The 72,089-nt window shown below is 36.1% G+C and overlaps 1 long non-coding RNA gene, 1 other non-coding gene and 3 pseudogenes across 2 annotated transcripts; 3 read left to right on the forward strand and 2 right to left on the reverse strand.

Moving 5' to 3' along the window:
* Positions 1–9,820: 9,820 nt before the first annotated feature.
* Positions 9,821–9,939, forward strand: LOC149635057 (5S ribosomal RNA; annotated as a pseudogene).
* A 138-nt stretch (positions 9,940–10,077) lies between these two features.
* On the forward strand, positions 10,078–10,196 carry LOC149635058 (5S ribosomal RNA; annotated as a pseudogene).
* A 349-nt stretch (positions 10,197–10,545) lies between these two features.
* On the forward strand, positions 10,546–10,664 carry LOC149635059 (5S ribosomal RNA). Its single transcript, XR_016372525.1, has one exon. It is a non-coding gene; the product is annotated as a 5S ribosomal RNA (ribosomal RNA).
* A 4,942-nt stretch (positions 10,665–15,606) lies between these two features.
* On the reverse strand, positions 15,607–16,355 carry LOC149635060 (uncharacterized; annotated as a pseudogene).
* Positions 16,356–22,394: 6,039 nt separating this feature from the next.
* On the reverse strand, positions 22,395–22,789 carry LOC149635061 (uncharacterized). Its single transcript, XR_016372398.1, has 3 exons — positions 22,715–22,789; positions 22,535–22,624; positions 22,395–22,472 (listed from the first exon to the last, which is right to left on the reverse strand). It is a non-coding gene; the product is annotated as an uncharacterized LOC149635061 (long non-coding RNA).
* Between the last annotated feature and the right edge of the window lie 49,300 nt (positions 22,790–72,089).

Raw genomic sequence — 72,089 nt, forward strand, 5'->3', positions numbered from 1 at the left:
GACTGGCGTCCATGTGGAATGGACGAAAGACCTGAAGATGGTGGTGCATAGAAGCTGGTGTCAATGTGGAATTGACGAAGAGCAGAAGATGGTGGTGCATAGAAGCTGGTGTCAATGTGGAATTGACGAAGAGCAGAAGATGGTGGTGCATAGAAGCTGGTGTCAATGTGGAATTGACGAAGAACAGAAGATGGTGGTGCTTGGAAGCTAGCAAGTACAGACTAGTGTCCATGTGGAGTGGACGAAAACCAAAGCTGGTGGTGCTTGGAAGCTAGCAAGTACAGACTAGTGTCCATGTGGAGTGGACGGAAACCAAAGCTGGTGGTGTTGGAACTCAAGTGGAATAGCCAGAGGAGACAAACACAATTTTCCAAATTTCCGTGAACTGTCAATGCAGTCCGGAAATTGGGAACACCTTTGCTCCGATTTGTAAACTGCGAACTCGGTCACGTGGGGTCTGACAGACACACACACAGACAGACAGACACGGCCGGTGTAATACCTCTCCGTGACATACGTCACTCGGAGAGGTAATAAGTTAAAAAATATGTAACATTCAGGCTATGAAAAAGCAACCTTTAACTTACGTTCTTTAGGAGCATTTAACGCCAAAGTACAAAAGTATATAGAAATAAAAACAAAGTATACGTCGTCGAACCTTGCTCGCGCCGTGTAGTATGAGAAGCCCAGCTTTATCCTAGAATAGTGTCGACCCTCTCTCTGTGTGATTACAGAGACCGTGGTACAGGGAACGAGCCGTGAATAGGCTCATAGTTTAGCAGATGCTAGCTATAGTACCAAAAGCTAGCGTTCGGATCGTCAGCATCACGTACTACTTTCTAAAAACCTATGTCATCGCGAAGCTCTTCCCTGATTGATAAGTGTTATGTCGGGGGTTAAGTGGAGGGTAAATTTCATCTCATTTTACATGCAGTCTACAGCAAAAGCAGGGAATTGTTAATGAAGTGTGCTTTTTACCTCTCCGAGTGACGTATGTCACGGAGAGGTTCTAATTTCGACGTATCTGTCTGTGTGTCTATGTGTCTGTCTGTTGTTATTGACTTACACCCCAGGGGACCGCGTTCGCAGTTTTCAAATCGGAGTAAACGTTTTCCCAAATTCCGGACCGCATTTACAGTTCCCGGAAATTTGGAAAATTGTATTCCACTTACCATAGCTATTATCCATTACCTGGATAACACCAGCATCCTCTGGCCACTTGTCCATCTCATATGGACACCAGTCTGTACACACTGGCTTCTACACACCACCATCTTCTGGTCATTGTCCATCCCACATGGACACCAGTCTGTAAACACTGGCTTCTAATCCCCACCATCTTCTGGTCTTTGTCCATCCCACATGGACACCAGTCTGTACGCACTGGTTTCTACTCCATCATCATCCTTAAGGTTAAGACATACGCGGCGATCGGCCAGGGTTACCAGAAACGTCCGGCCTCAATAAGGCGGGGCTTCCACCAAAGGTTCACGCAATTGCGCTGTTCTTATCCATAGCTGCGATTAGAAACCCTTATATACTACCTATTTGAGTAAGGCGAAGCAACCGGCGTATTCTTCATTTCAAACGCCAATATTAGTCAAGTCTCTCAAGAATGTATAATTGTTCTTTTTTAAAACGATGTAACGTTCAATAAGGCGAATAACTAACGAAGAAAATATTAAATATATTTATTTTAATATTTAAGATAATATTGTTTCTCAATTCAAAATTAATACTTAAAGAGTTAAAAAGCAGTCTATGTTTTGTCTGTGTGTGTCCGTCCGTTGTTACACTAGTGCGCTGCGTTAGAAGTTCGTTTTGATTTGATGTGTAAAGAAATCTTACAGAACCATAATATTCCCTTTATCCTTAATATAAAGTGAATAAGTGGAAACATTTTTCGTAATTATGATGAATTTAGTACTTTTTTAGCTTTAAAGCTCTGTTTCATTTTGATATTCCAAAGATTTTTTTAATATTATTATTTGAAATGGCTGTTTATATATTACTTAAGCTATACTACTTATAGAATAATCCTTGGTTTAGTGATTTCATGAAGAAAGCTAAGATCTAGACTCCGGCGGGTATATTTAATATTACCCGCAATAGGCTTAGTGAAATATAGAGCAAATAATTGAGGCCTAAGGTGAAGTAAACTTTGGGTTTTGGTTTTCGTGTCTGAAATGAAGAGACATCAACGGTTACGAGTGAGCCGAAAGTTAAATACACTCTTAAATAATCAGGTTAAGATTTTATAATAGAAGAAAAGATCATGGTGGCAATTAGATTAGTGAAGCTAAGCTACAGAGTTTTATTCTCTTTATGGTGCGCATTGACTATCAGTGTGTCTAGCTACAAATCAGCTTTGGTGTTATTTAACGTTAACACTCATGTTGGCAAACTAAGAATATTTTTGAGGTGAGACAAGACGATAGAGTTTACACTGCAGAGGTTGTTTACATTCGAGGTCCAACCGGCACTTGACGAAAAAGCGTCTTTGGGATTTCCTTTGGACGGTTGAAATATGATAGGCATAAAAGCTTCGACCCAACTGTTACGTAAATAAAGTTTGCTGACAGTGATACCGACTTTGAAAAGTAACTGAGCAAACGCTTTTTAATCTTCATCTTGAGTCGGCTTTTTAAATTTTTAAAGGTGGTATCATTGACTTACATAGGTCGGTTTCATCGACTTTTGAAGATACGTCAAATTAAAGTTTAAAGCAAAGTCGGTTCTTGTTGCACCCTTAACATTCTGGCTGATCTTTACACACAAATTTTACTTTGCCAAAGGAAGGAGGCAATCAGAACTCGACCATGAAGGCTGAGCTGAAACTAGTCTTTGCTAGGCTTAGAGCGCCAGTCAACTCCACCCCTCGATTATGTGCGCATCTAGTGGCAAAACGTTAAGCTAATAAAAAGCCGAGACTTCTTAAAATATCGACGAAACCGATCTTTGAAAGTCGATAAAACCGACGATTAAAGGTTGATTTTTGCGAATTTAAAAGTCGGTTTAGTCAACTATTGAAACTCGGTTTCCTCGTTTGTTTGGATGTGTTATTAATTTTCTTACATCATGATGATGGGCTGACTTACACGCTGTATAATGAGTCGCTTACTGATGAATCTGTCTTGTGGCCGGCTAGCTTTTTTGAGCGGTTTTACTGATCACTTAATGGTGGTCTTAGCTATCTTTTGATAGTAGGCTTACCAAAGAGACTTTTTATCGTGACTCAGAGTTGCTAGTTAGTTTTGAACCTACCAGCCAATAACATTCTTAAAACGGCTTAAAACTCGCAAATTTTTTAATTTGTAAGTCTAACCATAGAAAAGTAATTTTATTAGATGGATTAAACTCCATGTACTATTATACAATTACAATGCATCTTAAACATTGAAAAATCTCTCCGGGTAATTTATTAACTCAATCGGTCGATGACATTCCAATATTTAAGTCCTCATAGCCAACTTTAAATCGATGTTATAAAAGACTCTATAGAGTAGGAACGAAGTCATGAGGGCCGATCTTAGCTATTCCAAAATATTGTGGTTTATCTTCATTTACTTCCCAAATAATGTTACGCCTTTTCCAAAATACTGTGGTTTATCTTCATTTACTTCCCAAATAATGTTACGCCTTTTCCAAAATATTGTGGTTTATCTTCATTTATTTCCCAAATAATGTTACGCCTTTTCCAAAATATTGTGGTTTATCTTCATTTACTTCCCAAATAATGTTACACCTTTTCCAAAATATTATTGTTTATCTTTATTTACTTCCGAAATAATCTACGCAATTTAGCAAAATATCGTTTTTTTATTTTAAAATTGGAGCTCTCTTCAAATACAGGGTGATTCTAAAATGGTGGTATAACCGAACTACTGCGGGTTCTATGAGCGATTTTAAGTCGAAAATGTTCTATGGCATTTTGGCATCCAGGCCACCGTTTAAAAGTTATGATAAGAATCATTTACGGATGACCCCTTAAAATTAATTAAAATAATCAAAAGCCCAGCGGGTTGAATACATTTTTTAAGGGGACTCACGTGTTTAGTAATCGCGCGCGCGATTTACTTCCCCGTGAACTCCATAAAGTCCTCCACCAATGTAAGCTTGAAAATGGGTTCAAATGGGAAGATTCATGCCGAATTGAAAAATACCTAACCCAATGGGGAAATGAATTGAAAATTTAATAAAAAAAGGACCAAATGGGAAGAATCATGCCGAATTGAAAAAAACCTAACCCAATGGGGAAATGCCTTGAAAATTTAATAAAAAAGGACCAAATGAGAAGATTCATGCCGAATTGAGAAAAACCTAACTAACAATCAACAAAGGTTTAATGTTTTATTTCCACTCTCTTCTGAGAATCGCAAAAAGAAGTGAATCTTTTCAAGCAAAATTTGAAGCGGATCAAAACTTAATTTTAACAATTTGATCGTCAATGGAGTAAGAAGTTACGGAACACATTGGCTCGACTGCAATGTAACGTAAAAATTGTAAAGTCAGAAGCCAAATTAAGAAATTAACTAAATGTCTGCGCTGTTCAAAATCTAATTTGAAATTAGGCTTAAGAATTGTTGGGAAGATCGTAGTCACGAGACTTTAGCACAGTAAAAGGCTGCACGTGCCATTACAAAATGTTTAAATGTTGGCGCGCGACGGCGAATATCAGTTTGAAATTTCAAGAAAACCAAGGCTTAGCTCAAAAACATAATAAAAATAAAAGCAGCTTTAATACCCTTCCAAATTCCAACTGACTTTACAGTTAGTTGCAATCCGGCCACGAAAGCAAACAAAAGCCAGCGATTCATCAAGTTTTGAGAATCGAATGTGAGAACATTCAGTCAGGATCATTCCATGAGGCAAAACACGCTACACCGCCAAAAACTGACATTTAGTTGATTTCTTAATTTCTTAACTTTACAATTTTTACGTTACATTTTAGTCGAGCCCATGTGTTCCGTAACTTCTTACTCCATTGACCATCAAATTGTTAAAATTAGGTTTTGATCCGCTTTAAACAAAAATACGTGTAATTTTGCTTGAAAAGCTTCACTTCTTTTTGCGATTCTCAGAAGAGAGTGGAAATAAAACATTAAACCTTTGTTGATTGTTTGTTAGGTTTTTCTCAATTGGGCAAGAATCTTCCGATTTGGTCCTTTTTTATTAAATTTTCGATGCATTTCCCCATTGGGTTAGGTTTTTCTCAATTCGGCATGAGTCTTCCCATTTGAACCCATTTTCAAGCTTACATTGGTGGAGGACTTCCTTATGGAGTTCACGGGACAGTAAATCGCGAGCACGATTACTAAACACGTGAGTCCCCTTAAAAAATGTATTCAACCCGCTGGGCTTTTGATTAATTTAATAAATTTTAAGGGGTCATCCGTAAATGATTCTTATCATAACTTTTAAACGGTGGCCTGGATGACAAAATGCCATAGAACATTTTCGACTTAAAATTGCTCATAGAACCCGCAGTAGTTCGGTTATACCACCATTTTAGAATCACCCTGTATAACACCCGAGAAGATAGAATTGGGCTGTATCCGTGATCTTGCCATATTTGCAAGCAAAAGTGTGTACTCATGGAAACCTTATCAGGTCTTGTCAAGGCTTTTTGCCTAAAGATATAGACGAAAATATGTCGATATTTTTATAAGTATAAAATAAAGGTTCTGTATAAGTTAGACACAAGTAACTGAGAGCTTCTTGTCCATGGAGTGACGTAGGAAAGCGTCATGTATATTTTAGTACCAACGTCACATAGAATAGAATCGTTAACTATGACTCTTTTTTTTTAATACAAATTCCTGGAATACATTGTACTTGTGGAACATAACTTATATTATAAACTTATCATATTATGGATTGAGTGAAAACTTGAAACGTTGAACGAAAGCTTTATTCAAAGAAAAAAGAGCATAGAATCTTTTCTTTTTTGCAGTTTCCTGCTTGATACGGTTTGACTCCTTAAAAGTGGAAGCCCAAAGGATGCCTCTCAGTTTCAGGTTTCAAATACCGAAACTTTGAGTTGACCCTCAAAAGCCACCGAACTTTTGAGTTAAGAGTCTCGAACATGTATCTCCAGAACGTTATGGATTCCTATCTATTTTCTCTTTCATCTTTGAGAGATATTTTTTAAAGCATCACTTCTTATCGTCAGTGCACCTACTGATTCGTGAAAAAAGAATGGAACATTTTAGAAATTACCAACTACGCAAAAAGTCTTTTAATTTTAGATCCACTTGAACTTTTTATTTACTTAGCTACGGGTTTGTTCTTAATACAGTTTGGTGAACCGAAACAGAACCTTTTCCAAAAGTATACGATAAAATGGAGTCTTTTGTTTGACGTCCGGTATGTGAACAACAAAGACGTTAGATATGTCTTCAAAAAGAATGGACTGGTAGCCTTAAAGTCCCATCTAAAGTCATTGTATCCACATACCCATCAATGTCCCGTCTTAACCCTAAATAAAGTAGACTATGCTAGTTTTGAAAATGATCTTCAAACTATTTGTCAATATAAGGGCTCCTGCTTTCCGAATATGATAATCTATCAGCTATGTTTAAGACAGGTTTTGTTTTACATTAGTGTCTGCCAATTTCCAAGATGGCTGTAGATTGGAGAAATATTTCTTACGGTGTACCTACTACTTGAGTGTAATGTCCCAGCAAAACTTTATTAGCTAGAGTCTATGCGTTGGGCCTATGTGTAACAAGTCATCCTAAAAATACCCCAACGCCATCTTCTCATGAACTAACGCTAAAAAGCTAAAGTTAACTTAAAATATCAAAAAATAATAATTTTTTTTGGTCTAAATATTCTCTTTGATCTAAAGTTATGATAGGGACATAATAGAAAAAATTTAAGTCCCTTTTTGCACCGTCCTTGATCTTATTATATTCTCCACGTGACTGTTTTGTAAATCATTTCACCCAAGGCGCCAAGATGTGAAAGTTCCAAAAAAAAGGTATATGCAAATTAGATATTCTTATAAAGAGTTTTAGCGTGCAGCTGGTTTCTCTTTGAAATAAAAGGTTCGTGGAACAAGGGTATTTAAAACAGAATGCGTGAAACATTACAGAACCAAAACATTTTCAAAAGTTGTAGGTAAAATAATTAGTCTGGTGGTTGCCCAGCTTGTTTTCTTTGAATGTGTACAACAAAGACCTTAGATATGACTTCAACCAAATAGACTTTGTTGGGTAGATAGCCAGACACCCCTTTTTAAGAAAGGTCTATTAGCTTAACCTATGTAAAATAACCTTGTGTCCAATAGGGGTTACAAAGTACGTAACCAACGCGCAAAAAGTGAATACGTAGTAGGTATTTTCAGAATTTTACATCACCCAAATTTGCTTTTTGCTGTGAAAGCTTGAAAAATCGTCTCCTTGTGATGTCATGCGAACACGCGACAAAAAATTTGGATTTTTTTAAGAAAAAGTATGCCTGAAAGGGCGTTGTTTTTACTAGAGATGGGCCGATACCGATACCATATCGGTATCGGTACCGATATTTGGCTTTAACCGATATATCGGTATCGGTTAAAAATGAACCGATATTTCTACCCGATATTTTTTGAAGAAAATAAATACTTTTGTTGAGAGTAGATGGCGCCATAAGACCTAAACTCTGAGACAGCACAGATTTTCATCTATTTTTCGATAACGTAACTAGTGTCTAAAATGGGTTTTTCGTATGAAAAGCCAGTTTTATAGTTTCAAGTACCGAAATTGGATCGAGAATCATCTATAGAGATGGGCCGATACCGATACCATATCGGTATCGGTTTGATATCGGTTTAATCGAAGGATCGGGTAAAATATCGGTATCGGTACGTATCGGTTTCCCAAGTATCGGATCATATCGCTATCGGTTTAAACTGGTATCGGCCCATCTCTAGTTTTTACCTCTCCGTGTGACGTAGTCCAGGAGAGGTTCTGTAACGGCCGTGTCTGTGTGTGTGTGTCTGTGTGTGTGTGTCTGTCTGTCTGTCTGTTGTTACACCCACGTGACCGCGTTCGCAGTTTGCGTATCGGAGCAAACGTGGTCGCCATTTCCGAACTACTTTCACAGTCACGGAAATGGCTCCTCTACTTGAGTTCTCACATCACTATCTTCTGGTCTTTGTCCATCCCACACGGACACCAGTCTGTTCTTACTGGCTTCTAATCACCACCATATTTTGGTCTTCGTCCATCCCACACGGACACCAGTCTGTTCTTACTGGCTTCTAATCACCACCATCTTCTGTTCTTTGTCAATCCCACATTGACACCAGTCTGCACTTACACTGGCTTCTAACACCACCATCCACTGGTCTTCCACCAATCTGTATCATTGGCTTCTACTCCATTATCATCGTTTGGTTTTAGGATATACGCGGCGATCAGCTATGGTTACGAGAAACGTCTAGCCTCCCTAAGGTGGGATCGCCACCAAAGGTTTTCGCAATTGCGCTTTTTCCTTACTATTATAATGGAAACGAATCGTATATATACCCCAAAATTTGAAGAAAGCGGGCAAGAGGGGTACCCTTCACGTTAAACGTCAATATTAGCAAAGTTTGAGATGATAATAGGTATAACTTTATTTTAAACGATTTAACTATTATTATTGTTAATTATTGAAGATTAAACTAATTAAAAATAATTATATTTATTTAAATATTAAAGATAAACCTCTCGTGCAAAGAGAGAGATTATCATCGCCTCCTATATCTACCAAGGCCCGTGCATGCGATATATTTCCTTCATTGCCTCCTATATCTATCAAGGCCCGTGCATTGTGATATACTTTTCAAAACAACAACCAAAATGGGAAGCTCCTCTCAGAAACATAATAATTTCTTTTCTCTGTATATGAAATGAAAATATGGATAATATTGAGCTCCTTCTTTAATGGTATGAATCCTTGCCTGTCTATAAATATATTACGTAGGAGTAATACGTTTTTAGCGATGTCTAGAGAGAATAAACATAAGCGAGATTGTTTCGAAAAAAATACTGCTTCCACTAATGGGTTTATACTCCTTGTTACTGTTGTATAGAATAATCATGGTAAAAGCTTAAAAAAATTACGAGAGGACAGACCTTTTTTATCCTCTTGTTTTATTCTTAATAAGAATATAAAACATTTATTTTGTTTCAAAAAATATTTTTTGGTGCTGAGATTGCTTTAGAAAAATCCAAACGGTTAGGCATTGGTGAAAAAGACATGTGTAAGTTATTTGCAGAGATGATAACTGTTTTACATGTTTTAAATAAGACTGAAGCTTCCACTATTGTGTTTATGCTCCTTGTTTGTTTCGCTGAAAACCATCTAGGTGTAGATAACAGCCAGACCAAAAATTTCAAAAATATATATTTTAAATCTAATCAGATACGCCCACCTAGTTGAAAATAGACCTATTATATTTGCGGGAGCCATTCTTGAGAATTTTTCTTTGCTTGTAGGTTGTTAATTTACCAACCAGAAAATATTTGTGTTTGGAAGTTGGATATTAAGTCAAATTAAGTGGTTGTAAAGAGCCAGCAGGTTTTTGCCGCTTCTTTTAGTGAGTATTCGATTTTTGTATGTAAAATGGAGGAAGAAAATGTTGAGAGTAAGGATGAAATGCGGAAGCGCAAAGCGCGGGAAAGGATGAGGGCAAAAAGGTCGACGTTTTCATTGGATACTTAAGTTTATATAATCATCTCGACACGGAGAGGTAATATTTTGGTTTTCCCAACTTGTTTATTTTTTAAAAACATGCAGATGGGTAATTTCTATAATTAGATTAAAATTTGAATAATTAACTAGTGTTCTCGGCAACGGCCATATCATGCTGAAAACTCCGGTTCTCGTCCGATCACCGAACTTTAGCAGCGTCGAGCGCAGTCAGTACTTGGGAGGGAGACCACTTAGGAACACTACGTGCCTTTTTCTTTTACACTTTAGTTTTCTTTTTTAAAATCCACCAGATATGAGAAAAGCAAACAGAGTTTCTTTTTTTATTTGTTAAAAACATGGAGAAGGGTAATTTGTCTAATTAGTTTTAAATTCGATTAATTAACTAGTGTTGTCGGTAACGGCCATTTCACGCTGAAAACACCGGTTCTCGTCCGATCACCGAAGTTAAGCAGCGTCGAGCGCAGTCAGTATTTGGGAGTGAGATCACTTAGGAACACTGCATGCCGTTGGCTTTCACACTCCAGTTTCCTTTTTTAAAATCTACCAGATATGAGAAAAGCAAACAGAGTTTCTTTTTTTATTTTTTAAAAAACATGCAGAAGGGTAATTTCTATAATTGGTTTTAGGTTCGAACAATTAACTATTCCAATCTGCAACGGCCATATCACGCTGAAAACTCCGGTTCACGACCGAACACCGAAGTTAAGCAGCGTCGAGCGCAGTCAGTGCCTTAGTTTCCTTTTGTAAAATCCACCAGATATGAGAAAAGCAAACAGGGTTTCTTTTTTCTATTTTTTAAAAACATGCAGAAGGGTAATTTCTATAATTAGATTAAAATTCGAATAATTAACTAGTGCTGTCGGCAACGGCCATATCACGCTGAAAACCCCGGTTCTCGTCCGATCACCGAAGTTAAGCAGCGTCGAGCGCAGTCAGTACTTGGGAGGGAGACCACTTAGGAACACTGCGTGCCGTTGTCTTTTACACTTTAGTTTCCTTTTTTAAAATCCACCAGATATGAGAAAAGCAAACAGAGTTTCTTTTTACCTCTCCGAGTGACGTATGTCACGGAGAGGTATTACACTGGACGTGTGTGTGTGTCTGTCTGTCACGCCCCACGTGACCGCGTTCGCAGTTTGCGTATCGGAGCAAACGTGTTCCCAGTTTCCGGACTGCATTGACTGTTCACAGAAATTTGGGTTTGTCTCCTCTGGCTATTCTACTTGAGTTCCAACACCACCAGCTTTGGTTTTCGTCCACTCCACATGGACACTAGTCTGTACTTGCTAGCTTCCTAGCACAAACATCTTCTGATCTTCGTCAATTTCACCTTGCACCAGCTTCTATGCACCACCATCTTCTGTTCTTCGTCAATTCCACATTGACACCAGCTTCTATGCACCACCATCTTCAGGTCTTTGTCCATTCCACATGGACGAGAGTCGGTCCATTCCGGCTTCTTTTCCTTCGTCACCGTTTGGTTTCAAGATATACGCGGCGATCGGCTAGGGTTACGAGAAACGTCTAGCCTCCCAATGGCAGGGCTTCCACCATCGGTTCACGCGAATGCGTTTTTATCTATTATTATAATGGAAACGAATCGTATATATACCCCAAAATTTGAAAAAAGCGGGCAAGAGGGGTACCCTTCACTTTAAACGTCAATATTAGCAATGTTTCGAAAGATAATAGTAACAACTTTATTTTAAACGAGTTAACTATTTTTAAAGTTATTTACTGGCGATTAAAATAATTAAAAATAATTATATTTATTTAAATATTAAAGATAAACCCAAGTTCCGAAGTCGTTAAATCATTGCCTCCTATATCTATCAAGGCCCGTGCATTGCGTTATATTTCCTACATTGCCTCATATATCAATTTAGGCCCGTGCATTGCGTTATATTTCCTACATTGCCTCCTGTATCTATCAAGGCCCAGGCATTGTGATATATTTCCTTCATTGCCTCCTATATCTATCGAGGCCCGTGCATTGCGATATATTTTTGAGAACAACAACCAAAATGGGAAGCTCCTCTCAGAACCATAATAATTTGTTTTCTCTGTTATATGAAATGAAAATATGGATTATATTTTCGGCAATTCGATTTGAATGGCTCTTTCTGATGTATCATTCTCTCAGCACTGTTCATAATGGACAGGAACGTAGAGATTCGAGACACTAGGAATTACGATAGTGTTTCAAATCCTCTGTAATGAGGGCTTAAAGGCTTGGAGTGAGTCGAAAGATAAATACACATCCTATTTTTAGTTGTACCATGCGTACCACAATGTTGCCAGGCGTTTATTGAAGGATGCTTCAACTAGTCTGAAACTAGTACAGACTGTTACGTCTACCAAGTTTCCTAGCATCCAACAATAAATAGGATTCATAAAAGCCAGTGTTACGCGCATGTCATGGGTCAAGTCGTTAAATATATCGACGCAGTTAAATAGCTGATGGCATTATTTTATCCACTTTCTCATTGCGTTCAACTTTGGCACGGACGACAGATGGCGCTCTTAACCTTCTACCCCCAAAAATCGCTGTTGTCTGCTCGTTTTCCCGTTCCGCGTTTTTTCGTTATAAACTTATGATTTAACGAACTGTTAAGATAAAATTTCATATTTCCCAAGACAGATAAGCTTCTACTCCTTTCATCTCACTCCCAGTTAGATTTAACCTGGTTAAAACATAATCAGATGAATTTGAGTTACAATGTCGTAAAATCCTGTGCATACAGTTACCTAGGAGTGATAGAGACACTTTTAACGATGCCTAGAGATGATTAACTTAAGCGAAATTGTTTTACGTTTGAATAAAAATACCGCTTCCAGTAGTGGGTTTATAGTACTCCTTGTTTGTGTAAGATTAGTGTAGCTGGAGAGCGTAATCATGGTAAACATTTAAAAATATATATTTTCAATAAAAACACCGCTTCCACTAGTGGACTTATACTCCTTGTTTGTGTAAGGTTAGTGTAGGTGTAGAGAGTAATCATTATAAACGCTTAAAAATATATTTTCAAAAATTGAGAATATAGAACATTTATTTTGTATCAAAAATATTTTGGTGCTAAGATTGCTTTAGAAAAATCCAAACGGCTAGGTTATGGTAAAAAAAGACAAGTGTAAGCTATTTGTAGATGAGATAATGTTTTACATGTTTTAAATGAGGCTAAAACTTCCACTATTGTGTCTAAAAAAGTGTTGGCAATGTATATTTTTTAAATATGACGGAATTGCGGTTGATATGATAGCGCCCTATTTGCGAAAAAAAACCGTTTTTAAACAGTTGAATCACTCTTTGATAGAATTTCAAGAGAAGAAGTTAAGCGTTAAATTTGCTCGATTAATTTTGTTCGGAAAATAATATATTTAAGCGCTACGTATTACTGAAGGAGATTGATTTTGCCAATCTTTGCGAGTATTTAACTGCTTAATAATTATTTTGGTTAAGTGGGAGCCTAGCTTATGTGTGATTGGGTTGTGGCTTCCATGTTTTGGGGACATTTGCTTTTTGTGTGGCGAGGTATGATTCAGCTTTGATATGGACAAATGTTACAAATCATACTGGTAGATTAAGAATACGGTTGAGGTATAGCGAGAGACTAGAGTTTCCAACGCAATTGAGAGATATTGAAAAGGCTTGAACAATTGACTATTTTAAAATTGAATTCCTGCACTTGCAAAGAATTAAAAAAAGCGATAGATGCATATATTTAGGTTGTTTAAGTGGTAGTGATAGCCATCTCCACTCGGAGAGGTAATATTTTGGCTTTCCCAACTTCTTATATTTTATATCAATCGAAAACAAACAATCTTAAACTGATAATCTGATGAAAAACTACAAACAAGAGTAAGATTTTTTAATTATTTCATTTATTTTGTTTCTCTTGTTAGAATGACAGATCGCTATTATTGAGCTTAACTTATTTCCCCCATTACAATAGCCATTAAGGGATTTGATATGACAAATTTAGTGCCTGAGAATAAGGGTGTTATATTTCCAATTACCGGCTACTGTAATTCATTGGAAAACATTCCTAAATTAACTCTAAATGACATCAATAATCACTATAAATTAAGAAGCTCGAGTGTAAGACCTTAAGAGCGCAGTGAAAACTTTTTTAAAGAACCATATGTTGTTCCGTCAAGTATTTTAGTTTGCTATAAAAGGTAAATCACACCTCGAAAACTGTTATAAATATAATAATGTTGATATTTAAAGTACTTCACAATAAATTCCAGGACCGCCGCCACTTGTTTTGTTAAGGCAAAATGTTACAAAAGCAAGAAAAAGACACACGCTCCGTACAATGTTGCCATTGCTTTTTCAACAAAAAATACCTCTATTTTGGATTCAAATTGCGAGTGCCCGATAGGTGCTGGTCAGTTTTGTAATCATTATATAGCGGTACTGAAGCTAATTTTTTTGCTGCAAGAGAAAAATTACAAAGAACCTCCACCCGAGGTAGCTTGCACTGACCTGCCTCAGATGCGGAATAGACCTCGGGGGGATGTTATTGGGAATTTCCAAGTAGTTGATATAAATTTTAAATCTACCAAAGTAATTTATCAAAACGAAACATGACCTCTAAACTTTACGATCCCCGAAAATTCCCAAGAGATGAAGTAATGTACGCTGAAGCTGTTAGTGAACTCGCTACTACTCTAAAACGGAATGGCAACAAGGTATTTGGCAGTATCTTGGACAGAACCAAACATTCAGCAGAGCCATGGGTTGAAACGAAACTTGGGAGATTCTCTATTGAATCTACAATTCATCATCAAATGGCATTCATTGAGAGTGGATGTGCGGTAATTCACAACTTGCAAGTTTATCAGAGAGAGTTTACGGTTAGAAAAACCGCCAGCGGTATGGTCTACCCAAATTTGAGTGCTCTACGTAGTTTTGAGACTAGTGCGTGTTATTTTCCATTACCAATGGACCAGGATATTATTTTTCGGGTAAATATTATTTCTTGTTAGTCAGTATTTTAGTTGGGTTCAAACAGTTGGAGCTCAAATATAGGAAAATCTAGTTTCGGTCAGTGAAGCGCGAGAAATAGAACAAAATAGCGGGGCGCAAGTACTAAGCTCAACGTGGACAGAAAAGAAAAAAAACGCGACTGACTGCGTCAAGATTCGGACGCGTTCTACTTCGAAAGGCATCTTGGTCTGAATCTGCGTTAGAAAGCCTTATACGACCCCAACAAATTGACAATATACCAGCTGTTCGTTATGGAATTAAAAGTGAACCTATAGCTGTAAAAAATATGAAGGTGTGTTAAATGCACTAGGTCATAAGGTAGTCATCTTTACGAGTGGTTTGGTTATAAGCCAAATAAACCCATGGCTGGGAGCATCACCAGACAGGGGTTGTTATGATCTGAAGGAAGAACAAAATTTCGGGCTTGTAGAAATCAAATCAAGTTACAAATTTAGGCTGGAAACCCCTGATGTTGCCTTGATAGATGGTTCATTTTACATGGAGTTAATTGATGATAAACCTGAACATAAAAGGAACCATCTGTACTATCACCAGGTAATGGGACAACTTGGAGTAACTGGTCTTAGTTGGTGCGATTTCGTCGTTTATTTTGGTAAGGGGCTTATAATTCAAAGAATTAGGTTTTCGGAAGAGTTGTGGAAAAAAACTGTGATCGATCTTGACGGGTTCTATTTTAAAGAAATGCTTCCATGGTTGGCTCACACCTAAACTAACACAACAAAGTTTTTGGACCTTTGTGTCTGATTGATTTATTTTCCTGTGTAATTATTTTGCTGTAAGAAAATGTGATACTTTGTTTTGAGTGATAAGATTATTTTAATTCAAAATATTTCAATAATATATTTAAAATATTATTTATTTTACATATTGATATCTTTCATAAAATATTAAAATATTTAACTTATGAATATTTACTGTTTCGTGTTCAATTAGTTCATTAATCTTCTGGACTTAGAACCATCTGAGCCTCGACATCATCCCTTAAATTAATAGGATCCACGCGCAATGGTATTTCTAATTCATCAATTTCAGTAGTGTCGTTATCGCTTTTTAAAATTGGAGATTGGAAATTGGTGAGCAGAGCGGTAACAGTCCATATTTGGTTGACAACTGGGCCAAGAGAAAGAGGAAGGACTATCAAAAATATGGAAATTTCTTATTCGACAAATTTTTCTTTCCACGTGGATTCTTAAGGAAGCTATTTTCTGAGTTTCTAGTATATCACTTGTAGAGAAGCATTTATGAGTCAGAAATGGAGGAATATTTAAATGCACACTCTCTGGAAGAAGGTCAACGATTGTGAATCCCTTGTCCGCCATTATCTGGTCATTATTATCGAAAGGTTTCTTGAGTAAGCCACATCTATCAGTAAGTTCTTTGTCTGATATACTGCCAGAGTACAACGACAAAACAAAAGTCAATGTTCCATCTGGAGCGATACCCAATAACCCTTTATACGTATTAGTAGACTTGTAGTGCGAGTATGTTCCAGACTGCAATACAAATGAGCTTGGTCTTTCACATTTGATTTCTGTCGCGTCTATAATTATCCTAGTGGATGGATATTTCTCTTTGAAAGCTTGGGGCATATTAGCGTCTATTTCGTCTCGAGGTGCCCAGATTGCGAGTTGCCCCAATTGAACATACATAAAGTTTATCCAAGTTATAATGATACGACAAACGGTACTTTCACTGATTTGGAAACGCTGCGCAAGATCATATTAAAATTATAAAAAACCGTCTTGGTTTGGACCAAGGCCGAAAAAACAAACGATATGTTTGAGGTTTATCAATTGACTGAAGTATCAGATATTGAAATTTTTTTCTAGTTATTGTTATCCACTCAATCCTTAATCAATATTTAATTCAATCAACTGATTTTACTGTTAATCGATCTAGTCCCTCTAAATTAATTGAAAAAATTACATATCTACGCTTTTTCAAGAACAATTACATTTTCCGAAAACATTTTATCATGAAATTAATTATTTTGAATTTGAAGGGAGTACGTGTTGAGGCATCAGTATTGAATATTTGAAATGTTCTACTGGATGTCTAAAAAGAGCAAGCGAACTTTGGCATAACTCGAATGGAAAATGTAAATATTTAATTGATGCCAAACCAGGGTGTTGCGCGAATTTATACATTAAATTTCGTATATCGAAATGCTACATTTCTATTGTCGCCTCTATGAAGGTAAAGTTGCACTGGAACTTCCATTTCCATACTTAAGAATTTCTTGGTCATAACTCAGTCTTCATTTGAAACGTCACCCCTACTTTACACCGGTTACGTATTACGCGTAATCATTTTAGCAAGCGTAAAGATCATTTCGGAAAACACCGGGGCGAGGCCACCATTGGGGTGTATTCTCCCTCGCACCCAGGGTCATCGCCAGACGGTGCCAGAGTTCACTACGGGCAGGAGGCTAGTCAACTAGCACTGCCTATAGCGGTGCTTCTAAGCGAGCGAGAAAATGAAAGAGAGAAAACACCCCAATGGCGGGATCACACCTGTGTTTTAGTTTCTCTGTATGTAATTTCCAAACTCACTTACAAATGTACTGTACACCGATTACACTGAGTGATCGGTCGTTCGGGCGCTAGTGAGTGTCAAGCCATAACCATAACCATTCATGCACACGAATGTTTTATAGTGTTAGGTTAATAAGGTTGGCGGGCAAGTCCGGAGTGTCATGTACAGTACCGTTTACTAATGTGAAAAGGTTTCGATCTATATGGTAATATAATATAGTGTGTTGCGACGGCTCAGATGACCCATACAGTGGAACCACTGGTGATTATAAAATGCAATATATTGGGAAAATAGAGGAAGGGAGGGGGTGTCGGAGTTAAATGTGACCTTCCTGGCATAACTAGTAATGAATGATGTGTTTAACCATATTATCTCCGCGGGAAATGAATATAACAAGTCATTGATACTGAGAAGTATTTCTGTTTATGTGATCTTTACCCTTAACCACGCAGGATAAACTTTGTTGCTTTGTCTTAAGTAGACGACATTCACTGTAAACGACAGTCTTATCAACAACTTAAAACAGATTTAAACTTCTTTTGGTGCAAACTTGAAAATTTGTCAAGCCAGCAACAATTAAAACTATGTTGGTCAAGGTGCTTACAAGTTAGAGAGTATCGACACGAAATCCCTTCAAAATAATTAATTTCATGATAAAATGTTTTCGGAAAATGTAATTGTTCTTGAAAAAGCGTAGATATGTAATTTTTTCAATTAATTTAGAGGGACTAGATCGATTAACAGTAAAATCAGTTGATTGAATTAAATATTGATTAAGGATTGAGTGGATAAAAATAACTAGAAAAAAATTTCAATATCTGACACTTCAGTCAATTGATAAACCTCAAACATATCGTTTGTTTTTTCGGCCTTGGTCCAAACCAAGACGGTTTTTTATAATATCTGTCACTTCAGTCTTAATGTAATTAATTTTTAAATAATCATGTTTGCTTCACCGTCATACATTTGCACTCTAAAATATAACGGTGCATTCAAACACCATATATGCTGTTTTTTCCGGTGCCAAAAAAGACATCATTTAGGGTGTACTTTAACCCCATTTTTATGATCAATTCACGCCATTTGCTAATATTATTTGCAAGTATTAAGAAAATATTAGGCATTAATGCACCATTTACAGTGGTTTTTAACATCTTTGTTAGACAATCTGTTGAACTTCTAATATTACTTAGTTTAATGGTGTTAAAAGTATGAAAAAAGTACGCTACCTCTGTCACATTATTAAACCAAGTGAAGTGAAATAGTTGTAAAATATTTATTTTTTCCATATTTAGCACCACGTTTATGGTGTAAAACAAATCGGTCAATACACCATTTCAAGTCCCTGTTTACCCATTTAAAGACCTGTTTACCCATTTAAAGACCCTATTTCCCCCGTTTTAACTTTTAAGGCCCTATTGACCCATTTCAAGTTAATTGTACTATGGTAATTAACCGCTTGCCTGCCTTACGACCGAATTCCAATTCGGCTGAAAACTATCGCAATTTGGCGGTTTTGGATTTGGTCTAATGGGACAAACATCTTGGCTTAAATTAAAATTCTATCTACGCCCGTTAACATCTGATTAACTTGAGTGGTTATGTAAAATGAGCAATAATCTCATCTATTTTGTAAAACATTAAGCAAAATTTACAGTTTTGAAGAATGAAATATTTTTAAATAGCAGAAATGCACCGTTATAAAGCGATTCGCTTATTTTAATTTTTAAGTCAAATTACGTAACACTGTAACGAACTTAAACGAAGTTTGAACATAGAATGAGTTCCCAAAAATAATTTTCTAACGTAATATAGTGCCTATGAAAGACCACATATTATTAAAAGAAAATATTTTTATTTTTAAACGCTGTCAACGATAAAACGTTTGTTATTATTGAACTTTTTTTTTAAATTTATAACATTTATAGGATAAATACGTCTACTATTAAGAGGTACAATGCTTGAAATTTGTGTCTCAATGACACGTAACCTAACTAACATATGCCTTACCTAACCCGACCTATAAAACCAGCAATATTTTCAACGTTTTTTGTTGAGGGACCTTGAAAAATAAACGATTTTTTGGAAAAGGCCCGAGTTGATTAGTAATGACCTAATATTAATCTCGGTTTCTAAAATAAAAATAAAATTCTTATGCCATGAAATATTTTCCAATAAGCATGTATTTTTAAAAAATTGTGCATACAGACCTCAGAAAGGTTTTTAAGTGATGTTTTAAAAAGTAAAACATGCTCATTATTAAAACTAGAGGTGTGCGGTTAACCGTTTCAATCGAATAATTCGATCAAATACCGAACCGAATTATTCGATTCGGTATTCGGTAAGCCCATTTTCACTATTCGATACGAATATCGAATACCGAACTGACTATTCGGTTAAAGTTCGACTACCATAAATTTAGGTCCTTGGCAGTAGAGAGACCCACCTTATTTTAAAAATTATCATCCCGATTTTATTTGTCCTCCATCAAAAACTACCATCAAGTGCCTAGGAAAAGTTTAAACAATACTTGGCCACCAATGAGGAGAGGCATTTTGAAATTTAGGAGCTTCTAAATGTTTTTCTCATTGCTTTGTATTATTTATTTGCGAATAAAGGGTTACCACCCGATTAATCGCGAATAGTTAAGCCTAGTATTCGCGAGTATTAGGGTTAACTATTCGCGAATACTAGGCTTAACTATTCGCGATTAATCGGTTAGTAAAATATTTACCAAGGCCTAACTATTCGGTATTCGATTTGGAATAAAAACTATTCGATTCGGTATTTGATAAGGAAAATTTTTTAGTATTCGATAACCGGTTCGATACCCAAAAAGTGGTATTCGTACACCCCTAATTAAAACCAATCTGACTCTATTACATTAGTTGTTGCCCAAAATAGTTCATTTGGATAATTTTAACGGCATTAACATTTTTACTTAAAATCGTGTTCAGTCAGGATTGATATAATAAGAGAGCCTTCAACGTGTACAAACACAATAGGAAAGGTAGTGAAGTCCCACTGAACAAGACTATAAATATTCCTGTAAATCAGGCGCATGGTCCTGATATGGGGTGAACAGGGGTTTGATATGAGATTAATAGGGGTTTTAAATTGGGACATGAAATGGGGGTAAATTGGGACATGAAATGGGGGTAAATTGGGACATGAAATGGGGGTAAATATGGACTTGAAATGGGGGTAAATATCGACTTGAAATGGGGGTAAATATCGACTTGAAATGGGTCTAAATATCGACTTGAAATGGGTCTAAATATGGACTTGAAATGGGTCTAAATATCGACTTGAAATGGGTCTAAATATCGACTTGAAATGGGTCTAAATATCGACTTGAAATGGGTCGAAATATCGACTTGAAATGGGTCGAAATATCGACTTGAAATGGGTCGAAATATCGACTTGAAATGGGTCTAAATATCGACTTGAAATGGGTCTAAATATCGACTTGAAATGGGTCTAAATATCGACTTGAAATGGGTCTAAATATGGACTTGAAATGCGTCTAAATATGGACTTGAAATGGGTCCAAATATCGACTTGAAATGGGTCCAAATATCGACTTGAAATGGGTCCAAATATCGACTTGAAATGGGTCCAAATATCGACTTGAAATGGGTCCAAATATCGACTTGAAATGGGTCCAAATATCGACTTGAAATGGGTCTAAATATAGACTTGAAATGGGTCTAAATATGGACTTGAAATGGGTCTAAATATGGACTTAAGTGCTCATTTAATTGTAAAGATTAAATAGGAAAATTGAGACTGGGTGAAAGATAAGTGTAGTTTTAATTTCAATTAAATAAGGTATCCATGAATTTAACCAAAAAAATCGTGTTTTGCGTTAATTTCACCTTAATTTTACTTACGTTTAAAGGTTTATCTCGATTAAGTTTAGTTTAAAGGCTTATCTCGATTAAGTTTAGTTTAAAGGCTTATCTCGATTAAGTTTAGTTTAAAGGCTTATATCGATTAAGTTTAGTTTAAAGGCTTGCTCGATTAAGTTTAGTTTAAAGGCTTATCTCGATTAAGTTTAATTTAAAGGCTTATCTCGATTAATTTTAGTTCAAAGGTTTATCTCGATTAAGTTTGGTTTAGAGGCTTATCTCGATTAAGTTTGGTTTAGAGGCTTATCTCGATTAAGTTTGGTTTAGAGGCTTATCTCGATTAAGTTTGGTTTAGAGGCTTATCTCGATTAAGTTTGGTTTAGAGGCTTATCTCGATTAAGTTTGGTTTAGAGGCTTATCTCGATTAAGTTTGGTTTAGAGGCTTATCTCGATTAAGTTTGGTTTAGAGGCTTATCTCGATTAAGTTTAATTTAAAGGTTTATCTCGATTAAGTTTAATTTAAAGGTTTATCTCGATTAAGTTTGGTTTTGAGGCTTATCTCGATTAAGTTTAATTTAAAGGTTTATCTCGGTTAAGTTTAATTTAAAGGTTTATCCGGATTAAGTTTAATTAAAGGTTTATCCGGATTAAGTTAAATTTAAAGGTTTATCCGGAATAAGTTTAATTAAAGGTTTATCTGGATTAAGTTTAATTAAAGGTTTATCCTAATTAAGTATAATTTAAAGGTTTATCCTGATTAAGTTTAATTAAAGGTTTATCTTGATTAAGTGTGAAATAGAAATACGAGGCTTTATCAACAGCTATACAGTTTAAATATTAATTAAGTTGTCCATTTAAAATTTATTCGAGTTTTTATCCAAAATATGTATATTTTATGTTTAAATTCACCCTAATTATACTTAATTTTGTTGAAAATAATGAAGGATTGTGGTTTGGCAGTATTGATTTAGCTTATAAATTGAGCTTCAAAAAATTATTAACCTTAATTTTAATGTTTAGATGAGTTTTTGATTAGTTCCAACACATTGCGTTCAGTTTTTATCATGCCCCGTACTAAATTTGCGGTAACGTGAAGATTAACAATTAAATATGTTGTACCGGGGAGCCCGTTACAACGGATCAGTACAAAGGTTACAATGTTAATGAATGATGCGATTCCATAGTTTCGCTTAAATACCAGTAATTAAATCCAATACCTAAACAATTCATAGCAATTCTGACAAATAAACAAACGGCAATGAGGACTGTGGAAATAGCAAACGTAACCCTCTGTTTATGTTGAAAAAATCTGCACATGGAATTTATTTGACTAATTACGTAAAGACAATGTTCTCCTGGATTAACCAGCACCACTGTTACTTATATTTCTAAATTAAACAATCCACTCTTTGTAACAAATAATTTATAAAACGTAATATCATATACGGACTGTTTCTCCAGGAAAAAAATTGTTTTAACGAATCGTTTCCAACGTGGTCACGTTGAGAGAATCTGTGCTGATGTAAACATGGAAATTCCTCTACATTGGTTCAGTTTAAGGAAATATATTACACACCTTCACAATTAGTACCATTTTAGTGAGATTAACAAATAATGAAACCCTGTATACCTCATACGTAACCCTCCGTTTCCAACGTGGTTACGTTGAGAGAATCTGTGCAGAAGTAAACATGGAAATTCCTCTACATTGGTTTCGTTTAAGGAAATATATCACACATCTTCACAATTAGTAGCATTTTAGTGAGATTAACAAATAATGAAACCCTGTATACCTGCTATATTTGTTGGTAGCAGAAAACGAAGCAGACTGCGTATTTTTATAATACAGAGCTGGAAATTAGCTTTTTTATCTTAAAAGGGGGAAGACACTATAAAGACTATATTACATAGACAAACTAAAATACAACTTAAGCCTTGGCCGTAAAGAACGTTCAAAAACTTACTTTAAATGATATAAAAACCTCTGTTAACTGTAATTATTTACCTGAATTACTTTTCTAGACGAAAATTCGACCTGATAACGACGTATTTCTTATTAAGGGTGCTACAGTTAATTAGAAAATACATATAAAGGTGCTCAAGCTCGGATGAAATACCAAAGTAATTTGTCAGCGTCTACTGCTAGATAGTCTGACCCAAAAGTAATTTTTGACGTACTTTCAGAATTAACTAAAATTAACATAATTAGAGTTAATTGATTTAAATTAAACTAGCCGATAGCACACCTTGAATACTTAATTGTTAATTCAAGAGTATTCCGAAAAGTAACTTCGCTGTAGTTTTTCTGTTCGCGGTGGGGGTAAATCACGAAAAACGCCATGTTAATCTCCATAGGAAATTAAGTAAATGCATGTGAATTTTGCTTTAACGTTACAAAAGGGTGTCAAGTCATATCTACAAGGGCCTACCGGCCCTGTAGAATTTATGTAAACAGGTCTATGACTTCTGTTTGTAAACAAGTCTAAGACTTCTGTTTGTAAACAAGTCTAAGACTTCTGTTTGTAAACAAGTCTAAGACTTCTGTTTGTAAACAAGTCTAAGACTTCTGTTTGTAAACAAGTCTACTTGCACTAGTCCATGAAATCTGATGTGCACATATCCATGACATCTCTTTTTACGCAAGTCTATGATGTATTTTTTGCGCAAGTCTATGACATCTGTTTGTGCACAACCCTGTGACTTCCGTTTGTGTACAAGTCTCCGGAATCTGTTTGTGCACAGGTCTACGGAATGTTTTTGTGCATAGGCCTACGGAATCGGTTTGTGCAAAGGCCTAAGGAATCAGTTTTTGCAAAAGCCACTGCATCTGTTTGTGCACAGGTCTAAAGAACATTTTTCTGCAAATGGATACGGGATATTTTTACGCAAATGGATATGCAGTATTTTTGTGCAATGATGTACGAGATATTCTTGAGCACATTTTTGAGCATAGGGGTATGGAATGTTTTTGTGCAGAGGTCCATGGAATCTTTTTGTGTACAGGTATATAACATCTCTTTTTATGTTTATGACATCTGTTTGTGCGCAAGTCTATGACATCAGTGTGTGCGTAAGTATATGACATCAGTGTGTGCGTAAGTATATGACATCAGTGTGTGCGTAAGTATATGACATCAGTTTGTGCGCAAGTCTATGACATCAGTTTGTGCGCAAGTCTATGACATCAGTTTGTGCGCAAGTCTATGACATCAGTTTGTGCTCAATTCTAAGGGATCTGTTTGTGCACAAGTCTACGGGCTCTGTTTGTACATAATTATATGACATGTGTTTTCACAAGTCTATGGTATCTGTATGTGTACAGCTCTACGAAATATGTTTGTGCACAGGCAGGGTGACCACAACAAAGCCTTGTAATAGTTATAGGAAAATAGGAAATTTACAATTGATTTACAGGAAATTATAGGAGACTAGCTGTTACCCGCGGCATCACTTGAGTGTAGTAAGAACTTCCATCAAGTATGGGTACATTTTACTGATTCGACTAAAATTTTTGTAGCATCCTAGGAGCGAAGGCACTCGGCGTCGCCCATCAGCTCGTCGGGACATTTTTTATTATTTACACGCAGACATTCTATAAAGAAGGGTTTTTTAATATCTGGCCGCCATTTAAAATGATGGCAACAAATCGATCCCGAAAGACGATTCAGCCCGTCTATAGGTTAAAGGAATCCAGTGTACTAAATTTTTGTGAAATCGGTTGAAACGCGCGGACTTTCTTACAAAGAGAAGATTTGCTACATTTCTGGGCGCCATTTATTAAGATGGTGGCGGATTGGAAAAATCTTTCTTAGTACGCGCCTATTACTTACGAGTAACGTTCCTCCAAATTTTCAGCCTTCTGGGGCCAGCGGTTTGGGCTGGGCGATGATTATCAGTCAGTCTGTCAGTCAGTCAGGACTTTGATTTATATCATGAAAGAATCATATACTAGCTCCCTATAAGTTACTCAGCCACACTGGCCTAATGCATCCAGCGTTTTCTTCCCGCCAAAAAAGTGTTACCTATATGCGACCTAAAGTGAGAGAAAATAACACTTCTCCCGGCGCTTACGTATTTCCGGTAAAAACCCGCAAAAGGAGATCAACCAATGAAACTTTGAACTGAAAGGTAGTTAGTATAAGCATACGACGTTTTAGAAATGTTGTGATTGTTTGCGGACGGTTCAGAGTCGTATTTTATCTTTGAAATTATTTTAATGGGTTAGGGTTGGCGCAATAGGAAGTTATTTTTTTCGCATTAAAATGGCAGAATTTTGGATATTTTTTGACGAAGCCCAAATGATAGAAACTCATTCAAATTCAGACTTCAGAGCGTTGCCTACGGAATAAAAAATTTTATTCCGTAGGCAACATTCAGAGGCAGGAACTATTTATGGTGAGAGAACCAAACTTTATCAAAAAATAAGAGCTAAACAACAACTTAATAGTCATACTAAACTTTTTAATAATGCGTCTAAAGAACTAATAGAAAAACTTAAAGAAAGGCCCAACCCATTTTTAACGAAGCCTGTTGTGAAACCAAAATTATTTTTCAATAAGCAAAAGAATGAATGTGACGCAAAGAAGTCAAACCTCCAAAACCGTTAATACCATTTGGAACTATCGTCACTTTCAAGTTCTCGATATATTAATTTCAAAGCCCTAAGAGAGGGCACCGTCTACTATCACTTTCACCCGCCTCCCCTCCTCTCGACTACTATTCGGAAGAAAATGCTGGATACATTCAAGGCCGACTATATTAGAAGAGGCCGATGCACGCTATAGCGGTAGAGGGGGACACACCTCTCCTTGCCTGCCACTTTGAATTGGTAGATGGCGCTGTTCATTTTTGCAAAATTTAAATGTCTTTGAATTTCGCGCCAAAATGGCAACTTTTTCCAGATCAAAATTTTAGTTTTTCCCAAAGAAAACCTGTTATAAATGAGTGACATTTTTAAATGTTATAACTCTGGGGTTAATATCAAATCTAAAAACTATCTTCACTTTAATTATATCTAATTAACAATTGATTTATTTTTTATGTCCAATAGTTAATTCAGGAATCACTTAAATTCACATTGCACAAATGTTGACTAGGCTTTTTATTATCACTTAAAAACAACTAGGAACAATTTACAGCGAGGATTAAAAACATTTATTTAAACTAGGAACTTGTTATAATAACGTTTGATCATGATATATTCAAATAACATTGTCAGGTGCAATTAAGTCTAAAACTACAGCGAAATTAAGTAATGTATAACATAAAAGTTATAATTGACTTAATTGAAGAAAATATCAATATTGTCAGGTTCAATTAAGTCAAAAACTAATAGCAAAATTAAGTAATGTATCACATAAAAATTTAGTAAATTTGACTTAATTGAAGTAAATATCACTTATTATTTGACTTATTACAGGATGTTTTAACACTTTGAGAAGCTGCCTATAAACGTTTATTCATTTTTCAACCTTACTTAAATTTTAACGTGTTATGTTTCGCTAACAAATGACTATAAATGTTAAATCCCTTTTCACCCTTATTTAATTTTAATTCCTCTCATACTTTTAAAACTTTCCTTGACAAAGGCTTCATGTATAAAATTTTACGTTTTTCATTTACGTCTGTTATGTCGTTAGCGTGATTGGTTAAAAGTGGCCTAATTAATTTTTCAAGCAAGACTTTAGGTAATGACGAATTGCATGTGCAAGTTAATGGTTTACTAAAATGCGGAAGTAAAACTTCCATGTATGATTTAAGGGCTTTTTTTCGTGGGAAAAAAACTAAGATAAGAAATTTTTTCAAATAATTGATGTTTTATAATCACGTCTTCAAAAATGAAAATTTGAATATCTGTTACTTCAAACAATTAATTTTCTACACTTATGCTTACTTTTTCGCGTCTTTGTGTACAAAGACATTTTTTATTAATTCTTATTATGGTGCGCACTGACTTTCAGTGCGTCTAATTATAAGTCAGCTTTGTTGATATTTAACGTTAACACTCATGTTGGCAAACTAAGAAAATCGTTGAGGTGAAACGAGACAGTAGTGTTTATACTGTTAACCAGTTGTGAATGTAGCTATAAGAATATAGGGTTAACAGTTGAGGCCTAGACAATTGGGCCTTTTCAAACACATAAAGGTTATATCGCTCCAAAATTTATACACTTCATTTCCTGTTTTTTCCCATTTACTGATTTAAATGTGTCCAAGACATATCTTTAATGGATGTAAATGTCGTCTGCTTTACTGTATATTCGCTAAGCTTGGAATACCGCTTTAATAATTCGTAAATTTTTACTTCAAAAAAGAGAAATAATTCTATATCTACGTTAATAAGTTTGTAGTAATAGTCCTCCACTTGACTCGGAGAGGAAATATTTTGGTTTTTCCAACTTGTTCATATTTTGTGTGATTATTAGCAAGACATTTTAACTTTTTATGTACAGAGAGCGGTCTTCCGCTTTGATTCGCTTCGAGGTGGGTTAGTCGGTTTTGGTTCAAGTCGTGCTGGACGTTCGTCTAAATTCCGACTCTGATAAAAGTACAGTTACTTACACTGTTTTAATATCGGCGGTGATGACCTAACAATAGGAATGGGGATGATAGTACATTTAGAACTCGGCTTACCATATCAGGGATCCTGTCGGCTTTTGGACTCCTTACCATCTGGGACACAGTTTGCTCCAAAGCCAATTCCAACTACCTACCGACCATTTGTAATAGCTAAGATCTCGATTAACGATCATCTCGGCATTTATGACTTCATTCCTACTCTATAGTTTTTACAATTCCTTTTTAAGGTTAGCTACGTGAACTAAATGTTGTAATGGCATTGATCGATTGACTTATTAAAATAACAGGAGAGATTTTTCAATGTTTAAGATGCATTGTATTTTTTATAATAGTACACGAAGTTTAATCCTTCTAATAAATTTACTTTTCTATGGATAGATTTATAAAATAAATTGGCGATGGTTTTAAGAATGTTATAAGCTAGTAGTTCAAAACTATCAACTCTGGTTCACGACAAAAAATGTCATTGGTAAGCCTACTATCAAAATATTGCTAAGATCACTATTCAGTGATTGGTAAAACCGTATTAAAAAAGCTAGCCGGCCACAAGACAGGTAAGCGACTTATTAAACTGCGTGTAAGTCAGCCCTTTACCAAAATGTAAGAAAATTAATAACATATCTAAACAAACGAGGAAACCCAGTTTCGAAAGTTGACGAATCCTTCCTGTAACTGCCGACGAAACCGTCATTTTGTAACTCGACGAGACCGTCATTTTGTAACTCGACGAGACCGTCATTTTGTAACTCGACGAAACAGTCATTTGTAACTCAACGAAGCCGACTTTCAAATGCCGTTGAAAAAACCTTTAAATATCGACGAAACCGATCTCTAAATGTCGACGAAACCGATCTTTGAAAGTCGATAAAACCAACGTTTAAAGAAAGGCTTCGCTTGGGATTCATTTATACAAATGCCACTAGATTCACGCTTAATTTAGGGGTGGAGTTGACTGGCCCTCTAAGCTTAGCAAAGGCTAGTTTTAGCTCAGCCCTTATGGTTGAGTTTTGATTGCCTTCTGCCTTTGGCAAAGAGAAATTTGTGTGTAAAGATAACCCAGAATGTTAAGGGTGCAACAGGAATCGCAATTTGTGTGTTAAGATCACCCAGAATGTTAAGGGTGAAACAGGAATCGAAATTTGTGTGTTAAGATCACCTAGAATGTTAAAAGTGCAACAGGAATCGACAATTGCTTTAAATGTTGATGTAACCGATCTTTAAAAGACGATGAATCCAACCTATGTAAGCCGATGAAACCACCTTTAAAAATTTAAAAATCCGACTTAAGATGAAGATTAAAAAAGTGTTTGCTCAGTTATTTTTAAGGGTCGGTATCACAGTCAGCAAAATTTATTTTCGGAACAGTTGGGTTGAAGTTTTTATAGCTAGGACATTACAACGGAATAAACGAAAGCCCAAAGACGCTTTTTCGTCATTGTCGGTTGGACCTCGAAACAACAACGTCGTTGGGAAGTCGACTGTGCTACTAGGTTCAACTCACAAAAACTTTGATTTTTATAGAAGAGATTTACAGTACCTGATGTTATGGTTGTTGGACAGTTTATCCATAATGTAGTCCTGAATGTAAAAGTTTTGTCTATCATTCCAAAATGTTTTGGTTTTCCTATTATTATCGTGATGCTAAAGTTGTAAAAAAAGGAAAAAAAAACTTGTTTGGGTACAACAACGCTTTTACTTCATATAAAATGCTAGGACTAGGGTTGTGCAGGTATTGCTACAGATAAAAAACCGAAAACCCAATAAAACCCGGCGGACTGGTTTTTTTTAAATAAAACCCGGTTTTTTAGCCCTGGACCACGGGTACCATTTGCGCACCCATTTAATTACTGTACGAAAATCCTATGTTGAGATTTTAAGCCAATATGATTCGACGATAGTATCTGCCATAAAGCTATTTTATTTTTGATGACCAACTGATTTTTGTAAAAGAAACCAAACTAAAAGAAAGCTAAACTAACAGAGAAATAACCTACTATAAGTTTGAAATTTTCAGTAGTTTCGTTGAATATTTCGTTTATTAATGGTATTGTTTCTTAAATTGGCAGATGTCAATTATAATCATTTTACCCGATAAGTATTCCTTAAAACTTCTAATATCCAACGGCTACTCGAAAACCATTTTTCGGCTAAGCCCAATTACCTCGATACCCCAGAAGCAAAGATTTTAAAATTGAACCGGATTCGATGTCCGATGAATCGCTACCCGCACACCCCTAGCTATGACAGAACTATTTTCAACATTTTTATATCTATCAAAGCTACAATAAAAGATCCTGGATTGGTAGAAAACTTACAGATCGGGTTGAGTAAAGAAAAATGTTATCCATTTCAATTTCTTAAAAATTGCTAGGAAGAAATAATTATGTTAATTTTATGATACGTAAAAACGACTAGAAAAGAATTTTGTTGCCCTGGAGATATGTGAAGTTACCGGTTCATATTTTGGAAAAACAAATACCGTCCTGTCGGTAATATATTAATAAAAACTGTCTTTGTAGTCAAAGGCGGGAAAGAGTGAAAGATCAACGTAGAAAATTAATTGCCTGAAGTAACAGATATTCAAATTTTTACTTTTGAAGACACGATCCTAAAACATTAATTATTAAAAAAATTCTTGTCTTAGTTTTTTTACCATATTTATTTTTATTTTATCACGAAACATGTGCGTCATTTTAAAAATTGTACGCGTATGCATTTTATTTTCTATCAAGAACTTACAACTAATTTTGCGCATTAGGCCCTATAAGGAGGATAAAAAGGACAGAAAATCGTTGATAGCTTAACAAATCGTGTTCGTTAATTTTAAAATTTTAGAAGTATCAAAATTAACGTGATGTATAGCTCCCAAAAGATCACTATCTATCTAAACACCTTTTCGACACTAATAACTACGTCCGGTTCAAACGGCCTTTGTAATTTTACGCTTCGCAATATTTCCAATTTTAAAATATATGTATAAAAAAATCGAAGTATTTGAACCACCTAAGAGCAAATGTTTGTCAAAAAATAAAACCAAGTATCATACCAGTAACCCTTAATAATACTTGAAGATGCCATTTTTTCAAGAACTACTATTAAGAGCAAATTACTTAAGTGTAATAAATAATAATGTTGAAAAATACTTAGGACTAAGAAAATTTGGTCAAAAAACGTAAACAAGAATTTTTTAAAATAATTGAGGTTTTATGATCGTGTCTTCAAAAGTAAACATTTGAATATCTGTCACATCAGGCAATTAATTTTCTACACTTATCTTTCACACTTTTCCGTCTTTGACTACACAGACAATTTTTATTAATATCTGTAACTTCAGTCTTAATATTAATTAAAATTGTTCAGAAACCGTGGGAGAGTAATAAAGCTTAATTACCAGCCACCTCTTATCTAGCTCAATTGCCAGGCGCCGGTAATCTAGCTCAATTACCAGCCACCGTTAATCTAGCTTTATTACCAGTCATCGGGAATCTATCTTAATTACCAGCCACTGGTAATCTTACTTAATTACCTGAAATCGGTAGTCTAGCATAATTTCCAGGAACCGGTAATCTAGTTTAATCACCAGCCAGAGTTAGTGTAGCTTAATTACCAACCAGCGGTAATCTAGCCTAATTACCAGCAGCGGTAATCTAGCTGAATTACTAGCCACCAGAAATTTAGATTAATTACCAGCCACCTGTAATCTAGCCTCATTACCAGCCACCAGTAATCTAGCTTAATTACCAGCCACCGATAATCTAGCCTAATTACCAGCCACAGGTAATCTAGCCTAATTACCAGCTACCGGTAATCTAGATTAATTTCCAGCAGACTGTCATCCATCTTAATTACCAGCAGTCGGTCATCCAGCTTAATTACCAAGATTCGGTAATCTAGCTTAATTACCAGTCATTGGTAATCTAGCTTAATTACCAGCAGCGGTAATCTAGCTTAATTACCAGTAGTCGGTAATCATTTTAAATCACGCTTATTTTTACTGTCCCAAAGGCCGTGGGTAACTTAAAATATTAGGGTGCGGGTCCTTTTCCAATTTAACTTGTTAGCTCGCACAATGTAAGTTACCCTTGTTTTTCAACACCACGAAAATTCAAAAAAAAAAAGCTTTATACCTGCTGGCATCATACACTGCTTAAATTACGCAGACTGGAATAGTTATAAAAATTTTAACTTAAACATACTTAGACTTAATTATAGTCAATGAAAATCACGTAGCTTCTAGTAAAATGTTTTACCTTTCATTTAAATCCCTTTTCAAGACTAACAAACGTATATTTAAGTCTATAAGGTACTGGACAAAAAAGATGTTTTGGAAAAAAATACCATGTTATTTCTATTGGAAATATCGAGTTTTTCGTAAAAAGATCTGGTTAATTTTAAGCAAATGAAAACCACCCTTAGCAACTTAATTTAAAAAAAAATTAAACTATTATGTGGATAACTTTGAAATTTTAACCACATATTGAGGACCCAAATTGCAGTTCTGTGGATTTTTTTAAAAACAGTTAATACAATACCAAAAAGTTACATCCAAACAAAACACCTTCCTTATTCATTAAAGGGATAGAATCAATCTTTTGACTACTAATGAAAAGCTTTAATTTTTTTAAATCAGATAGAACCTAAAATTACGTTTTCAAAAATATATAGATATTGATAGTTTTAATAACTTAACAATTTTTAATTAATTTTTAAAAGTATTAGTTTTCGGCGCTGCTCCGATCACTGCCCCCTCTACAGTCGTTTGCAAAAACACGAGCGAAAAGACTAAATTACTCCCGCGACCCTCTCTCCCTCGGAGGTACAGTAGATTTACTCCTAAAAGTAGTTTTCATACTATTCTGCATTTTCGCCAAATTAATATAACTCATTTCGATACGGATGCTTTGAAAGTTATAAAGTAAGGTAAATAGTTTCACTAGTTTTACTATGTTTAATTACAATTAAAAATATGTTAAAGCCTAGATTAGGGCCATTAGGCTAAAATAAAGGCATGGAAGCTAAGTTTTTGCCAAAATACCGCAAAAATGTGGTGTTTTGGACATTACCTGTAACAATTTTTATAAATCTCTATCATCCTAACTCTACAACGTAACCGAGAGTTAAGAGAACAAAGGATAATAAACATGAAAAATCAGAATTATGTTTACAAGGGTCTTCTCAATAATGCGCCGCTTCCCAGTGAAAGTGAAAAGCTACTATACAGTGGTCTAGAGCTAGGAGCATGAATAGGAAGGAGAGGAAAACAGTATGCTGGGGGGGTTTCCAAATTCAAGTCCTTGGGGGTGAGGGAAAAAATGAGAGGTGAGCTAGTAAGATCTCTACGGCGCAAATGCGGAACTCGGCCGAGTTTGTAGTCTAGACAGAGGACTCTCCAAAAGTAGCCTAGGCTTAGCAACCAGCTGGCTTTTAAGGTTAGTTCTGCAAATTATTATGGTGTACGTGAAGAAATGTTCCTATTTAAATTGTCAAAACAGTACTAAATTTAAGGATCGATTGGAAATGACCAATGTCATATTCCATCCTTTTCCAAAACCTAAAACTAAGTTAGATCTTTGTGAGAAATGGATAGTTGCCACTGGAAGGACGGATTTAACTCCCGAGAATATTTCTAAACGACATTATGTATGTTCGTGTCATTTTAACGGCGGATTAGTACCTTTATTATAGGGTTATCGACTGGATGGTAAGAAACTATATCTTTAAATAGGGCAAGGTATAATGTATTAATATAGTTTGTGTATGTTTAGTGTAATGATGAAAACTAACTCAGCCACCCGATAGATCTATCGCTAAAAAAATCCCCAGTCCGATAAGGCTTAGTGAAACAAATTCGAGGTTAAGCAGACTACAGAGTCGCGAGATCTGGCGAGATCACGCGCCTGCGCGTTAAAGCTCAGTCACTCTCCTCGTCTGAGACCCGCAAAACGAGAGAAAACGCGCCTATTTCTTAACGTAAGTCGGTGTCTCCTTCCTATTCATGCTCCTAGTCTAGAGCTCCCTACATTCTCCTATATCCAAACAACCAATGAATCAAGAGACATTAGCAACGTCACTGTGTGAAAAACAAGTTGGGCGGCATTTCGCGGCTAGTTTGAATTTCAAAATATCTAACGTACTTTTCTTAATTTTAAACGTTTTAATTCGATTTTTTTTAGCACACATAATTTTAGGCACATTTTTTACCAAAAACTGCCCTCATCTTGTACTAGTCGGGAAACCTTGATTCTATCCCTTTAAAGTCAGTATGAAGTCCTAACTAAGAGAGCTACCGCTCTCATAGAATATCAAAGAGTAGCTGTGAAAAATTAGCTATACCACATTTACATACGGCCACTTTTAGCGAGCGTTTATACCCTACTGAAAGAATACTCTCTCGGATTTTCTGTGGTGTCCCACAGGTTTTCAAAACTGTAAGTTCAATATTTTAGGAGAAATTGTATATAATAATCAAGAATATGTATTGATCATGAATAGTATAAATTGGCAACCTAACACCTATTTGATTTATGATTTGATAGATCAGGTAAGGTTAGATTTGGATACGGTTAGGGATAATTTTATATTAGGCTAGGTTGCCTTTCCTTTAATCTTAATCAATGCACGCCTGATCCTCCTAGAGGGAATTTACATAAGCTGATTGGAAGTATAATTTTACTGAGAGCTTGCTAAATAGATTATAGCACATTTCATTTTGGTAAGGGCTATAACACAAGTCACATTCCCAACACAATTGAAATTAAGACTGATGTGGCATAGATTATAAAAAGAGTTCTTGGTCTGGACCAAGGCCGAAAAACCTAATAGTATGAGTGAGGTTTATCAATTGACAGATATTGCACTTTTTCTTTATTTTTATTAGTCACAATTTAATCTAATTAACCGATTTTAAAGTTAATCTTTTTATTTCGTTTAAATTGCTTGAAAAAGGTTTCAATGACAATTTCATTTTGTGAAAACATTTCACAATTAAATTCCTTACTATGAAGGGTTTTCGTGTCGATGTTCAATAACTTGTAAGCACCTTGACAAACATAGTTTTAATTGTTTCTGGCTTGTGAAATTTCCAACTCTGCTTTAGAAGAAGTTTACATCGGTTATATGTTGCTGAGATTATGCATCCGCCATAAAAATTATTTAAATTTTGGTTACGAATTATGTCAGAGATCGCTTGCTCTTTTAAGAAAGTCAGTAGAATATTTAATATATTCAATATTGATCCCTCAACACACTCCCTACCAATGGTAATTTACCAAATACCGCGTAAATTAGCGTTTTATATCTTACCGTAATTTTACAATGGTAATTTACCGGTAAATTACGGCGGTAAATTACCAAACATTTTTATTACGCATTAATTGTACATTTTACACTTAAATGATCAATTATTTCTGTGCTTACTTCCAAAATGACTCACCAGGCGCTATTCGCTAGCCAGTACTTACAATGTTGCGCTAGAAATTAGTCTTTTAATAAATCTTTAATTAGAAATCAGATTAGAAAGGCCACGCCTGCCGTCTTGGTAGCAAAAGCCGCAAATACGTATAAAGGAGTCAGATAGTTCTCACAATTTAACTTTGTTTTAAGTAATGCATTGTAAGCACAGGAAAATATAAATTACCAAAAATTACTGACTAAACGGTAATTTTGTTTTCCCAAAATTTCAATCGGTAATTTACCGGTAATTTATTGGTAATTTACCCGGTAAATTACCGTTTTCAAAAATTACGGTAATTTCACATCTCTACCCACTCTATAGTCGTTCGGCAAAAACACGAGCGAAACACCTACATTACCCCAGCTACCCTCCTCTCACTTGGAGACATAGTAGATTTACTCCTAAAAGTAGTTATCATACTATTTTCCATTTTCGCCAATTTAATATTTCTCATTTCGATATAGATGCTTTGAAAGTTATAAAGGAAGGTAAATAGTTTCACTGTAATTTTGGTGTTCAAAGTAATAGCTTTACTATGTTTAATTACAAAAAAACGTTAAAGCTTAGATTAGGGCCATTAGGCTAAAATAAAGCCATACCATTATTATACATCGAACCTAAGCTTATGCCAAAATAGCATAAAAATGTGGGGCTTTTGGACATTACCTGTAACAATTTTGACAAATTTTAAACGTTTAAATTTGATTTTTCTTTTGGCACACATAATGTTAGGCACATTTTTTTACCTAAAACTACCCTCGTCTTGTACTAGTCGGAAAACATTGAGAGTATCCCTTTAAGTGTGTCACGACGGCTCAGATGACATATACACTGAAACCACTGGTGATTGGAAAATTTTATATATTGGAAAATTTGAGCATGGATGTTCGGTGTTTAGTGTGACCTTCTTTGCATAGTTCAAAATAAATTTAGCAATTTTCCTCATTAATTCCTCAACAAGTCATTGGTACCGAGTTCTTCGTTTTAGTTAATCTATTCCCTAAAATTTATCTATTTCATATTTTTCCAGCACATAAAAGGAGAGCTACCAACTAAAAAAACCACACAGGACCAAGGTTGTTGCTTTTTCTTATGTAGACGACATTATTTTATTAATTAGTCTCAGCAAAATAAATTGTCATATTTTCTTGAACTCAGTCTTCTCAGAAACTTATAACAGATGGAAATTTCTTTCGCAGCAATCTTGAAAAATTAACCTGCTAGCAATACTATGTCTGTCAAAGTGCTTACAAAATATCATCCTCGACACGAAATCCCTTAAAAATAATAAATTTTATGATAAAATGTTTTCGGAGATGTAGTTTTTCAATTAATTTAGAAGGAATAGATCGATTAATAGTATTATCAGTTGATTGAATCAAATAGTGATTACGGATTCAATGAAAAAAGTCATTAAAAAATTTCAATATCTTAACTTCAGACAATTGATAAACGTCAGTCATATCGTTTGTTTTAGCCACATCGTAGTATACGATGAGGCTCTTAGTTTGACCTGAACCGTAATAGTAGTAGTAGTTGTGACCGGAGTTTTCGCTTCCGTTATCGTTATTTTTTAGCTTAAAAGGAACTCTATTATATTACCACAACCCACCCATAGTGGTAGCTGGGCTCCGTTGGAGATTTAATTTTAATTAAAAATTTTTCAGATCGCAGCCTGGATTCGAACCCGGGTCGCTCACGCAGTAGTAAGACATTCTACCACTGAGCCATAGAGTCTTGATAGAAACTCCGAGATTTTATCCTTAAGTTTGGGCGATGTGGAGCGAGGTACCTTTTAATCTATGGGGTCGGATCAAAATAGCCCGTTTTAGTTCGAGTCCAGTCCCCAAAATAATAGCCCTATACGGATAACATTTTACTGACTTATAGTTCAAACCTTCTCCTAACGATTAAAATTATTTTTCATTATTTTTAACTCAATATTTAAGTCCGAATATTTTTTCCCGCCGGTGAAGTTTGGATGTAGTTATTCGAGTCCAACTCTTACAATTCAATACCTAATGTTTTGTCCAATATGTCATTCGAAAGACAATTTTGAGCTGTATCGTTTAAAATAATTTTCAATTAAATCCGTCCACTAATAAAAGAGCTGCACCAGAAAAACTTCAAATTTAGACAGCTTCAATACTTAATTCCTAGAGGGCACCCTATCCGGGTATAGGCTAAACTCTGAACTTTTCATACTATGTAGAAGTTTTCCTTCTATGCTGGTATAAAGACTGGCGGAACGACGGGAAAAGGTAAAACTGGTCGGCTGGCCCCCGCAGCGAGATTTTGTTGTACAGAACTACCGAGGGGAGGGGTTAATACGGGAGACTGTGAATGCGATTTTGAAAGGCTTCATTCGCTTCGTCAAAGAATTTTGCTGCTCGTGGATTTCGGGGCTATTCCCGCTTATCACCAACAAAATTCTAGTTTATCCTTCTTGAAATTAGGCCTCACTGACCCTCTCCCGGGTGTTCAAATAATATTTACTTTACTAAATGATTTTTAATAATTAAAGGTAGTCAGAAATGGTCATACAACCAGTTTTAATCGATTTAGATTAATTTAAAGCAATTTTTATGTTATTTTATTATTCTAAATATAGATAGCTTCCACTTAAAGGGCTAGAGATATTTCCTCCCCCTCTCTCAGCTTTAACTGCAGTGCAGTCAGGCCCTCTGAAATTAGCCGAGTTAGTCAAGTAACGAGTGAAACTAAACTGCTAGCCTTCCTCTCTACATTTTGTTTGGCTCACAAACGGTCTGGCGTCGAATAGAGATGTGGTCGTTGTCTGATACTTAGTATTGCCGTAATATTTCTTCCTATAATGTCGATGACGCTTTTTACGACTAAGAACTTGGTGGTCTTTTTCTTTTCGATTAACTTGATTTTTTCTTAGGGGTGATTAAGGAAGACTTAACTCTGTTGCCACATACATTTTAATTTCGAAGTTGGTTAGCGATATAAAGTCTTAAGCTGCATTTTCATGGTAGCGTGTACCGAGTTGTTATCGTGGGCGTGAGCGAAAATTGGTTTTGCGCTGGAGCTCGGAATACGCGCGTAATTTGCGTTTCCGCTAAAGTCTGAGGAACTTTGAGCGCGTGGTTATTTTCATGCTTTTGAGAGAGCTGGCGCGAGGAGTACACCAGCGCTAGCATATTGTTGAAAGTTCATTATTGAAGGTTTTTAAAGATGGCGGTTCAAAAGCAAAGAAATCGGAAGAATCTTTTAAACGCTCTTTTGCGCAAGAAATTATTATTGATTGCTTTGCTAGTACTGAATCGGGTGCCTACCAAAAAAATACGGCAAGAAAAGATGGTGGGTTCATCCTATTTGGAGGAAAAGAAATAGAGAAGGGCATAATACAACACTGGTAAATTTGAGTATGAGCAAATAAACCAATGATTTTAATCTTCGTAACATATTTGTCGTTTTCAGTTGAAAGCTATGAGACAACATGACCACGCATAATACCGCTTCGATAGGTTTCTCTTTCTGTTCAGTTATTAAATTTCGTTTCTCAAGTCTCGCATCCTTCAAGGCTTTACTAGCCATAATATAAGTTTACAATAAACTATTGACACTTTTCTAGTTCTAAATTTTATTTTCCTAAAAAAACCGACGGTCCCGAAAAAAAATCCGTACCACAGTGACAGGCTGCTGAGCTCTTTTTCGATCTCTCTCCAACCCCTACTGCTGATTGGTTGCAGGAAGATCACGGGGCTGTTACGTCAAGCTGATAAAGTTAGCTCAAGCGAAAATATATATCTCGATCTGATACGCGCGTATTCTCAATATCCGCTAAATCTTCGTAAAAATACGCTACGCGCCATGTTTAAAAGCGTTCATGAAATTAGCAAATATGTTAGCGTTAACGGATTTTTAGATTACGTTTACGCTACAAGCTGATTTTTTTCCGCTACACGCTACCATGAAAATGCAGCTTAAGGAAATATTTTGCTGCTAAATAAATTAAAAACTGATCTCGTTGTAACAAAATTGACTACTAGTGGCGGTAGAGAGGGGCGTAGACGGTGTATCCCTCCATCTGGGCTCGCTCTTGTAAGAGGGGATACTGTACGCGCCCAGTAGGGCGATGACACTGAGCTAAGGGAAAAAAGTATGATGTTTGCATACGCAGCACTGCCATTACTTTATTAAAATGATCCAAAGGTTCACTAACCGTAAACTACGTGTACATTTTAGGAGCAAGACTCACACCTTATCTGACGCTCAAATTATCCCTTCTTTCGAATAGCGCTACATTTATTGTGCATTAGGCCTAGTTCAGACCCTCTTAAATGTCACCATGTTTCAGATGAATACTTCAGTGCCTTCAAAGCTATACTAAATGTACTTTCAATAGGGAAGAGAAGTACAGCTCTAGTTTTATAGGTATTGTACTTTCAAGAAAAGAAATTTTACAGATATTACAAGCGTTTCTATTGAAAAGGGGGTAACGGTGTCACGCGAGGGGCAAACCACTCGCGTAATGGTGGTCAATGAAAGAAATTGTGCTATCCAAAGATAAAATTCCCGTAACATTCTCAGGTGTTCACAGGTCAGGTGGACGGATTTAATTGAATTTTTTTTAATCGATACAGCTCAAAATTGTCTTTCGAATGACATATTAGGCAAAAAATTAGGTATTGAATTGTAAGAGCTGGTCTTGAATAACTACAGCCAAAACTTCACCAGCGGGAAAAAAATATTCTGACCTAAATATTGAGTCAAAAATAATGAAAACTATTTTAATCGCTAGGAGAGGGTTTAAACTATAAGTGAGTAAAATTTTATCCGTATGGGGCTATTATTTTGAACACTGGACTCGAACTATTTTGGGTTGTCTTCAGTGGTCTTCCCCCTTAATGAAAAATGTCGAGGTGAACATCCCTCTTGTTCAGGTCGCTATCTATCCCTGATCAGTAACGCACGCCCTTTCCCTTTCACTGGTAATCTTAACCGCGCTTGGAAAAAAAAATTCCCCATTTTCAAAGATGCGAGATCAGGTTCGTCTCATCTTATGTTCAATACATTAAAGCCTTCATGACAGTTATTTCTATCGGCGTTAGTAAAGCGTTGAATAATAATAAATAGTTAACTGAATGCCGGTATAGGGATGGCTTTTAGGAGGAAAACTTCTAAATATCCACTATAATACCTACTACACGGGGGATAGAATTGTGTTATTCCCCGCAGATCTGAGCGCCATCGTTTGAAAAAGATTCGAACTTTAGGTCAGTTGTCCTCCCCCTTAAGGGTTTTTAATTTTTTTCTCTTTTTAGCCACATCGTAGTATACGATAGCCTCTTAGTTTGGCCCGAGCCGTAATAGTAGTAGTTGTAGTAGTTGTGACCGGAGGTTTCGCCTGCGCTTTCGTTATCGTTAGTTTTTAGCTTAAAAGGAACTCCATTCACTCATTAGGGTAAGGTAGAGAGGGGTTATCAACTCATTAGGGTAGGCTATAGAGGAGGCTATTCACTCGTACGATGTGGGTACTATTACGAGCCCTTGGGCCGTCTTGTTTAGACTTGGTTTAAACCAAAACATTTTTTATAATATCTGTACTTCAGTCATAATTTAATTAAAATTTAAGTCATTTCATATTTGTTCAACCGTAAATTAATTCACCATTTATAGGCGCTTGGTAACTAAATTCGCCATTGGTAGGCGCTTGGTAACTTAATTCGCCATTGGTAGGTGCTTGGTAACATAATTCGCCATTGGTAGGCGCTTGGTAACTTAATTCGCCATTGGTAGGCGCTTGGTAACTTAATTCGCCATTGGTAGGCGCTTGGTAACTTAATTCGCCATTGGTAGGCGCTTGGTAACTTAATTCGCCATTGGTAGGCATTGGTAACTTAATTCGCCATTGGTAGGCGCTTGGTAACTTAATTCGCCAAAAGCAGGGGCTTGGTAACTTAATTCGCCATTGGTAGGCGCTTGGTAACTTAATTCGCCATTGGTAGGCGCTTGGTAACTTAATTCGCCATTGGTAGGCGCTTGGTAACTTAATTCGCCAAAAGTAGGGGCTTGGTAACTTAATTCGCCATTGGTAGGCGCTTGGTAACTTAATTCGCCATTGCTAGGCGCTTGGTAACTTAATTAACCATTGGTAGGCACTTGGTAGCTTAATTCACCATTGGTAGGTAAATAAATTCACCATTGCTAGGCGCTTGGTAACTTAATTCGCCATTGGTAGGTGCTTGGTAACTAAATTCACCATTGCTAGGCGCTTGGTAACTTAATTCGCCATTGGTAGGTGCTTGGTAACTAAATTCACCATTGCTAGGCGCTTGGTAACTTAATTCGCCATTGGTAGGCGCTTGGTAACTTAATTCGCCATTGGTAGGCGCTTGGTAACTTAATTCGCCATTGGTAGGCGCTTGGTAACTTAATTAACCATTGGTAGGCACTTGGTAGCTTAATTCACCATTGGTAGGTAAATAAATTCACCATTGCTAGGCGCTTGGTAACTTAATTCGCCATTGGTAGGTGCTTGGTAACTAAATTCGCCATTGGTAGGTGCTTGGTAACTAAATTCACCATTGCTAGGCGCTTGGTAACTTAATTCGCCATTGGTAGGTGCTTGGTAACTAAATTCACCATTGCTAGGCGCTTGGTAACTTAATTCGCCATTGGTAGGCGCTTGGTAACTTAATTCGCCATTGGTAGGCGCTTGGTAACTTAATTCGCCATTGGTAGGCGCTTGGTAACTTAATTAACCATTGGTAGGCACTTGGTAGCTTAATTCACCATTGGTAGGTAAATAAATTCACCATTGCTAGGCGCTTGGTAACTTAATTCACCATTGCTAGGCGCTTGGTAACTTAATTCGCCATTGGTAGGTGCTTGGTAACTAAATTCACCATTGCTAGGCGCTTGGTAACTTAATTCGCCATTGGTAGGTGCTTGGTAACTAAATTCACCATTGCTAGGCGCTTGGTAACTTATTTCAATCAAAATGAAGCCAAAGTAGACAATGAAGACCCGTAGCATAAAGCCCCCCCCCTTTCCACTAATAATGGCGAAAAATCTTCTATCTGCGTTGACTAATACGGTATTTCGGTTGTAGCAGTTGTCCCCATTAGCAAAGTCTGGTCCACTCAATTCCATTTGTTACGCTAACCGATCTGACACTCTTTCACGTCTATGTAATCAACATAACATAAAAATAACATCATAAGAAATATACATAGTTGGTTATTATATAATATTTAAAAATTTTAAAGGCCAATGTTTCTCCGGACGTTTGAAACTGAGTAAGCCATAGCCAAATCAATTACGTTAAGTGCTCACTCGCTTGTTGTTTTCGAACTATATTCTAAATTCGCAATTTGACTTAAGTGAATAACCGATTTTTTTTAATATTAAATTATATTCATTGTATTGAGAATGAAATTCATTTTCGTCTTTCAATTTTTGCACTAATTTGTATGTGCAGCTTTGAGGCCGAAACTATTGGGTATGAATGGGTAACAATGTTTCATATTCGGCTGTTAAGAGCAACGAAAACTGGGAAAATAGCTCAATTTTGCGGACAGAATATTGATCATTACATTAGAGCGTTCATTTAAGGTGAAGCCTCATAGATTTAGCCATGTCACTAAGAAAAAGGTGCTTCGTTTTAAAATTTACGTCCAAAAAGAGCGAAATTAGTAGTTTGCTTATATCTAACATGTTGTTTTTTGTGATGGCCGAACTTTCATTAATCGGTTTCACACACAGAGACAGATAAAACCCAATCGCTAGCACTAGGTTTGGTTATATAGCCACACCTAGCTGAAAATTGGAAAATGTAAATCAAAACGTTTGGGCTGTTTGATTTAGAGCCAACACTCAGAAAAATTACGTTGGCGAATGTTTGCCTTTGCATGTTTTCGTTTTGGCATTATATTTAAAATTAAATAAAATAGCTAATACAACTGGAACTCCATGATACCCTAGCGAAGTCATTCTAAATTAAGAACAAAAAAACGAGATGAAGATACGGTGTGTAGTACCAAGAATTAATTTACTGTAAGAATGCCTAAGTCACTAGATTTTACGCTTCTACTCGTACGCTGTTGTTAGTTGATAAGTAAGCCCCACCTCGAGCAAAGTAAACAGAAAATGGAGGCTGCCAGCGGTGCTGAAGCGGATAGGAAATGGTTTTTAATTGCAATCCACCTTATTCCCTTTCGCCGGAAGTTAGGCTTAGCTCGGGATTCATGGGGGTGAGTAACGGGAAGAAATTGGTCTGTCGTCCGCTACAGCACATATTTTTGGCTTATGTAGCAGACGACAGACTAATTTCTTCCCTTTACTCATCCCCATGAATCCCGAGCTAAGCCTAATTTCCGGCGAAAGGGAATAAGGTGGATTAAGAAGATAGTTAAAGGTTTTGAACCTATCTTAATGGATTTTGAATACGTGTCTCTGCGTGAAAACCGTTCGTTCTATAATTATTTATAAATCGAATCAAGTGTATTATACTTATGATTTCGTGAGTTCCAAAAACCAAACCAAGGCTTAACAAAAAGGTAAAAGAGATACATGGTGGAAAACATAGAGTAAGATAAAATATTAAGTCCCGCCTTGGTTTCCAGCCTCCCTCACCCATGAGGGGGGATTGTCTACAATCACGCGCGCACCGGACGCCTTTTTGCGCCTTCTTATAGTAAATTCCATCTTGGTAGTACCTGAGTTATGGTCGCTTAAAAATCATTAAATCTACCAGACATTACGTTAAGATATTCTTACTCATTCCCTTTGAAGATCAATAAAGCACATTACAAAGTTAAAGCTGCGAATTGATTTAAAACTCTTTGAAAAATCTTATGGTAACGTTAATCAATTGTGCCCGAACGTATCGTCGGCTTTTAATCCATTATCATCGATAGGGTTAACATGCACTCCGTGATCGGATAGGGTTACGAGAAAAATCTGGCCACACAATGGCGAGGCTTCCACCAAAGGTTTACGTAATTGCGCTTTCTCTTATCAATTATTGTTAACTGGCCACATTAGGAAACACTGGGGGAATTTGAAGCGATTTATGAAGTGAAGAGGGTTTGTTATAGAATTTAAGCATTTTATAAACTTACCGTTTGATTTTATTTGACGTTACCTAACTTAACCCGCAGAATTGATCCGAGAGCTCGAGCAAATCTTTCTAGCTTTCTCCGACGGGTTCGGGATACGTGATAATCTGCTACTTTTCTCGAGAGCGTCTGTTTAAAATTTGCGAAAGACCTTCACCTAACGCTTTAATTTCGCTAAAAGGCAAAACTTTAAGCATTTGTACTAATGCATTAAGCATCGATTTCTTACGCCTATTGGTCATAAGCATTGTGTTAAACGAAAGCATTTCATATTTTAAGCGATTTTAATCAAGATAAATATTTAATTAAGTTTAGGACAAAAACAGTTTCGCGTGTTATAAATTTATGCCGGCTTTAGGTAACTGCTTTTCATTTCGCTAAGTGATCCATTTTTCCAATTCGGGTTAAGTTTTCTCGAAACGAAAGTCATTTAGTATATTCAAAAGGCAAATAGAACTTTTGGGAAAAAACTATATTATCAATATATTTGAAGCGTATGAAATGCAAAGTACATTTATAATCTTTGTCTCTCTTGGAAATGGCAAGTAGATTATAAGTTTATTACTAGAATTTCATTTGTTACGATCTCACTTAATTCTGCAGGTATACCTCTCATGGACCAACAGTACAGACTGTTAAATTGTCTTTGCACGTTGCAGTTTTCGCACATATTTTACTATATTTCAAGAACTATTCAATCTAGCGCTCTAAAATAAAGCGCGTTATAATAGTTTTGTATTCCTCTTTCATATTTTACCCGTTTCAGAGTTGTCCTTTGCATACTTATACCGGAAATTGGAATTGTCAAAGTTCTCAACTTTGAAAATATTGGATTTTCAGATTCCTTGCGGTCGATTCATGTTTTTCACCAAATTCAATTCGGATGAATAGGTCACGAGTAACCAGCCTTTATTCAAAATATGGCAACTTCGGTTAGAAAGGCGATAATTCATAATCGATTATCGAATCTTTGTCGTAATAATGCTTGATAGATGTTATGGCACTTTTTGCATATATCAGAAGCCTATAATTAAACCTCCTTCGGAGGGAAGCCTCTATCAAGCCACAGACGCCACGTTAAAAATCTGAAACGTCTTGGTTTCGCGCTTCACTAAGGAGATAACTAAAGTGGTTGAGGACTGACAACTAAGATAGAAAATAGTTCGACCTTGCCCAAAAAAAAAGAAAAAATAAAATGGCGGTGCACATACGACAGACGAGAAAAATTGGGAAAAAGAAGTCATCAATCATTAGTTGAGTCTAATGGATGTCCTCCAGCTACGAATGAAAAAAATAATCTGGTGAAATAAATATTGAAAAGGTAAGCCTTGGCCGTTGAATGGTTTTGATTTGTAAAACAGGCAGTCTTGGTGCTATTACTAGTTGGTAGAGAAGCTTTTAATTTGATACAAAATAGTAACGTTTGCTAATCCAGTGCTTATTTTAGTCGTTTATCCCTCTTAAGTAATCTCAATTTTAATTTTAAGCATCCTGTGGATCAAAGGGAAAAGGCCAGTATAACAGATACTCAAACTTTCGCTGAAAGATTTAGATTGATTGAGTCATGGCTCAACTCTCATTGAAATAAAAGCGATACCATCTGTTGTACAAAGAAGAGTGGTTGGCAAAATTAACAGGTATTTAATAGACATTTTGTATAATTGCATTAATTTCAAATTTGAATATTTTTAAACTAGGTTTATTTCCAAGTAACGAGGAATGGTATTTTCCTTCATAATCATGGAACTGAACCGATTCAAGTCATTGTCAACAAAAATAGGGAAGCCTCGTTATTTCTTCTCTTCCGTGGCCTAGTTACAAAAAAACCTTTTTGAAAATGGGAAAATTCTAGATGACGTTGCCAGTGAGATTTGCCAGGGTCTAATACAAAAGTATTATGTATTTTGTCCTGGTGTTCCTGAAGACACTGTCTCCTACTTGAAAACACTTCCATTTACACCAACAAAAGTTTTTAAATCCTCAGTGCCGGAACATGTCATGGCTCAAGATTTTTGGGTGTGATTTAAACCTACTGTCACTGCTAAATTATCTGATGCTGAAACAGGAACTTACACCTGCACTAATTGCCGTTATGTAGCGCGTTACTCTAAAACTTTAAGCATTGAGAAAGCACAGATTGTATCAGACAAATGTAAATTTAAATGAAAAATATGAAAAACTAAAATTAAATTGGAGCGAAAAAAAGAATGAAGAAATGAGCCAAGTGGCAGGAATAATTAACAAAGATTTCGAAGAGGAGCTGGAAAACGTGTTTTCAACTTTGTCAGCTGAAAATGATGAGGAAATAAGAAAATATGACGAAAACCGCATGGATCAATGAAACAAGGAAACAAGAAAAAAAAAGATTTAGCAGAGTTTCAAAAAGATCAAGAACGAAATTGTGAGTTTAAAAAATATGACTACTGATGCCTTCTATGACCACTGATAATCTTGTTTTTGTTAGCATTTGGAAGCAAAGGAAACCGTTTTAGTGCCATTACTTATCGACTAGCCCAAGCCTTAGCATGCCGTAGCAAATCCGCTTACATGGCTCTTCAAAGCTTCAAAATTTTGAAGCTTCCAAGTTGGAAGAGCGTCGAGAAAAAAATGTCGAAGCACATCGACGAGCCAGGAGTGAATTTGGAATCACGAAAGAAGGAAAAGAGCTTGTTATGATGCTTTTGTAAAAGAACAAGTAGCAAGAGGACTGAAACAGCCCAGAGGAGATGGCATATTAATATTCGACGAGGTCAATGTTGCTCCGAACTTAGCCTGGATTAGTAAGAATCACAAGTTGATTGGCTTGGCATTGTCTCCTAGAGACTTGGGAACACTTGATGACATTTATGATCAATTAAGTGATGAGCAAACTATTCCAAAAGCTGCAATTTTTGTGGCCAGATCTGACGTCAGATTATGATATAGTGTGCCCATACTTTTCTTGCGAAAAAACCACTAATAGCCATTTTATTTCCGCTTGCTTACTGGATGTTTTGGGTGCTCTTCATGCAGTAGGATTTAAAGTGCCCGTTGTTATGTGCGACGGAGCTAGTTCTAATCTCAATTTAATAAAACTTACGCAAAAGTTCAATCGAGCTTATGGCGTAAAAGTAAACCCAAGAACTGAAGAGGTGGATGTGGAGATTAAACCATGGTTCAAAAATCCTTTCTTGCGGCCAGACCATTTCATTTACTGGATTATCTGCCCGTCACACGAGTTGATAAGCCTTATAAATGCAGCATTTGCGTCAAAAGAAGGTGAAGCCAGAAGCTTTAAAAATCATGGTATTAATTTTGGATGGGATCAAATAATTGATTTGAAAAAGAGGGAAGATCAACGACGAGAAAATGATATTCCTCGTTATGTTCCAAAACTCTTACAATCTTACGTTACATAATCCGTGATGCGTGGACTAAACTCAGTGTGAAACCAGCGAAAATTCTCCAGGTGTCTTTCTATGTTGACAAGACTCTTTAAAGTGAAAAGCTATCCTCCAAGCTTCTCTTCTGCATAATTACTTTTAAGGACTGGTAGTGAAATTACCAACTGAAAGCAGAAAGAATTTATAATAGGGAGTGGAAGCTCTTGCCCTTGACAGTGCTAAATATAATGTAGCTCAAACAAGTAGGCTGCGTCGCTAAAACTGGCCTGGTCAATTTCCGGTCACATGACACTCCTTTAATTTTAAAGTTTGCCCTCAAACACTTTTGGTTGAACAATTATCCAATAAGGGTTCGCGATTTCGAACGCGACTGGTGCCATCTGGAGACACTTTAAGTCATACGTTTCCGCTTAAAAGGTAGTGTTTAGCCTGTGCTACTCGGTGGTTTAATTATTATTCCGTTAATTTAAACGTGATTTACCTTTATGTAAAAACTTAATAACGTGGATGTACCTTAATAAATGGTAAATATTTACTGTTTTTTTGAAGGATAATTAAAGTTAGTAATGTTTAATGATATACAGATATAAAGAAAATAGCCAAGGCTTACGAACCATGCCTCATCGAAAATCATGCAAATACGTTGTCTGTACGTCCAAAGAAAACTCAACAAATAGGCAGGTGAATGGAGCTCCCGGAGTATACGTTATAAAGTTCCCATCAGTGAAAAAGGAATTTGCTAAGGCTCAAAGGTGGGTTGACGCCTGTGGTCGACCTGATTTCAAGATATCAGATGTCTCTCGAGGAACATATATTTGTTCGAGGCATTTTCATAATTTAAGTGGTCCATCTGAAGATGCTCCAGATCCAATTCCTTTTGCCAGCCTCTCAGATCCAGAGTTTATTTTCCCACCATTATCACTGGTAATAATATAGTTCATATATTTTTTCGTTACAAAATCATATTTGAAACACAAACAAATCTTTTAGGTTCATCCAAGTGACAACAATACAGAAGGTGAAGGGATTAACAAGGTTCATGTAAGTAAATAAATAATAGCATTTAATGTAAACAGAAGTTCATTTGCTTCTGATGCAACTAAAATTGTCCATACTATTTTAATGAAGATATGTGATGAAGAGGGCACGAACAATGAGGTTCGTTCAAGTGAAGAGAAAACAGTCAATAGAAATAACAACCTCCATGTAAGTACATAAGCTTAATAATAACACTATTTGCAACTAAAAAACCATTACTGTTTTATTAAAGTTATGTGAAGATGAGAATTTAGATTTGAATCGATTATCTGCCCCACGTGGATGGTCATTGGAAATGGTAGACGAGAGTGCAGTCTTTACTAAGCATCACTATGAAAAATAGTTTTGTCTTGCAAGTTTACTAACACTGAAATTATTGCTGCGGAACTTACTGCTTTGGGTAAAGGCATACCACCTGAAAAGGTTGACAGAAACTTAAATATCAAGAGCAATAGTGACATTTATGAATTTTTAGTTAAAGTTGATAATTTTAAAATTTCCCCTGGCAACCCTGATAAAGATTACATAACCCTTTACAAAGCGACAGCATTAAATAAGCACCGTAAAGCAAGCAATTATTCGCATAGTTTAAACACCATATATAGTAACCGCTGTGAAACTCTCATAACATTACCAGGAAAAGATGTATTGCTTGTCGCTTGTACCGATCCAGTTTACGAACTTTACGTTTGCGTAACAAAGCTAAGACTAATGCTCCAAAGGCAAAGAAGGTAGTCAAACGCAAACTCATTCTCTCTGACAAAGACCAGAGAACTATTTCGTCCTTGAAACAACTTTTCTAAGAGCAATTGAAAAAGGAGAAAAGTTCACCTTTCATATCTCTTTTCGTGAGACAACAATTGAGAGCTTTGGAACGGAGCAAATATGGCATGAGATGGGTTAGCCACTTTCTAAAATGGTGCTCCTACATTAAGAATAAATCCAAGTCGACATATGATGCCTTGAAGAAATCAGGACTTACAATTCTACCCTCAATGAGAACGTTGTATAATCATAGTCACACAGCAACTAATAAAAGTGGCCTCAATGCAGATGCAATTAAAGAAATGGTAGAATTGACGAACATACACGCCCTACCAGAGCACAAGAAGTATTTTGCACTTCTGCTGGATGAAATGTCAATCAAAACTGATTTAATTTGCGACAAAGACACTGGTTGTTTGACAGGCTTTATTGATGTGGATGAACATCACGCTACGCTAAATGATATTGAACGTAAAATATTGGGAAATACTACACCCCCTCTTGCTTCTAGTATTTTGCAACTGATGCTTAGGGGTATAACAAGCAACGTCAAGATTCCTTTTGCCCATTTTCCGACCAAGGGTGCCACTAGTGCAGAACTGTATTCTGTCATTTGGGAGACCATCAGCGTGTTGGAGAATAATGGTTTCAGAATTTTAGCTATCGTGGGTGATGGGGCCTCAACAAATAGGAAGTTCTTTCGCATGTGTGCCAGTTCTAAAGAAGATAGTTTAGTTCCATTTTTTACACCAAACATACACGCCACAGATGAAGAGAGAAACATTTTTTCATTTCTGACCCACCTCATCTAATAAAAACTGTACGCAATTGTCTTAATAACAGTGGTGGAAATTCAAGTTCTCGAAACATGTGGAAAAATGGTTCAGATATCTCGTGGAATGTGATTTTGCGGCTTTATTATGCTCAACTAAGAATGAGAGGCGAATTTAAGCACGCTTCTAAACTATCTTATGGTCACGTATTTCTAAATTCCTATTCTAAGATGAAGGTGAATTATGCCACACAAGTTTTAAGTGAAACTGTCGCCTTTGCTATAGAAACTCTTTTTGGACAGAGAAAATATTTAGAAACTGTTAAATTTATTCGAACATTTAATACGTTCTTCGATTTATGTAATGTAAAAAATTGCAATGAAGCCTCACGGAAACGAAAACCAAACAAGAGTCCGTATAAGTGCTTTAATGACGAGGGTTTAAAAGTAAGCAAATCATTTAAAATTTTTCAAACTTTGCTGTAACAGTAAATTTTAATTGTTTTTATAGTGGCTAGAAGGGGATTTTATGAAGTACTTGAATGAATGGGAAGCAGATGTTGCGAGTCGACCTGGTGATTTTTCTAAAGCAGACAGAGACAGGATGCTTTTAAGTCGGGAAACACATGAAGGCTTAAGAATTACTGGTAACATTTCTCCTTAAGAATAGATGATGCATTACAGAAACTGATATTAAATGTTCTTATTATAGCTCTTTCAACAGTACAGATTGTAAAGTTTCTCTTACAAAAAGGTGCTCAGTTTGTACTGACCGGACATCTAAACCAGGACCCTCTAGAACAATATTTTGGGAGGCAACGGTGTTCAGGTGGTCGAAATTGTAATCCCTCTGTCGCACTTTTTGAGGCCAATATGGATAGATTGAAATCTTTACAAGGCCTGGTTGTAGAAGCTGTAAATGGCAACACATCTATTCATGAATAGAATGTAAACATTTGATTAGCACAATATCGGAAATCCATGTTTTATAAATACAATTTATTCTCTTTAATATCAACAACCTGTCAAACCTTTCATAAATATTTAAGAAACAAAAACAATAAATAAGGCTATCACAATTATCTATTTGTACATACAGGTGTCTTTGATTTCTGGTGGTAAAAATTCCATAAAGATATCGAGATCTTCATCGTCATTTAAAAAAAGATATTGAGAGTCCTTAATCTTAGACCCTTTTGAAATAGGAACACTGTTGTCTGGAATATGGATAGTGGGTGGCGTCATCACTGACTCACTTTCACAAATAATGTTCGGGGGTAAAAACTCTTTAAAAAAATTTATATTGGGATCGCCGTTTAAAAAGCTATTTTCTGAACATCCATCTACAGAAATCAATGTTTGAGATGAACAGGGTATATCAAGAATGTGTAGAGTAGGGATTTCCATTGACACATCTTTGTCTAAAGTGGTTTTTTTAACATTTTTCCTAATCGTTACTTTCTTGGGTGAACGCTTCACTTTCTTTGGAGAGCTCTTCACTTTCTTTAGAGAGGATTTCACTTTCTTTGGAGAGCATGTATTCTGAGTTTCCTTTCTCTTGTCTTTCAGGCTTTTACGTAGGGCCTTTTTCGCTTTGATAGCTTCTTTACAGTTGTATTGATAAAGTTCTAACAAATCATTGACAAAACATTTCCCCCTGGTGTTTAAAAATACATTTATGACTTTTGACAACCATCTTTTATTGTCTGGCTTTGCGTAAAGTAGTTGCCACCTACGATTAACTTCAGTATTGACTAGGATTTGTTTTAGTGCAGTGGTTTTGAGATTCTGCTTTCGTATTCTTGCAGCATCAGTTACATAAATTTTATTTGATCTTTGTTTCAGCACTTTGATTAAGTCAAAAAACGGGTCTGTAACAAAAACCAATTCTCCTCGTGACAGTTTTACGGTCCAAGTTTCCGTGGAATCAGTAAGAACGTGATCCATTTCTTTTTTAATAATACCTTTCGTCAGTTCTGCTGGGCATTTATTCTTGACTAACGAAATATCTGAAAACCCTGCAACATACCTAGTGACTGCGTGGTTTGGCTGTATATCTTGCTCTTTCGTAATTTGACCCAAGGGAGTGCGATGACTAGACGTTGATTCTAATTGTTGTAGCTGCATTGCTCCCTTCTTAGCCTTTGTGTTTTGCTTGGCTACAGCTGTATCAACTCCCACTTCAAGTTTGGCCATTAACATTTTGGCAAAGATTTGTAACACTCTTGCCACTAAGATCCGTTGGCTCACGTCTGGCACATTTTTAACTTCAGGGCACAATAGTGCCAAAACTTGTTGCACTTTATTTGAATGCCTCTCAGCTAGACAGATTCTGTGTGTTTCTGTCAAGAAACTTTCTCTCGTAGTATTTTGATGTTGGACGAATTTAAATTTCTCAAATACTAACTCCGAGAAATGATTTACCCATGTAGTTTGCCCATTTTGAATGACAGTCAAAAAAGGTTTTATTTCCTCGCTGTTAAAGCGAAAGACAAATTCCTCCACCGAAATTCTCTTCAAAGAAGCTTTGAAACATTGGTTTACAGCTCCTAAATAACACAATAAACAAGGTAGATATAAAATTTAAGGTCGGAAAATATATCATTACATTGAACATTACATTGAACATCAAATGAACATCAAACTTAACTTACCTTTCAATGCTAAAGACATTATAAACATCTACAGTTGCGAACGTCTCTAGTGGCTGTCAGCAAAGAACTGTAGCACGCAAAATTTTAAAATTTCATCTCCCCTAGAGACCCTCCCGCAACATTGTAGTCCCACCCTAGAGGGAGGGGCAACTAAATATCATACCGGAAATAGACCTGGCCACTTTTGTTTATCACTTGATTTTTGAGCTACATAATATTCCTCAGCTTCCACTCCCTATTATAAATTCTGTCTGTTATAATAGAAGAAAGCATCATGGTGGCAATTAGATCAGTGAAAGGGCTAATCGTTATCGGGTTATAACTTAGAAGTTTTCATTCTTATTATGGTGCGTATTGACTTTCAGTGCGTCATAAGTCAGCTTTGGTGATATTTAACGTTAACACTCAGGTTGGCAAACTAGGAAAATCGTTGAGGTGAAACGAGATAGTAGTGTTTATACTGCTAACCAGTTGTGAATGTAGCTATAATAATATAGGGTTAACAGTTGAGGCGTAGACAATTGGGCCTTTTCAAACACATAAAGATACACTTCATTTCCTGTTTTTTCCCATTTACTGATTTAAATGTGTCCAAGTAATATCTTTATTGGATGTAAATGTCGTCTGCTTTACTGTATATTCGCTATTTTTGGAATACCGCTTTAATACTTCGTAAATTTTTACTTGAAAAAAGAGAAATAATTCTATATCTAGGTTATTAAGTTTGTAGTAGTAGTCCTCCTCTTGACTCGGAGAGGTAATATTTTGGTTTTCCCAACTTGTTAATAAATAAAATCTTACTTTGCAAAATGTAATTTTGTAATTCCTTTCACGAAACTAAAGCTAACAAGTGTAAAAATCATCTTTCCCAAAAACCGATGTTGTAAAACTTTAGATAGGATGGTGAATATTAAATGTAACTAGTAATGCCAGTTCATGAAATACCTAACACCAGTTGGTAAAAATGAATTTGTTTATTTCATAAAAAATGTAACTCGTGACACCAGTGTTTTAATCTGCATTACCTAAGAGAATCGGTCTGCGCTGATAAAAATAAGAACCTTATGGGAAGTTAATATATCAGCAACCAGTATAAATCTACCCTAATGGACAGTCTTAACTACTGTCAAAAACAGCTAGTCGTCTTATTTAAATGACAAGTTCCATCTTTACCAACAGAGCTTAATGTTTTTAATAAAGGTTTGAGTGCTTTTAGTTTAACAGCAAAAAGCGTCTTAATCAAAATAAAGCTCCGGGATTTAAAACTGTTCTAAGAGCTGTTATTATTATTATTACATCTTTTTACAGTACTCAATTGGTATTAGGGTAAAATCAGCGGTAAAAATCACAATTTCTTTTACAACCAAACATTTACGCCTAAATTGCAAAGCGTCTTTCTGCCACGAGTTTTCTATTCCCTTAGTCCCATTCATTTTAAATGAACAATGAATCCCTATCGTTTTTAAAAGCATCAATAAAAATCGACAATGAAAGAAAATATTCAATAGTGAATGGCAGTATGTCTACATAACTTTTGACGGATGAATTCGGAAAGCCCTCTACAGCCAGAATGTATGTGCCAGAAAGGTTTGCAGATTACGTAGAGGAAAACAGTCTTGAGAAATGGAACCAGGCGAGAAAATGTAGCCTCATGCGCGATTAAAGATTTTTCTGAGAGGAATCAACCGAATAAACGATTTACGCCCATTTAACCCAAACCGTTTCTCCCAATTCCCATATCTCCCAATCCCATTTGACCAACCCTGTCTTTTTCCCCAATTTCTTTTGTCCCAATTCAGCATAAAACATATGTTAATAAGTTCAAAGAGATTTTTTGTTTTTATTAACAATGATATGTTTTACATATATGAATTTCCATTTTATGATTTCTAGATATTCAAATGGAGTTTTTCTCCCCGCATCCAGTTCCCTTTTTAGTTGTTTTATTTTTTCCTCCTGAATCTTGTATTTTCTGGTTGGTGGTCGAACAGGTTACCCCCATTTCCCCCAATTTAAAACACCCAATTCCCATTTACCCAAACCTCATTCAACCCAATTCCCAGTTCTCCTATTCTAATTAACCCAATATTGCATACCCAAAAAGACTCAAATAGAGTAGAATTTGATGGTTTTATTTATATATTTTTTCATTTCATAAGGGATACACTTACTTGAAGTGTATAACTGCTCCAAAGAGAAAGAGACGTCCTCCTAACCAAACCAAACCTAACCTAACATAACATAACAGTAATGTTTTGGAAAAGGCATATTATTTGAGAAGTCAATGAAGCTAAACGTCAATATTTTGGAAAAGGCGTAACATTGTTAAATGATTTAAAAATATTACTAACCTAACTTAACCAAACCAAACCTAACCTATCATAACAGTAATGTTTTGGAAAAGGCATATTATTTGAGAAGTCAATGAAGCTAAACATCAATATTTTGGAAAAGGCGTACCATAGTTAAATGATTTATAACATATTGCGAACCTAACCAACCCAAACCTAACCTAACCTAACATAACAGTAATGTTTTGGAAAAGGCATATTATTTGAGAAGTCAGTGAAGTTAAACATTAATATTTTGGAAAAGGCGTACCATAAATAAATTATTTATAAAACACGAACCTTCTCGTTGATCTAGCCGTGGAAAAGGCGTACCATAGTTAAATGATTTATAACATATTACTAACCTAACCAACCCAAACCTAACCTAACGTAACAGTAATGTTTTGGAAAAGGCATATTATTTGAGAAGTCAATGAAGCTAAACATGAATATTTTGGAAAAGGCGTACCATAGTTAAATGATTTATAAAACACGAACTTTCTCGTGGATCTAGCAGAAAAATATAATACATTTAGTTTTGAAAGCAACCCTTGCAGCATAAAATATTAGACGAAACCATTCGGTTGGGAGAAATGAGAATTGAATAGTTTGGGATAAAAATTCCGATTGGGAAATATAAGACTGGTATAACTGGGAATCGGAAAGTTAGGGATAAAAATGTATTTTGGGAAACACAGAATTGGGAGAAATGGGACCATACCGAATAGACACAGTCATTTTGCTGGTGTTTTAAGAGATACATTAGCCAAATATTTATGCAACGAAGGTGCCATTCCTGGGCAAGAAGAGAATGCAAAGAAACAATAAGGTCTATCATGACTAGTGTTTGCCACTGTATTTTAGAATCAAACTTTTAAGGGGTTTACACACATACTAAATTTTTATCTCGTGTTTCTTTCTGTAAATATTATAAAAAAATTGTGTTTCTTTCTATAAATATTACATATAGATTAAATATCTTACACAAAAATAATTATTCTTAAAAATTTTACTTCATTTGCAACGTCATTAAAATCATAAACACTCGCGGACGCTGCGCGTGATCGAGTGGGCTATGACTAGTTGGTATGTAGGAAACCTAGGAGTCGGACACGCGGCAGCGGCGGCAACTGTCCAATGCGGTAATTTGCCGGTTTTGAAGGCCATTTATAGGCTTCGCGAAATTAAGGCTCTGTAATTAGATCTGATTTCATATTTTTCGTAAGTAACTTTATTATAATTTAATACAAAATTATTTAAATGCAGGATTGAGCCGATAATTTATAAATTCATCGATTTCACTAGATTTTACTAAGCCTCGGCCAAAACAACAATTACAGCCAGGCTTGAGGCCCCCCCCCCCTGTAGTCTGTAGATTATTCTGCTGCAATAATAACCCACCTTTCCCAGCATTACTAAAATAAATAAATTAACAATCTTACTGGTAGATTAATAACTTTTGACAATAATTTATCTTTGGGAGCTTGAGTATTTTAAGAAGCTGTTCTAAGTTCTACTTTAGTGAAAACAGTAATTATCCGAGTGATGAATCGTACGTTCATTAAATGTTAGTGTGAATATAATAATGATAGGTCAGTATATCTTATTATTTTACTTAACAATATTTTACATGGCTTATTTTTTAATTCAAAGGTCTGTATAATAAAAATGAAAAACCATTGCTGTTCATCAGATGTCTACCGTATTTTTATAATTTTGTAGATACGAATGTAGCTCTAGTTCTCCAGTGTACCGTTCTTTTAAAGACGTTTATAAGTCGATTATTTTAAATTAATTTTGGTTTATACTAAATATAAGATTTTGAAATTATTGGAGTTATCAAACAAAACGTAAGTCAATTTTAACAAAAATTGTTTAAAGTTGGCATTCCTGGTTTGTCTCTTTGTGTTTAACAAATTTCTGAGGAAAATATCAAACAGACTAAGTCAACATTACTTAAAAATATTTTAATTCTATGAGAGCGGTTCCTCTCTTAGACTAGACTTCATACTGACTTTAATGTATAAGGAGAGTTTATTGTTTGGATGTAACTTTTTTCGTATTATGTTTACTGTTTTGAAAAAATTCCACGGATCTACAATCAAGGCTCTTAATATGTGCTTAAAATTTCAAAGAGATCCATTAATTAGTTTATTTTATAAAAAATAAAGTTTCTAAGGGTGGGTTTTTTTCTCATAGGGAAATTTTCTCATAGGAATAACATGGGAAATGTTTGCAGTGATGGCCAAAGCTACTCGACCATTTTTTGAAGACTATTTTTTCGATAGGTCTGAAAATGGTTTTAAATGAAAGGTTGAACATTAAACTGGTGCCTTTTGAAGTTTCATTAAAAACAATTAAGTTGAAGTATTGTTTTTCTCAGTTTTAATTACATACTCTAAATTGCGTTTTTACCCCTAAACTGTGGAACATACGACTTTTTAGTGGTATGGGTTAGGTAGTTGTTTCACCCCAGTTATACCGCCTTTATAGACGATTATACTTGGTTAGCGATCAAGGTTAATTGAACTAGGTTAGCGATCAAGGTTAATTGAACTAGGTTAGCGATCAAGGGTGATTGAACTAGGTTAGCGACCAAGGGTAATTGAACTAGGTTAGCGATCAAGGGTGATTGAACTAGGTAAGCGACCAAGGGTAATTGAACTAGGTTAGCGATCAAGGGTGATTGAACTAGGTTAGCGATGAAGGGGAGTTGAACTAGGTTAGCGATCAACGGTGATTGAACTAGGTTAGCGATCAAGGGTGATTAAACTAGGTTAGCGATCAAGGGTGAATGAACTAGGTTAGCGATCAAGGGTAGTTGAACTAGGTTAGCGATCAAGGTTAATTGAACTAGGTTAGCGATCAAGGTTAATTGGACTAGTTTAGCGATCAAGGTTAATTGAACTAGGTTAGCGATCAAGGGTGATTGAACTAGGTTAGCGATCAAGGGTGAATGAACTAGGTTAGCGATCAAGGTTAATTGAACTAGGTTAGCGATCAAGGTTAATTGGACTAGTTTAGCGATCAAGGTTAATTGAACTAGGTTAGCGATCAAGGGTGATTGAACTAGGTTAGCGACCAAGGTAATTGAACTAGGTTAGCGATCAAGGGTGATTGAACTAGGTTAGCGACCAAGGGTAATTGAACTAGGTTAGCGATCAAGGGTAATAGAACTAGGTTAGCGATCAAGGGTGATTGAACTAGGTTAGCGATGAAGGGGAGTTGAACTAGGTTAGCGATCAACGGTGATTGAACTAGGTTAGCGATCAAGGGTGATTAAACTAGGTTAGCGATCAAGGGTGAATGAACTAGGTTAGCGATCAAGGGTAGTTGAACTAGGTTAGCGATCAAGGTTAATTGAACTAGGTTAGCGATCAAGGTTAATTGGACTAGTTTAGCGATCAAGGTTAATTGAACTAGGTTAGCGATCAAGGGTGATTGAACTAGGTTAGCGATCAAGGGTGATTGAACCAGGTAAGCGACCAAGGTTAATTGAACTAGTTTAGCGATCAAGGTTAATTGAACTAGGTTAGCGATCAAGGGTGATTGAACTAGGTTAGCGATCAAGGGTGAATGAACTAGGTTAGCGATCAAGGTTAATTGAACTAGGTTAGCGATCAAGGTTAATTGGACTAGTTTAGCGATCAAGGTTAATTGAACTAGGTTAGCGATCAAGGGTGATTGAACTAGGTTAGCGACCAAGGTAATTGAACTAGGTTAGCGATCAAGGGTGATTGAACTAGTTTAGCGATCAAGGGTAATTGAACTAGGTTAGCGATCAAGGTTAATTTAACTAATTTAGCGATCAAGGGTGATTGAACTAGGTTAGCGATCAAGGGTAGTTGAACTAGGTTAGCGATCAAGGTTAATTGAACTAGGTTAGCGATGAAGGTTAATTGAACTAGTTTAGCGATCTAGGGTGATTGAACTATGCTAGCGATCAAGGGTGATTGAACTAGGTTAGCGATCAAGGGTAGTTGAACTAGGTTAGCGATCAAGGTTAATTTAACTAGGTTAGCGATCAAGGTTAATTGAACTAGTTTTGCGATCAAGGTTAATTGAACTAGGTTAGCGATCAAGGTTAATTTAACTAGGTTAGCGATCAAGGTTAATTGAACTAGGTTAGCGATCAAGGTTAATTGAACTAGATTAGCAATCAAGGTTAATTGGACTAGGTTAGCGATCAAGGTTAATTGAACTAGGTTTGCGATCAAGGTTAATTGAACTAGGTTAGCGACCAAGGGTGATTGAACTAGGTTAGCGACCAAGGGTAATTGAACTAGGTTAGCGATCAAGGGTGATTGAACTAGGTAAGCGACCAAGGGTAATTGAACTAGGTTAGCGATCAAGGTTAATTGAACTAGGTTAGCGATCAAGGTTAATTGAACTAGTTTAGCGATCAAGGTTAATTGAACTAGGTTAGAGATCAAGGGTGATTGAACTAGGTTAGCGATCAAGGGTGATTGAACTAGGATAGCGATCAAGGTTAATTGAACTAGGTTAGCGATCAAGGGTAGTTGAACTAGGTTAGCGATCAAGGTTAATTGAACTAGATTAGCAATCAAGGTTAATTGGACTAGTTTAGCGATCAAGGTTAATTTAACTAGGTTAGCGATCAAGGTTAATTTAACTAGGTTAGCGATCAAGGTTAATTGAACTAGGTTAGCGATCAAGGTTAATTGAACTAGGTTAGCGATCAAGGTTAATTGAACTAGGTTAGCGATCAAGGTTAATTGAACTAGGTTAGGGATCAAGGTTAATTGAACTAGGTTAGCGATCAAGGTTAATTGAACTAGGTTTGCGATCAAGGTTAATTGAACTAGGTTAGGGATCAAGGGTGATTGAACTAGGTTAGCGATCAAGGTTAATTGAACTAGGTTAGCGATCAAGGTTAATTGAACTAGTTTAGCGATCAAGGTTAATTGAACTAGGTTAGAGATCAAGGGTGATTGAACTAGGTTAGCGATCAAGGGTGATTGAACTAGGATAGCGATCAAGGTTAATTGAACTAGGTTAGCGATCAAGGGTAGTTGAACTAGGTTAGCGATCAAGGTTAATTGAACTAGATTAGCAATCAAGGTTAATTGGACTAGTTTAGCGATCAAGGTTAATTTAACTAGGTTAGCGATCAAGGTTAATTTAACTAGGTTAGCGATCAAGGTTAATTGAACTAGGTTAGCGATCAAGGTTAATTGAACTAGGTTAGCGATCAAGGTTAATTGAACTAGGTTAGCGATCAAGGGTAGTTGAACTAGATTAGCAATCAAGGTTAATTGGACTAGTTTAGCGATCAAGGTTAATTGGACTAGTTTAGCGATCAAGGTTAATTTAACTAGGTTAGCGATCAAGGTTAATTGAACTAGGTTAGCGATCAAGGTTAATTGAACTAGGATAGCGATCAAGGTTAATTGAACTAGGTTAGCGATCAAGGGTAGTTGAACTAGGTTAGCGATCAAGGTTAATTGAACTAGATTAGCAATCAAGGTTAATTGGACTAGTTAAGCGATCAAGGTTAATTTAACTAGGTTAGCGATCAAGGTTAATTTAACTAGGTTAGCGATCAAGGTTAATTGAACTAGGTTAGCGATCAAGGTTAATTGAACTAGGTTAGCGATCAAGGTTAATTGAACTAGGTTAGCGATCAAGGTTAATTGAACTAGGTTAGTGATCAAGGTTAATTGAACTAGGTTAGCGATCAAGGTTAATTGAACTAGGTTTGCGATCAAGGTTAATTGAACTAGGTTAGCGACCAAGAGTGATTGAACTAGGTTAGCGACCAAGGGTAATTGAACTAGGTTAGCGATCAAGGGTTATTGAACTAGGTAAGCGACCAAGGGTAATTGAACTAGGTTAGCGATCAAGGTTAATTGAACTAGGTTAGCGATCAAGGTTAATTGAACTAGTTTAGCGATCAAGGTTAATTGAACTAGTTTAGCGATCAAGGGTAATTGAACTAGGTTAGCGATCAAGGTTAATTTAACTAATTTAGCGATCAAGGGTGATTGAACTAGGTTAGCGATCAAGGGTAGTTGAACTAGGTTAGCGATCAAGGTTAATTGAACTAGGTTAGCGATGAAGGTTAATTGAACTAGTTTAGCGATCTAGGGTGATTGAACTATGCTAGCGATCAAGGGTGATTGAACTAGGTTAGCGATCAAGGGTAGTTGAACTAGGTTAGCGATCAAGGGTGATTGAACTAGGTTAGCGATGAAGGGGAGTTGAACTAGGTTAGCGATCAACGGTGATTGAACTAGGTTAGCGATCAAGGGTGATTAAACTAGGTTAGCGATCAAGGGTGAATGAACTAGGTTAGCGATCAAGGGTAGTTGAACTAGGTTAGCGATCAAGGTTAATTGAACTAGGTTAGCGATCAAGGTTAATTGGACTAGTTTAGCGATCAAGGTTAATTGAACTAGGTTAGCGATCAAGGGTGATTGAACTAGGTTAGCGATCAAGGGTGATTGAACCAGGTAAGCGACCAAGGTTAATTGAACTAGTTTAGCGATCAAGGTTAATTGAACTAGGTTAGCGATCAAGGGTGATTGAACTAGGTTAGCGATCAAGGGTGAATGAACTAGGTTAGCGATCAAGGTTAATTGAACTAGGTTAGCGATCAAGGTTAATTGGACTAGTTTAGCGATCAAGGTTAATTGAACTAGGTTAGCGATCAAGGGTGATTGAACTAGGTTAGCGACCAAGGTAATTGAACTAGGTTAGCGATCAAGGGTGATTGAACTAGTTTAGCGATCAAGGGTAATTGAACTAGGTTAGCGATCAAGGTTAATTTAACTAATTTAGCGATCAAGGGTGATTGAACTAGGTTAGCGATCAAGGGTAGTTGAACTAGGTTAGCGATCAAGGTTAATTGAACTAGGTTAGCGATGAAGGTTAATTGAACTAGTTTAGCGATCTAGGGTGATTGAACTATGCTAGCGATCAAGGGTGATTGAACTAGGTTAGCGATCAAGGGTAGTTGAACTAGGTTAGCGATCAAGGTTAATTTAACTAGGTTAGCGATCAAGGTTAATTGAACTAGTTTTGCGATCAAGGTTAATTGAACTAGGTTAGCGATCAAGGTTAATTTAACTAGGTTAGCGATCAAGGTTAATTGAACTAGGTTAGCGATCAAGGTTAATTGAACTAGATTAGCAATCAAGGTTAATTGGACTAGGTTAGCGATCAAGGTTAATTGAACTAGGTTTGCGATCAAGGTTAATTGAACTAGGTTAGCGACCAAGGGTGATTGAACTAGGTTAGCGACCAAGGGTAATTGAACTAGGTTAGCGATCAAGGGTGATTGAACTAGGTAAGCGACCAAGGGTAATTGAACTAGGTTAGCGATCAAGGTTAATTGAACTAGGTTAGCGATCAAGGTTAATTGAACTAGTTTAGCGATCAAGGTTAATTGAACTAGGTTAGAGATCAAGGGTGATTGAACTAGGTTAGCGATCAAGGGTGATTGAACTAGGATAGCGATCAAGGTTAATTGAACTAGGTTAGCGATCAAGGGTAGTTGAACTAGGTTAGCGATCAAGGTTAATTGAACTAGATTAGCAATCAAGGTTAATTGGACTAGTTTAGCGATCAAGGTTAATTTAACTAGGTTAGCGATCAAGGTTAATTGAACTAGGTTAGCGATCAAGGTTAATTGAACTAGGTTAGCGATCAAGGTTAATTGAACTAGGTTAGCGATCAAGGTTAATTGAACTAGGTTAGTGATCAAGGTTAATTGAACTAGGTTAGCGATCAAGGTTAATTGAACTAGGTTTGCGATCAAGGTTAATTGAACTAGGTTAGCGACCAAGGGTGATTGAACTAGGTTAGCGACCAAAGGTAATTGAACTAGGTTAGCGATCAAGGGTGATTGAACTAGGTAAGCGATCAAGGGTGAATGAACTAGGTTAGCGATCAAGGTTAATTGAACTAGGTTAGCGATCAAGGTTAATTGGACTAGTTTAGCGATCAAGGTTAATTGAACTAGGTTAGCGATCAAGGGTGATTGAACTAGGTTAGCGACCAAGGTAATTGAACTAGGTTAGCGATCAAGGGTGATTGAACTAGTTTAGCGATCAAGGTTAATTGAACTAGTTTAGCGATCAAGGGTAATTGAACTAGGTTAGCGATCAAGGTTAATTTAACTAATTTAGCGATCAAGGGTGATTGAACTAGGTTAGCGATCAAGGGTAGTTGAACTAGGTTAGCGACCAAGGGTAATTGAACTAGGTTAGCGATCAAGGGTGATTGAACTAGGTAAGCGACCAAGGGTAATTGAACTAGGTTAGCGATCAAGGTTAATTGAACTAGGTTAGCGATCAAGGTTAATTGAACTAGTTTAGCGATCAAGGTTAATTGAACTAGGTTAGAGATCAAGGGTGATTGAACTAGGTTAGCGATCAAGGGTGATTGAACTAGGATAGCGATCAAGGTTAATTGAACTAGGTTAGCGATCAAGGGTAGTTGAACTAGGTTAGCGATCAAGGTTAATTGAACTAGATTAGCAATCAAGGTTAATTGGACTAGTTTAGCGATCAAGGTTAATTTAACTAGGTTAGCGATCAAGGTTAATTTAACTAGGTTAGCGATCAAGGTTAATTGAACTAGGTTAGCGATCAAGGTTAATTGAACTAGGTTAGCGATCAAGGTTAATTGAACTAGGTTAGCGATCAAGGGTAGTTGAACTAGGTTAGCGATCAAGGTTAATTGAACTAGATTAGCAATCAAGGTTAATTGGACTAGTTTAGCGAGCAAGGTTAATTTAACTAGGTTAGCGATCAAGGTTAATTGAACTAGGTTAGCGATCAAGGTTAATTGAACTAGGATAGCGATCAAGGTTAATTGAACTAGGTTAGCGATCAAGGGTAGTTGAACTAGGTTAGCGATCAAGGTTAATTGAACTAGATTTGCAATCAAGGTTAATTGGACTAGTTTAGCGATCAAGGTTAATTTAACTAGGTTAGCGATCAAGGTTAATTTAACTAGGTTAGGGATCAAGGTTAATTGAACTAGGTTAGCGATCAAGGTTAATTGAACTAGGTTAGCGATCAAGGTTAATTGAACTAGGTTAGCGATCAAGGTTAATTGAACTAGGTTAGTGATCAAGGTTAATTGAACTAGGTTAGCGATCAAGGTTAATTGAACTAGGTTTGCGATCAAGGTTAATTGAACTAGGTTAGCGACCAAGAGTGATTGAACTAGGTTAGCGACCAAGGGTAATTGAACTAGGTTAGCGATCAAGGGTTATTGAACTAGGTAAGCGACCAAGGGTAATTGAACTAGGTTAGCGATCAAGGTTAATTGAACTAGGTTAGCGATCAAGGTTAATTGAACTAGTTTAGCGATCAAGGTTAATTGAACTAGTTTAGCGATCAAGGGTAATTGAACTAGGTTAGCGATCAAGGTTAATTTAACTAATTTAGCGATCAAGGGTGATTGAACTAGGTTAGCGATCAAGGGTAGTTGAACTAGGTTAGCGATCAAGGTTAATTGAACTAGGTTAGCGATGAAGGTTAATTGAACTAGTTTAGCGATCTAGGGTGATTGAACTATGCTAGCGATCAAGGGTGATTGAACTAGGTTAGCGATCAAGGGTAGTTGAACTAGGTTAGCGATCAAGGTTAATTTAACTAGGTTAGCGATCAAGGTTAATTGAACTAGTTTTGCGATCAAGGTTAATTGAACTAGGTTAGAGATCAAGGGTGATTGAACTAGGTTAGCGATCAAGGGTGATTGAACTAGGATAGCGATCAAGGTTAATTGAACTAGGTTAGCGATCAAGGGTAGTTGAACTAGGTTAGCGATCAAGGTTAATTGAACTAGATTAGCAATCAAGGTTAATTGGACTAGTTTAGCGATCAAGGTTAATTTAACTAGGTTAGCGATCAAGGTTAATTGAACTAGGTTAGCGATCAAGGTTAATTGAACTAGGTTAGCGATCAAGGTTAATTGAACTAGGTTAGCGATCAAGGTTAATTGAACTAGGTTAGTGATCAAGGTTAATTGAACTAGGTTAGCGATCAAGGTTAATTGAACTAGGTTTGCGATCAAGGTTAATTGAACTAGGTTAGCGACCAAGGGTGATTGAACTAGGTTAGCGACCAAAGGTAATTGAACTAGGTTAGCGATCAAGGGTGATTGAACTAGGTAAGCGATCAAGGGTGAATGAACTAGGTTAGCGATCAAGGTTAATTGAACTAGGTTAGCGATCAAGGTTAATTGGACTAGTTTAGCGATCAAGGTTAATTGAACTAGGTTAGCGATCAAGGGTGATTGAACTAGGTTAGCGACCAAGGTAATTGAACTAGGTTAGCGATCAAGGGTGATTGAACTAGTTTAGCGATCAAGGTTAATTGAACTAGTTTAGCGATCAAGGGTAATTGAACTAGGTTAGCGATCAAGGTTAATTTAACTAATTTAGCGATCAAGGGTGATTGAACTAGGTTAGCGATCAAGGGTAGTTGAACTAGGTTAGCGATCAAGGTTAATTGAACTAGGTTAGCGATGAAGGTTAATTGAACTAGTTTAGCGATCTAGGGTGATTGAACTATGCTAGCGATCAAGGGTGATTGAACTAGGTTAGCGATCAAGGGTAGTTGAACTAGGTTAGCGATCAAGGTTAATTTAACTAGGTTAGCGATCAAGGTTAATTGAACTAGTTTTGCGATCAAGGTTAATTGAACTAGGTTAGCGATCAAGGTTAATTTTACTAGGTTAGCGATCAAGGTTAATTGAACTAGGTTAGCGATCAAGGTTAATTGAACTAGATTAGCAATCAAGGTTAATTGGACTAGGTTAGCGATCAAGGTTAATTGAACTAGGTTTGCGATCAAGGTTAATTGAACTAGGTTAGCGACCAAGGGTGATTGAACTAGGTTAGCGACCAAGGGTAATTGAACTAGGTTAGCGATCAAGGGTGATTGAACTAGGTAAGCGACCAAGGGTAATTGAACTAGGTTAGCGATCAAGGTTAATTGAACTAGGTTAGCGATCAAGGTTAATTGAACTAGTTTAGCGATCAAGGTTAATTGAACTAGGTTAGAGATCAAGGGTGATTGAACTAGGTTAGCGATCAAGGGTGATTGAACTAGGATAGCGATCAAGGTTAATTGAACTAGGTTAGCGATCAAGGGTAGTTGAACTAGGTTAGCGATCAAGGTTAATTGAACTAGATTAGCAATCAAGGTTAATTGGACTAGTTTAGCGATCAAGGTTAATTTAACTAGGTTAGCGATCAAGGTTAATTTAACTAGGTTAGCGATCAAGGTTAATTGAACTAGGTTAGCGATCAAGGTTAATTGAACTAGATTAGCAATCAAGGTTAATTGGACTAGGTTAGCGATCAAGGTTAATTGAACTAGGTTTGCGATCAAGGTTAATTGAACTAGGTTAGCGACCAAGGGTGATTGAACTAGGTTAGCGACCAAGGGTAATTGAACTAGGTTAGCGATCAAGGGTGATTGAACTAGGTAAGCGACCAAGGGTAATTGAACTAGGTTAGCGATCAAGGGTGATTGAACTAGGTAAGCGACCAAGGGTAATTGAACTAGGTTAGCGATCAAGGTTAATTGAACTAGGTTAGCGATCAAGGTTAATTGAACTAGTTTAGCGATCAAGGTTAATTGAACTAGGTTAGAGATCAAGGGTGATTGAACTAGGTTAGCGATCAAGGGTGATTGAACTAGGATAGCGATCAAGGTTAATTGAACTAGGTTAGCGATCAAGGGTAGTTGAACTAGGTTAGCGATCAAGGTTAATTGAACTAGATTAGCAATCAAGGTTAATTGGACTAGTTTAGCGATCAAGGTTAATTTAACTAGGTTAGCGATCAAGGTTAATTTAACTAGGTTAGCGATCAAGGTTAATTGAACTAGGTTAGCGATCAAGGTTAATTGAACTAGGTTAGCGATCAAGGTTAATTGAACTAGGTTAGCGATCAAGGGTAGTTGAACTAGGTTAGCGATCAAGGTTAATTGAACTAGATTAGCAATCAAGGTTAATTGGACTAGTTTAGCGATCAAGGTTAATTTAACTAGGTTAGCGATCAAGGTTAATTGAACTAGGTTAGCGATCAAGGTTAATTGAACTAGGATAGCGATCAAGGTTAATTGAACTAGGTTAGCGATCAAGGGTAGTTGAACTAGGTTAGCGATCAAGGTTAATTGAACTAGATTAGCAATCAAGGTTAATTGGACTAGTTTAGCGATCAAGGTTAATTTAACTAGGTTAGCGATCAAGGTTAATTTAACTAGGTTAGCGATCAAGGTTAATTGAACTAGGTTAGCGATCAAGGTTAATTGAACTAGGTTAGCGATCAAGGTTAATTGAACTAGGTTAGCGATCAAGGTTAATTGAACTAGGTTAGTGATCAAGGTTAATTGAACTAGGTTAGCGATCAAGGTTAATTGAACTAGGTTTGCGATCAAGGTTAATTGAACTAGGTTAGCGACCAAGAGTGATTGAACTAGGTTAGCGACCAAGGGTAATTGAACTAGGTTAGCGATCAAGGGTTATTGAACTAGGTAAGCGACCAAGGGTAATTGAACTAGGTTAGCGATCAAGGTTAATTGAACTAGGTTAGCGATCAAGGTTAATTGAACTAGTTTAGCGATCAAGGTTAATTGAACTAGTTTAGCGATCAAGGGTAATTGAACTAGGTTAGCGATCAAGGTTAATTTAACTAATTTAGCGATCAAGGGTGATTGAACTAGGTTAGCGATCAAGGGTAGTTGAACTAGGTTAGCGATCAAGGTTAATTGAACTAGGTTAGCGATGAAGGTTAATTGAACTAGTTTAGCGATCTAGGGTGATTGAACTATGCTAGCGATCAAGGGTGATTGAACTAGGTTAGCGATCAAGGGTAGTTGAACTAGGTTAGCGATCAAGGTTAATTTAACTAGGTTAGCGATCAAGGTTAATTGAACTAGTTTTGCGATCAAGGTTAATTGAACTAGGTTAGAGATCAAGGTTAATTGAACTAGGTTAGAGATCAAGGGTGATTGAACTAGGTTAGCGATCAAGGGTGATTGAACTAGGATAGCGATCAAGGTTAATTGAACTAGGTTAGCGATCAAGGGTAGTTGAACTAGGTTAGCGATCAAGGTTAATTGAACTAGATTAGCAATCAAGGTTAATTGGACTAGTTTAGCGATCAAGGTTAATTTAACTAGGTTAGCGATCAAGGTTAATTGAACTAGGTTAGCGATCAAGGTTAATTGAACTAGGTTAGCGATCAAGGTTAATTGAACTAGGTTAGCGATCAAGGTTAATTGAACTAGGTTAGTGATCAAGGTTAATTGAACTAGGTTAGCGATCAAGGTTAATTGAACTAGGTTTGCGATCAAGGTTAATTGAACTAGGTTAGCGACCAAGGGTGATTGAACTAGGTTAGCGACCAAAGGTAATTGAACTAGGTTAGCGATCAAGGGTGATTGAACTAGGTAAGCGACCAAGGGTAATTGAACTAGGTTAGCGATCAAGGGTGATTGAACTAGGTTAGCGATGAAGGGGAGTTGAACTAGGTTGGCGATCAAGGTTAATTGAACTAGTTTAGCGATCAAGGGTAATAGAACTAGGTTAGCGATCAAGGGTGATTGAACTAGGTTAGCGATCAAGGGTGATTGAACTAGGTTAGCGATCAAGGGTGATTGAACTAGGTTAGCGATCAAGGGTGATTGAACTAGGCTAGCGATCAAGGGTAACTTTCCACTGTGGAAACGAAGGGAAAGCAGTTTGAGTTAGACTGGGCGTTGATTGTCATGTCAACCAGTCAGGATGAAATTTTAAACAATGGACACGCAAAACCCTTAAAAGTAGCTCCTGCTTTTCTCTCCCAAGGTTTAAAACGTTAGTTCTAAACAACTTTAATTAATATTAAGACTGAAGTCCCAGATATTAATAAAAACTGTCTTTGCAGACAAAGACTTGAAATAGTAAGAGATAAGTTTATAAATTAATTGCCTGAAGTATCAGATATTAAAATTTTGACTTTTGAAGACATGATTATAAAACATTTAATATTTTTAAAAAATTCTTATCTTAGTTTTTTTCATCAAAATTTAATTTGGCGAAAATATTTTTCAACATTATTTAAACAAGTATTTTGCTCTTAATAATAATTCTAGAAAAAATGGCATTTCCAAGAATATTTTAATGGATTATGGATACTAGCTTTATACCAGTGTTTTTTTTTTAATTTATTAATAACTGCTTTTAAGAAGTTCAATTACTCGGATATCTGAATAATTTAACTTGATGAATTTAATTTTTGATATTTTAATATTGAAAATATTGCGAAGCGGAATATAACATAGGCCGTTTGACTGTTATTAAATTCGAAAAGATCTGTACCTTGATCGTGATCTTTTGAGAGCTATACAACACGTTCATGTTTGGTACTTCGAAAACTTAAAGTTAACGAACACGTTTTGTTAGGTCTTAATACTAAATTTATTTTATCAGCTATCAAAGATTTTTAGTACATTCTCCTTTTAGAGCCGAATACTCAAACCTAACTGTACATTTTTAATAGAAAGTAAAATGCACATGTGTTTTTAAAACGATGCAGATATTTCATAATGAAATATTTTTACTAAAGTTATTTTGGTGAAAAAAACTAAGATAAGAATTTTTATCAAATATTAAATGTTTTATAATCATGTCTTCAAAAGTCAAAATTTTAATATCTGTTACTTCAGGCAATTAATTTATAAACTTATCTCTTACTTTTTCAAGTCTTTGTCTGCAAAGACAGTTTTTATTAATTCTTTATGTAGTTTTAAGGGAATCCTGGATTGGGGTTATTGAAATTTTGACAAAAAATGTTTAACTAGCGTGAAGAGTACTTGCAAACTTTACACAGACTGGTTCCGTTCCCAGTTTTTTCACTCGGTGTTATCGAACGAAGTAGATTAGTTTTTTAGTTAAATAGATTGATTTATAATTTTTAACTCTGTAATTGGAAGTAGATAAATGTTAACACTAATAAAAACACATTGCTGCTTGGGAATTATCTATTACGTTCATGATGGATTTCCTAGTTCCTCAGACAACAGACAGCGTTATATAATATATTTAAGTGTCTCGCAGCTAGAAAAACATGATATATCGTCAAATATTAAGGTGTTCAATATCAAGGCTATTGTCAGTTTCCGATCTAATCAATCATTAGAAACACATTACATTTAATTAAAAAGTCTATTAAATAATACAATGACTATGTTCAATGTGGAATTACTACATAAAATTTTAACGATTATCAAAATGTTAATGAATTAAAAATAGGAATAAATTATTTTGAAACTGCACACTGATCACGTCTTATCAGTAATCATTTTAACATAGTCAAGGGCAGGGGTTTAAAAATTATGAAAATCACTTTAGTACAGTCAAAAGTCCAGCGTGTACGCTGATTATACTGGGTGGTTGTCGTACAAATTAGAAAATTGGAATGCGTAATAAAATTTAAATGCTAAAATTGGGATGTTTAATCGAATGTAAATAAATAATAAAATTAGGATGCTTATAATCAAATTTAAATAAATAATAAAATTTAAATGCTTATAATCAAATTTAAATAAATAATAAAATTGGGATGCTTATAGTCAAATTTAAAAAAAATAATAAAATTTGTCGCTGACAAATCGGAAATAATGGCAAACTATGTCACGGCGTACGTGACAAAGGGAGACCGGGCTGACATGGAACAAACTTTGGCGGAGTTAGGGCACGAAAGTTTGTCCAAAAATTATTTGCCTATAGATTGAAATCACTGACGTCTAAGTCAGTAGGGATATACGAAGCTATGGATCTAATGTTGGGCCAAGACCTTTACAACAAATCTGACAGCACAAGATTTATTAACACTAACTTGAAAGAAAACCGATCAAGAGTTTTGAAATGTTACAAGGAACTTGCCCGTTTGAGGGAAACTGACCCTGAAAACAAGGACACTTGCCAAAAAGGGTTCGTTGACGACAAGTACCCGAATCGTTCCGACAGCTTGGAATAGCTTAGCTTGTGGGAATTTGGTCAGTTTTACGATTATGCGAAGCACTCTAAGGGTGTTGAGAAAAATGCGAATGTAATCGAGTTGAAAAACAATCTGGGTGTCATGAGAAAGAGAATAAAGCCCTACATAGTAGAGCACTACATTCACGACCCGATAGAGGAGAAAGAAAAGTATTGTCACGCCCTACTGAACCTGTTCAAACCGTGGCGTGACGAAACTGAGCTGTTGGGCGAGTTTGAAACCTACGCGGATGCTTTCGAAAACTCGCTTTCGGTATTAAAAGACATGAGAGAATATCACGAGAAGCTCTCGGTTTCCAAAGAAGTTGAAAAGAAACACGAGGCTTCCAAAAAGGGCAAAGGAACCAGAAACCGTAATTTCGAAGTCACAAAGTGACGACGATGAAAATGCCCTCCAAGGGAAAGAAATTGTTATTGAAACTCAAAATGGCATGGCAGATGTCGAAGCTGTAATGGAAATGAATTTTGAGGCTGCTGTTGACAATGTTGCGTTGCTAAACTCGGATCAAAAGAGGGTTTATGATCACATCATGGATCACTTCTACCAAGAGGGAGAAAAATCTGGAAACATGTGCCTTTTTGTGTCGAGACCTGGTGGCACTGGCAAATGGTTTCTTATAGACACTCTCGCCAACGCCGTAAGGCGACGCTTTCAAAATCCTGCTAGCGTGGCCATTGCCGCGCCAACGGGTTTGGCAGCATTGAATGTTAATGGCGTAACATTACTCAGATTACTAATGTTGCCAGTAGATCATGGGCTTATCGCCGAATACCATTCACTGAGTTCTGACAATATGAGCATTATGAAAGAAACTTTGGGAAATTTAAAACTGTTAATTATTGATAAAATTTCTATGGTCTCACCGGTTTTACTGACTCACGTTCACTTGAGGCTCAACGAATTTTGGGAAATGAA

Source organism: Phalangium opilio, unplaced genomic scaffold (genome assembly GCF_054372755.1).
Source record: "Phalangium opilio isolate 3A_F unplaced genomic scaffold, DU_Popi_V2 ptg000095l_1, whole genome shotgun sequence".
In the NCBI taxonomy this organism is placed as follows: Eukaryota; Metazoa; Arthropoda; class Arachnida; order Opiliones; family Phalangiidae; genus Phalangium; species Phalangium opilio.